The sequence below is a fragment of the Phoca vitulina genome, unplaced genomic scaffold, assembly GCF_004348235.1.
Source record: "Phoca vitulina isolate PV1807 unplaced genomic scaffold, GSC_HSeal_1.0 scaffold32, whole genome shotgun sequence".
NCBI lineage: Eukaryota > Metazoa > Chordata > Mammalia > Carnivora > Phocidae > Phoca > Phoca vitulina.
This window is the reverse complement of record NW_022589735.1, coordinates 20610932-20683020: the sequence shown is the minus strand read 5'-3', so window position 1 is coordinate 20683020 and position 72089 is coordinate 20610932.

Below are 72089 nucleotides of genomic sequence, written 5' to 3'. Positions count from 1 at the left end.
AATTTCTAAAATTGTAACCAGTTGCAGAGTTAATTTAATCATAATTCTCAGCTCATTATCCTTGTGACTATATTATGTTTTCATTCCCCATCCTTCTAGTTGCTCTGCACTCGATGTAGCCTTGACAGAGACCATGATGATTTATATATGCCTATGCTTTATTTTCTTAAATGATATTGCAGTGCTGATTTCATTTCTTTACCAAGTATTTTTTTTAATTTTTACCTAACAATGTTTCTGAAATATATTCGTACTAAAAAACATAGCTGTGTCTTTACTTTTTACTGCTCCAATGTATTCTAAATTGTACACATCCACGTGCTTTTACTTACCCAGTCTCAGCTGAATACCTAGGTTACCCGTGATTCCCTGCTGTTATTACAACCCTGAAGCAGGAATATTCCTGCACAGCCCCTTATGGAACTGTGAACTTTGCTCTCGGGTAACACTGATTGAACAGAGGCTCTTTATGAACACAGTTCACCAAACAGCTCCCCAATACATTTTTAACACTCTGTGTTCGCAACGGAAGTACTTAAAGGTCCCCATTGAAAATTCTTATTTTTCATCCTGAGTAATTGATGGGGAAAAAAGGAAGACTTTCCCACTTTAATTAACTCGAAAATTTGTTTAAAGAGAATGGACGCTGTCCTGACAGTATTAACGTAAGCTTTTTGTGGTTTCTGACCCTTTAGATAGTTGATCTTAGCGTGCGTTTAGAACAGAAAAGCACCAAAACAACATTGATTCTGAGGCAGGATATGCAAATAACTAGGTTTCCTTAATTCGACTTTGAAAATGCAAGCCCTTGGGGCTCCTGGGTGGCTCAGTCGTTAAGCATCTGCCTTTGGCTCAGGTCATGATCCCAGGGTCCTGGGATCGAGCCCCGCAGGGAAGCCTGCTTCTCCCTCTCCCACTGCCCCTGCTTGTGTTCCCTCTCTTGCTGTGTCTCTCTCTCTCAAATAAATAAATAAAATCTTAAAAAAAAAAAAAAAAAAAAAGAAAATGCAAGCCCTGCTATGGTATCATTATATTTAACAGGAGTGTGTTTTAAGGAAAAATTTTAAATAACTGACCCAGAAGTAGGACGATGTTTCTAATTTCTTAAGAAATTCCAGGAAGGGTGTTGTGTAGTTGAAACCACACTCTATTGTGAGTTGACTAGGTAATTGGTAGTGCAAATTCATACCAGCTTTTGCATTCACTGAAAACATAATTAATGATATTTTGCTTTTATATGCAGGTGTAATGATATGGCTGCCTGAGTGAAATTTTTATTTTTGATTCTTTTGTATTGGAGATTCGGAATCTCAAATGCCCTGAGAAAGCTACAAATGACATCAAGTTAGAGGACATGACTTATGTGAAAATATGGGACACATGGGGCTCCTGTTGGATTTTCCTACTCTCTTTGATTTCCACATTGCCTGTTTTCTCGACTTTGATCAGCTTGCTTGCTTAACTTCTTCCCAGCCCCTGAAATCTAACTGCATCCTTAGCATGATTCTGAAACTGCTGTCTTCAAGAGCAAACCATTTTATTGCCAAATACAAAGGATTTTCTTCAGCCTTCACATTTTTAAAAATCTTTTTTTTTTTTTTTAGCTTTGATGTGCTTATATCATCTTTCATTTTGAAACTCATCTCATTTAATTTTTTGGCTCTTGACCCTTCTGGCTCTCCCTCTTTTCTCTCCATCATCTCTCCATCTGCTTTGCTTGGTCTACTTTTCCTGTGTCCTACTTCTTCTGTTGCCTAACATCAGACATTTTCAGGGTATGTGTGCTGGTCCTCATTATGTGAAATTCTAGATTTAGGACCTAAAGCCTAATTGCATAAGTACAGGGTGGGCGTCGATGGGATTGGACTCAGTTCCTTCGTTGATAGATACCTGAGGGGCTTAAGTATTAAAAATCCTTGTATTTGGAAAAAAAAAATCTTTGTGTTTGAGAGTTGAAGCAATCCCTCTGTACCTCACACTAGTCATTGTGTCAACTTATGTTAATTTCTGAACAACTCATATTAATGGTAACCCTGCTAAACCCGATGGACCCAGAATGATGAGGATCTGGAGCCTATTTAATGAGAGGCATGAGAAAAGAAGCTAGGAATATTGACCTTGGGAACGGAAGACCAAGAATGTGCCTGATAAGTGACTTCACATATTTATATACATGACTAGTACGCGGGAAAGAAGGAAGACTTACTTTTCCATGCTCCTCCAAGTGAGAGCGGCAGTGCAAAGGGATAAAACTTGTGAAAGAATACTTGAATAAGGAAGTGCTGAGTGATAATAAAGCCTCTCTACTCCAATGAAACCTACTGCTTTGTGGAAAAAAATAAAAAGTTTCATTTCCCTGAAAGGAGAAAATCCTCTCTCGTGGATGCAATATTGAATCCAACCTTGAATTAGGTGACTTCTGGAATCTTGTGGCACTCAAAGCTCCTCTCAGTTTCCCCTGATTCTTGCAGTCCTGGGGCCATTTTTCTATTCAACTAACTCCAAACTTAAGAATCATTTTCAATGAATCTATTTTTATCTGCCTCTTAAAGTAATTCAGAAATACTTACTAATTCTCAGAATGCCTTTTAGAGCTGGCTCTGTTACTTTATTTTTCCCATTTTCTCTGTCTAGGTCACTGCTGTCGACTTCTGGGGGTCCTCTCTGGTCCCCAGTCTTTTTTTTTTTTTTCTCTGGTCCCCAGTCTTGCATGCATTAATACACATGGCCTGTAAGGCAAACGTCCCTTCACATTATGCTCAGCATATGGCCCTAACTAAAAGCTCTGCAAAAAGTTCTGTTCTGCTGATTTCACCGAACTCAAAACTCCCTGTTACCTGCCTGCACTGTCATGATTTTACTACATTGGATACTCCCTCTTTCCATCTGTTCAAACTCCCTAGGTTTCCCTCCTTTCCTCCAATAAACACTCCTCGGGTGCTGTTCCACATGGTTGAGGGGCTCACTGGACCCAAAACACTTTTGGTACTTCTGGTTTCAAGACTCCTATTTCTGCTTCCAGTAGCATCTATTTTGGAATAAGATCTTCACCTCTTTTTCTCCCTTTGGGAGAAAAGCAGCATCAGCAGGGATAACAACTACAACCCTACGGGACAAAATGGCAGCCACCCTCTTGCAAAAATAGGCTAAAATACCTCTTAAAATTTTCACTAACAGCCTTTAATTAAGGACAAGAAACACAAGTCACCATTCATTTATTTACCTCCAACTCAATGCTGATTCATAACCTGATGAGCCAAAAGTTCCAGGAAGACAGAAACAGCAACATGCCTGTGTCAGGTGTATGCTCCATCCACAAGTTACTGCCATCAAGTCTCATTATTTGTGGATTCTGTATTTGTAAATCTACTTCCTTGCTAAGATTTCTTTGTCAACCCCAAGTCATTACCTGCGCTGCTTCGGCGCTCGCTCCTGGGCATGCACAGAGGGGCAGAAAGTTGGAGTCACGTGACTCAAACATTCCCGCTTAAGGTTGAACACACTGATCCTCGCCCTTCTTGTATCAGCTCTGATACTATAAATGAATGTCCTATTCATCATGTGTTTAGTGCTACAAATTTTACATTTTGTGGCGTTCTTTTGTTGGTATTTTTGCTGTTTTAAAGCAGTGTAGACATCTGCTCACGTGTGTCTTGCGCTCCTGAGCTGTGTTCAAGAAGGCTGTGTGTTGTATCTTAGGGAGAAAATAGTGTGTTCAATCAGCTTCTTCCATTCATGAGTTAGGGTGCTTTTGGTCGGGAGTTGAATGTTAATGTATCATCAATATCTATTAAATCAGGTGTCTTTCAACACACATAAAACAAGGTTAGACAGTGATCAATTGATGAGACGAATATATTGTGACTGGAGTCTCATAGGAATCCCTGTGTTTCCCTTAGGAGCAATGTTTCAGTGTTCACCATGACTTTATAGAATGTAACTGCAGCAAATGGGAAGAATTGACTGTATACTCTAGGACACGCATAAAATACACACAAATACGGAAAATGACAGTCAGCATCCTCTAGTCATTTAATTAGTAAAAAATCCAATTCAGAATAGAGGAGTAGAAGAATGCAGATAGACTTGTGTGCCAGCCAAATGTAAAGTTAAGGCATCGTTCAGAAAACGACTGATACTCCAAGGTCCACGTCACCTGCCAAACATGAAGAACTGTGTTGGAATTGAGAAAAAGAGATAAGAGACATGAGGGGAAGAGGTGAAAGAAAAGGAGGAGTGTGGGGCGGGGGAGGAGGGAAGAGGAGGGAGAAGAAGGAGGAAGAGAGCCAAGAAGATGGGGAGTTATCAATGGAAAAATCTAAAGATGGCCAAGCTGATGAAAACAGAAACTTTAGTGCAATTAGCGAACAGAATTATAATGACTGTGCTGTTTAAAGCCGGTGTTTCATTCAGTTTTAGATTAACAGAAGATAAGGAAAACAGAGTATAATGATCGCAATTGTATCTAGTGAGAGGAATCTGTCTTGAGAAATATTTTTCAAGTTACCGTTCCAACTTCTTGCTCACCTCCAAGGGTTTTAGTTTGAAGACTTTTCCTTCATTCTCTAACACATGCTGATGGTATGGGCAACTGGCTTGAGAAATGGGAACCAGAGGCAGAAGGAGAGGGGGCTTGGAAGTGGGTATCCAGGGGCAGATGTGCGGGGAGCCCTGTTGTGTCTATGCTCTGGAGGGGAAAAAACACACACAGCCTGGGGGGCTGGGAGAGAATGAGGAAGAGGAAGGAGCAGTTTGAGAAGTGACAGCGCCTCTTGGCATGGAAATTCCATTTTTTCCCTGTGCATTCTTTTCTAGAAGTTTCCACCTACAAGGAACTAGAACTGTAGCTTTCTTGAGAAAAGCTAATTATTACAAGATCAGGAAGAAAAGGAGCTAATTTTGTTTGGGGTAGTATTTTGATTGTTGGGAACTGAAAAGTCCTGGTTGGAGCCCCTTGCCCTACTCCCTCCCACTGCTCCCTCACTGACCCTTGCCCTCCCACTTTTCTCCTATTATAAAATTTTGACAATGAAACCACTGGAGTGTAAAAGGGGCGTCTCCAAGGGTGGTCTCCTTTCATCATGGCGGTGATGTCCCCTTGGACTAAAATGATTTCTGTGAAGTCAGGTCTGCAATGGTTGCACCATTAGAGATAAAGGGTGATTATAGCTGTTCAGGTGTGTGAGGGCATAGTAACTTTTCATTGGCATAATACCTTTTTCATTAATAATTAGTTTTCATGCAGCAGAATGAATGTGGAAAAGAAGTACTTGATGTTCTGCGGACCTGGATTCTAACGTAATAGGAAGAATTCAGGGACACAAATGCCTTTTTGAGTTTGCTCTCAACAGAAGGTAGCAAAAGGACCAGGAAATGCCTCTCAGTGTGGGGCCTATTACTTAGTTTTGGATTTGAGGAAGAAACTTCCCTCTGGTCTGCAACAGAGCGTAAGAACAGAAAGCACAGGGCATAGTAAGAACCAGAAACACCTGCCATTAAAAGAGAACCCAGAGCATTGATTGTAGGGAGCGGTTTCAGACCTGGAGTGTCCGTGGTCGGCGTTTTAGCTGCTTTAACCTTTTCACTCTGGTTTCTCTCACTTAGTTTATTTTCCTTCCTGACTTGCTGTTTGCCTGAGGCTTGATAAAAATGGTTTACTCCAGTTCAGAGTCTTCAAATGATTGATTTGTTGATCTTAAAGACTTCACTCTCAGCCCAGAGACTCCCATGTTTGTCAGTGGCATGAAGTATTTATGAGCTGCTCATAGCTGGCTCATGATTGGCTGGGATTGCAAATGACAATAACAGATGGGATACCAGTTCTTCGGCTCACCGAGCTGATGATGTGTCACATGAGAAGAATGGACGTAGGGCATTGATCATGATTGATTTTAAAATGACATTTAATTAATACAGACTTTCATGGACATTAGTGTCCAGACTTAAAGATTGTCAACTCCATCCCGGTTCGAAACCTGAGACAGAGATACCTGCTTTCTACAGCTCATTTGCCTTGGAATTCCCATGGGCAAACTAATTTCTGGAAAGCCGCGTCCATATATAGAGTTGAAGGAATTATTTGAACATATGTATCTGTTTTTCATTTCTGTCCTTCAGGAGGCAAAGTTATTGTGTATGATTTCACTGAAGTAATCGACAATATATGAGCTAAGTCTAGCTAATGATATCACATTGTATATCAAGAACCTTATTGTCATTTTCTTTTCCAGAATCACTGGCTGAAATCATTCCTCCTAGAGGAATTTTTCCTCAGTGACTAATTCACTGGGGTTTCTCTCAATTTGGAATTTTGTCTTTATGACCAAAAGCTATTTTCCATATGAATCTAGCTGAGATGTCACTTTTTCCAAACTTGCTGCCTTGTCCTTAACAAAGAGCCATTTGATTTGTTCCTAAATATATCCTCCAACAACTGGGTTCTCTTAGAAGATGCTGTCACATACCTCACTTAGAAATCTCTAGAGTGTCCCTGAGGATGAGAAAAGGCTTGTATTAGTCAAGTAATTTCTCCGTGTGAATCCAAATGATAACACAACTGGGTATTCTCTAGACCGTGCCAGGAATATTCTGGATGCATATAATCAGAATTCATTTGATGATAAGGAACCTGTTACATATTTGATGACATTTACTCTGGCTATCACTGGATGACAGTCATCATTATGATGATGGTGGTGGCGGTGGTAATCATTTACTCTTGAGACCATTCTATATGTCAGATTCTGCGGTCAGTTCTCTATGTGAATAATTTTCTTTAATCACCACATTATCTGTACTAGGAGATTGTTGTTATCCCCATTTTCTGGAGGAGAATACAGAGTTCACTGAGGCTTTATAAAATGTTATGACACCGTGTATCAGTGTCAACACATTTCCCACAGGAGGTCTGAATAATTGCAAAGCCTCCTCTAGGGCATTAAAAAAATAAAGCGTCTACTTGGGCCATTCAAGTAAATGAATGTGACTGGGGTAGATGTAATAGAATGGAAAGGGGAAGACCTCTGGACAAATAGATGATCACTTTGCAAAGTGCAATGTGTGCAGAGTAACCTGGAGATCTTGTTAACCTTTTAGATTCGGATTCAGGAGTTCTGCCCTGGCGCCTAGGATTCTGCATTTTTAGAAAACTTCCAAGAGTGGCCCATCTGGTGGTAGAAGGACCACAGTTTGGAAGCAAAGGACTTTTTTTTTTTTTTTTTTTTAATTTTTTTTAAATTTTTTTATTGTGGAAGCAAAGGACTTTTAAGCACATTGCCTTAGCCAGATAGAACAAGTCAGCCAGCCATCCTCCATAGCCAGGGTAGCAGTGATGCTTGATGTGAAGTTTCTAGGCTAGAGAGACATGCTGCTTGAATTGCAAGGAGTGCTTGTGATCTCCCTCATATATATATATGTTTTTTACATGAACATCATTAGACAATAAAAACTGACCCGAATTTACATACTTCACTGATGGCAGAGCTTGGAGTAGAAACCAAGTCTCTCCCTCTGGCTTGAATGATTTCCAACTCTTGCACTTCACTGCCGGTCTTACTCATGAGGTGGTGATGGTTTTTGGTTGGCTTCGCAGATTGATTGAAACCAGATAAGTCTTTATGTCTCTCTCCTTCTGCTAAAAGTGGACTGCAAGGCGTGTATGTGTGTGAAATCCTGATTATTGAGGTTTCCTGTTACTTTGGTTCTGGTCTAACAGGGCTTTCTGTTGGAATATCAAGCTGTTTTTTGAAATCTACCTTAAGGATTTGGATGCTCAAGCCACTGTCCTTTCTGTACATGTTCTTTTTTGCTTCTAAAAGTAATGACAGAATTACTTGGCAGCATTCAGGACCATCTTTGCTTTGCTTGTTCATTCAGCAAGTTTTTATTTTTTAAATATTTTATGTATTTATTTGTCAGAGAGAGAGAGAGAGAGAGAGCACAAGCAGGGGGAGCAGCAGAGGGAGAGGGAGAAGCAGGCTCCCTGTTGAGCAAGGAGCCCGAGGTGATCCTAGGACCCTGGGATCGTGACCTGAGCCGAGGGCAGATGCTTAATTGACTGAGCCATCCAGGTGCCCCATTCAGCAAGTTTTTATTGAGCATCTAACTCTGTAAAATAGGCACTCTGCTAGGTGCTGAGGATGGAGTTGTGCGTGCATCAATTTTTCCCCTTAAGATGCTTCTAGAAGAAGAGAAAAATATCATGTGTGGCTCTTTGTTTGCTGGTGCTGTGTAATCATCACCAACTTAGCAGCTTAAAACAATAGCCTTTTATGACCTTGTAGTTCTGTAGTTCATAAGTCCAGGCAGGCTTGACTTCTCAGTAGTGGGCAAGCAAAAAGCCAGGGTTTCCTATTTAAATATTCTGGTTAATAATCATAAAAATTTGCCTTACCGCAAGCATCCTTTCCCATGTTCCATTAAATCATTTTAGATTCCTCCCTCATGCATGCTTCTGCTTCATTCTGTGAAAATGGCTTTCAAAAATTCTGTTCTTTGTAATGTGGCAAGATGGCAGTCAAATTCCTTGATGTGAAAAGTTGATACCTACCACCCGTGTGCTTCCTAATTTTTAAAAATCAAACAGTGGCTTAAACAGAACAAACACAGAAGTTTTCTTTTCAATATGGAGAGTATAAGATTTCACACCCACTCCCTGCTCTCCTTCCCCCCCTCTCCCCTCTGCGGGTGCGACTTATCAATGCTGTCTTTGTGAACCAGGAGAGCAGTACACAAAGGGCTTGTTGAAAAATGTTATTTTTCATTTGCTAAATTCTATAGGAATAGAGCCTGAGGGCAGTCCACTAAAGGAAAACATCGAATGCTGTTCCATTTCTCACTTCTGCCAGGGTTCTGGAATAACAGGGCCCATGGGGGACACCAACACAGATGTGCTTATGTTGATAACACATTTAGTCAGTCTCTTGGTTTGCTCTTTTTTGTCCTTCTAAAGGTAAATATAATGGGTGGATAGCACTTATTCTCAGTCCCATTTTTATTCTCAGCCCTAACAAGTTCTCAGCTTAGAGTCTTTCTGGGTATCCAGCTGCCCACAAGAAAGCCTGAAATATTATGACAGGTATCTACACATTTCCTGGTGGGGTCCACAGAGGGCAGAGTTCAGTGTCTCAGCAACCTTTTATTGTATAGTAACCAGCAAAGGAAGAGCAAAGTCAATAACTTCCATTGTTTGCAGAGCACCATTGGAAGAATTGTGTTTGCTTGTGAAAGAGAAACCCACACAGAAGAGATGAAACAAACAAACAAACAGAAAAACACAAGTATTGTATGTAGCTAACAGCTTGACTGTTTTATGGGAAATAATAGGTTGTATTCAACACTTAACAGAACAGAATTCAAGATTCAGAGCTGAGGAGATAATGAACTGCTTTGCAGCCTGTGTATTATGCAAGTGTGGTGCAGGTGATAGAAATGCTTAGATTTCTTTTTTTTTAAAAGATTTTATTTATTTGACAGAGAGAGACAGCGAGAGCAGGAACACAAGCAGGGGGAGTGGGAGAGGGAGAAGCAGGCTTCCCGCAGAGCAGGGAGCCCGATGCGGGGCTTGATACCAGGACCCTGGGACCATGACCTGAGCTGAAGGCAGACGCTTGACGACTGAGTCACCCAGGCGCCCCGAAATGCTTAGATTTCTACCTCTCCTCCCTACTGACTATAAAACACAGAGTCATTTAAAGTTAGCTATGCTTTTTCAGTATCTTAACTGAAGGATCCATGTGAATTAAGTATGTGCTCAAATATCAGGGTCTTACAAATAAAAAGTCTATGTGTAGAAACTATTCCAGATCAAAAGCCCATATTGTCACATTGCCCATGTTGTCCATAAGAAGTTTAGAGAGAAATCTGGGTAAGGATTTTTAGTGTACTCCTTCTAGGATGACACGGTCATAAGTTAAAAAGATAAAAATAAAGAATTGGCTAGTAGATTCTTGGAGCAAAGGCTTGACCTACTCAAAAGGATTTCAGAGGAGCTTTTTGGATTCATTCATGTCAGAACTGTTCTACTAGAAGTAGCTACGTAAACTCATACCATTAATTCTGTGGAAGCCGTAAGTGATTGTAGGTTAGTTCAGGCATTTGAATAGTAATGTGAACACCTTTTTATTGTGAAAAAAAAAAAAACAAAACCACACACACTACCAGCAAAATTACAAAAACATTAGATAGAAGAAAATAGTCACCTGTATCACCAATACCTATGTTCAAAATAACTTCTAACTCAATTATATTACCTACCGATATATTTTAAGTAGTTGCATTCATAATGCACCTATATTTATTTTTTTTCTTCTAACATCATATAAAGAATATTGTTCCTTGCTAACCCATAGGCCTCAAAATTATCATGTAACTTATTGTATAGTGTTCAATTTGCTTAATAATACTTTATTTACTTAGTAATTCCCTAATGGGCTATTCATTCGTTACTACTATAACTATTGAGAAGACTACAGTGCATATATTCCCTTTGTATTACTTAAGGCATACGTTTAACACATTTTATTTTAAAAATTACATTAAAAATCCTTGCCTTTTATACTGAATTCAAGCAACCCAAGAAAGTACACAGAAAGTAAATAGGCAGCAAATCAGAAAAGGGAATAAAACAACCACATGTCAACACTCATACCTAACCATTATTTATGTTAGGAGACCTTTGATACCAGCCATCAAGTTTTTTGTGTACATGCATAATATAAACCAAAAGATGCATAGGTATATAGAAATTTTTTTTGCTTTTATGATATCAGATTATAAATTGATGTTATTCTAATATTTAGGTCTAATTTATAATAAAATGACTGCATAGTTTATCTTTTTTTTTTTTTTTTTTTTGAAATTTTTTTTTTTTTAAGGAAAAAAAGAAAATAAAAAGGGGTGGGGGGGGGGGGGAAGGGCAGAGGAAGAGGGAGAAGTGGGTTCCCCGCTGAGCAGGGAGCCCAACATCAGGCTTGATCCCAGGACCCTGAGATCATGACCTGAGCTGAAGGCAGATGCTTAACCAACTGAGCCACCCAGTTACCCTGCATAAATTTTATTTTAAATAATGATAAAAAAGGGGTGGGGGACTCAAGGAACTACTGTATTTCAAAGAAGTATTTACCACAGGTTATAATTTTCTGAAAGATGATTCTAACTAAAAGAAAGAGATTAGGAAAGCAACAGTGAAATTAGAATCCTCAGGTTTTTAAAATTTGTACACTTAAACTTGAGACAATTCTGATTGATGTCTTGATTTGTAAATGTAAATATTAGAACCCAAAACTACCTCCCTACTGCCATTATCATCTTAGTATTTTGTTATTTTGATTACTTATGTATAATCAGTACTTAAATTGTGCCATGTTCATTATAATTCATATATTTAGTATTTATATGAGTTTCATATTTAAAAATATTTAGATCTCACCAGTCAAACTTACAATTTTTTTTTTTATTATTCCTAAGTTATTGATAGCATTTCATTTCCCGGGTGAGAAGACAGTTCCCATTGTATAGCAATACAAGGCCTGTCCTAATTTTTACCCTTTTTCAGTGCTTTATATTTCCTATTTAGTTGCCTGGGAATTTATCCCCATTTATACCTGCATATGTACAAAATGACAAACATTCTGGATTATTAATTATCTGGTTTGCAGTAGGAAAATGTTGAAAATGTCTCAAATGTTCCCTAATAAGCACTGGTTAAATAATTTATATACATGCATATGGAATAGAATACTAGGTGGTCAGAAAAAGACCGAAGGAACTATTTATGTATTATGTAAAAAGATGTCGGAAAAAAATTGTTAAAAAAATGCAGAATGGTAGAGTCTATGTTCCTTTCTGTAAGAAAGGGGAAAAATAGAAATATGTGGGGTGTTTGTGGGTTTTTTTTGGTATGTATTTGAATATAGAAATAACAGAATTCTTAAGGGAAGGGAATCTATGTCATGGAGATGGGTTGTGGGCTGATGGTCGCAGCAATGAGAACCAAACTCTTTATTGTGTCCCATTTTATAATTTGATATTTGAATCAGGAAAAACAAAACAAAGTAAAAAAAAAAAAAGTAGATGAAAAAGTAGTGACATAACCATTTTATTAGACAGAAATTAGACCTTGATTTGGTGCTTGATGTTTTAGAACTGGCTCTGGATGCTGGCTTGTAGGCAGATTTATTTACGACAACAGTTCTATGGAAATACCATCTACTTTTACGTTATTTAGCAAACAGGAAACTCAGCTCAGTATTCTCCATCCCCACCCACCCACTCTCCCCTTCACTGTGCTGCGTCTTCCTTTTTTTTTTTTTTTTTTAAACCTAATGGTCTTGGGGGGGAGTCAAATAGGAATTATTTATGTTCTGTGAGGAAATACTAAATAAGAATCCGCTCCCTTCTGACTTCTGCAGCCTCCCTCAACATTTCCAACAAATCCTCATTTTTGATATGGCTCTAGTTATGTTAACAACAAGCAGAATGGATTAGGTGTACCTATCATAAAACAAAGTCTAACCCCATGACTACCAACAGGTGCTTTTTCAATATTGTATGTAGTCTTTAATTTAGGAAAAAAAATGGCTTCACTCATATTAAGACTGTGAATACTAGAGATAGTATTCCAAATAAAACAGTAGCCATAGTAAAGTGTTTTGCCTGTTATCTTTGTTGGATTGCTACTTTTTTTCTATTAAAAAAATAAAAAATCTCATATAGCATGAACATCTAATATGGCCCAGGCACAATAAAAAAAAAACCAAACCAATGTGAGATAGGATCCTTCCCTTTAAGAATTGTACAATGTAGTTAGGGTCATAAAATAGAACTACCTTAAATGATTATCCAAACATAGTTCGATCACCTCAGAAATAATACTGTATCATTATTGCAAGTGATTTTTATGTTTTTCATAATAGAATATTTAATGATTTATCTTTTACTGTCTCTCCTTGTTATACTCAGTATTTCTAAAACAATCGAGAGTATTAAAATGGTGACAGAGTTGTCTCCTTTTGCTGTGGCAATAAGCTTCATTATCCTTTTCATCACTAAGAGATTCGTTGTTAGCTCTATCTCGATTAGTGATCAGAGACACTAATCTGATAGGTTGGGCTAGAACACAGGAAAATTTGGTGATAGAAACCAGGTAGAACATCTCAAAATAATTCCCATGAGATAAGATGAAGCTGTAGGGAATGAGTGTCATCGAAAGTAGAAATGAGAGTTGATCATCCTGTTTCGGGAACAGAGATCTGTAGGATGTGGGGGCTGGATTGGGGTGGAGGGCAGTGAAATGAGTGACAACAGAGAAGGGGGTACCTTCAGATTAGTAAGGAATAAAAGAGAGAACAAAATTGTGTCTCCAGCTTGTTCTTAAGCATTTCGAGGACAGTGACCATAGGTTAGTCATTCATTTGTTCTTGTACCAAATATTGAAACAAATTTGTAAGAATTTACTCTGTGCCATATACTGAACTTGGGGCTAGGAACATAAAAATCAGAAGGTAGAATTTCTATTTTTAAACACCTCCTAGTCTAATAGAGTGATAAGGATATAAGGAAAGAATTACTATAAAATTATAATAAAATAGCACAAATGTCATAATTGAGAAATGATAATCCCCCCACCCCCCATTTCTCTTAGAGCTCAGCATTTCAGTGTAAGTATAAATTATTGTTTGCTGTTCTTCTTTTCAGAGCAATGAATGAAGATGTTGCTAGATCTGACCCCCAAGAATAGGCTGATAAGATCTCAGCTATTGTACACTGGTGACAGGCCAGGACGGGATGTATCATTTATCAGTGTCCCGAATCGGGCTTCTGTTTTTTCTGCTTCTCTGACTTGACAACAGGAGCATTGTTAGCAATCCCAAATCATAGCAAAATGACTATTTTTTTCAAGTAAAAAGCAGTGATTTTCACTAACTCCTTTAGAGATGAGCATGTACCTGCTCGTGTCCCAACTGCAAGCTCCCTCCACCACTAACGAGGAATGAGCAGCCCATCCTTCTCAATATGAACCTGCTTTTAGATGGTGTTCTTTGCATAACTTTGCTTGAAAAAGGAGCAGTTCTCCAACTCCTGCCTCCATTGGTGCATAAGCATTGAAACAGTAAACAGTGCCCTTCACTCTTGCACTATATAGTCACATTTAATAATATTGCCCGTCAATTGACGTAGGTTGAATTCTAGCCCTTCCATCCTTGGCTTGCTGAAGCCAGGCTCCCCCACGTGACTGAAAGGCTGTGGGAGTGTGTTACTCTTATTTGCTCTGCATTCTGGTTATTGCTTTCGCAGAGTGACCTCTCAGTGACTGGATAGAGCAGAATGAAATGGAAAGGCACCAGAACTTTGCCCCAAAGAATGCTTTTTCCCCCCTCTCTTCTTCCAAGAGAAGAAAGAATAGCAAATTTTTCCTTCACAGTGGAATTGAGCATGGGGTATGGTTCTTGGCAATAGATGGGGCGTCGGGGTGGGACGGTAACTCTGCTGCCTCCAGCATCTTAGATGCTTGCTGTTGGCAGCAGCTAGGACCTGCTAATGACCAGTGAGCCTCCAGGCAGCTCAGGTCCCAGTGCCTTGGAGGACTGCATTGATTTCTGGGACATCAGTCAGAGAACGGCTGAGCTCTCCAACTCTCCAAGGAGAAACAGAGGATTTTACAGCTGGAAAGAGGATGTGGAGGCCCGTTATTGATTCACCATCCTTCACAACTCCATCAGGGACCCAAAAGGGACAGATTGATAGGATTTTAGAAGAACATTAAGGTCCAACAGAAATTGTCAGATCCTCCGGGGCCCTTGTAGCCCTAGCAGAGGGTTTTTGAATCACTTTACTATTTCCAAAAAAAAAAAAAAAAGAATAAAAATTGTGTCCCAATTAGGAATAAATTCCTGCTCTCCAAAATATCCAGTTGCTTTGGTTTTGGTTAGTCTTAGTGAGGTGACAGAGCTTCAGGCTTAGCAGAGCTCCAGTTAGTGGTTACATGTTTGTGATTACAAGTGGTAGACAAATAAGTTATTACTGAAATGTGGTTGGCAACATCCTTTAAAGCGTGGGGGTCTCTGGAAGGAAAATAATCACTAAAGGTTTGATGGTAAAAGGTTAGGAACTATTTATCTAGAGCTGCACTGACCCATATGGTAGACAAGAGACACATGTAGTTATTTAAATTTAAATTAAGAATCGTGAATTAAAAATGTACTTCCTCAGATGCACCTGGGTGGCACAGTTCGTTAAGCATCCAACTCTTGGTTTGGCTCACGTGATTTCAGAGTCATGAAGTCGAACCCCACATCAGACTCCGCACTGAGCATGAAGTCTGCTTCAGACTCCCTCTCCCTCTGCCCCTCCCGCTCATGCTCTCTCTCTCAACTAAATAAATAAATCTTAAAAAAAATTCACTTCTTCATTTAAATGAGCCACATTTCAAATGCTCAGTAGCCTCCTCTGGCTAGTGGGAACGGTGGGCAGTGCAGACATAGAATCGCTAAGGAATGTGTAGACCAAAGTTTCTCAAAACATAAAAGAATTATTTTTCTCTATATTTTTAATTATAAATGTAATAGGATAAGGGATGATGAAAACGGAGATAATACTAACCGGGATAATATAAAATCAACCCTTGGGATCTTTCTCCTTTTCTCTAACACTGTCCTTTGTAATACTCTGGTGAGGCTAGCTTCCTCCACAATTGTAAACGATCTCCTTGTACATATATTTCTTGATTTATCAAATTCAAATAGTAGTTTATAGACTTTCTGACATATAAAAATTACTCATTTTTTTTTTACCCTTAACACCCCTTTCAAATTATTTGTCGGATCCATTTAAAAATGTTGTCATTATGAAGTAATAAGATATTCTAATGTCATAATAATTTTATCTACTCAAGGTATCACCTTAATTACTCCTATATTTGATGAGAAAATGTATGCCCCTCCATTTCCCTCCACTCCTCTTCAGTATCTTGCAAACTTGATACACCATGTTACTATTTTAGGTAATCTACATTTGTAATACACACAAACACATAAAAATTGCTGTCCCAAGCTTTGCCTATAGTTTGAGTCTAATAGTGAAGAACCAACATAATATTATGATTACATAAATATTATTAGTTATAAAATCAAGTAGTATGAGTTATTTAAAGTGATACTCAATCCGTTGCCATAGACTTGTTCCTGTTAATGAAAAATGATATTTACATAAATTTAAAGGAGACTCTGTCTTCTTAACCTATTATATGTTATTGTAGATAATCTATGGCTTTATATTCTAAATTGAGATATTATTTACTGGTGTGGTACACAGCTCATGTCCTGAGATTACTTGTCTCTTTATTTTTGCGAGTTTCTATGTTACTTTTAAAACTCATTGCATGTCTTCCTCTTCCCTTTTTCATTTTGCTGCAAAAATATTTTTATGAAATTGTTTAGAAAAAGTTTTTGAGTAGTAAGTTGTTTGAGTTCTTTTATGTCTAGTAATGTTCTTCCTCCTCATACTGGATTAGATATTAGGATGAAAAGGGAATTCTAGATCCAAATCATTTTTACTAGAACTTAATATTTTGTTTGTCTTTTCTTCCAGTAGCCAATCTTGATCATGCCTGGTTCTTCACCTCTAGAACCACCATGCATCTCTTTGCCTACAGCACAGGTGATATTCAACCTCCAGTACTTCTCATCTGGCAGATCCTGTCATTTGCCAATTATCATAGTTGTTGATGTGATAAGGACAGATCAAACAGATGATGTCCTTTTTGTGCCCTCTGGTAAATGATCTTGTTAAGTTACTAATGGGTCCTGAAAGCAAAGGAGGATATGTCAATTGCTAAACTTACTGAGCAACTTAATTGGCTTCTTAGAAGGGATTTGATACCTCTGGTCTTTGTTGTGTATTTCCTTGGCCTCTGCACACACAGTTCCATGAAAACATGTGGTACATAAAGTATTTCAGCTTTTGTGGGAGGAAAGGGAATGATTTCTCTCCAAACTCCCTACAAGCAAATGTTTTCTTTATTCAGGGAAAGATGGGCATTGATAAATGAAACTTTTGGGAATAGATTTTAACAATAAAACTGTCACGGTAATCAGAGTTAGGAGGTTTATGACATAACAAAATTTATCTGGTTTATTCTATTACTTTAGTCAAGACTATCCCATAGCATTTTGGGAAGCTGTCTTTGGGATATACCTGAGGAATCTCAGTGAAAGAAACCAAGGTTTCTTTTGATAGGGTGTGTGTTTTGTCCTGAACATTCTTCTTTTAGATACTTTAGCGTTCTCTGTAAGAGAATGAATAATAAAAATCTAGGCAAATGGAACTTTTCCCAATTATATGCATTGAAAAATTCAGTTGGCCAGAGAAAATGAGTATTTAATATATTGTTGCTGGGAATAATTTTTTAAAAAAGCAAAAGTCAAATAGATTCATTTTTGGTTGGTATCTGTGTGAGCTGCTAAAGAGAGAAAATGGAAGAAATATTGATGGCATTCAGTGGGAAAAAAAAGTGGGAAGTCAGAAAGCTAAAACAGACTATGTATAAATAAACGTTAATGGTTAGAATGGTAAACAGGCTTTTACACATAACAGTGATATATACTATACATATATAGTATGTAATCTTTCTTCATGGGAGATGGAGACAATGGAGAAACTCGCTAATCTTTATATACACACACACACACACACACACAAGTTTGTGTATGGTGGTTATCACTTGCAATCTATCATGATATAAAAATGAGTAATAAAAGGTATTAATTAATAAATAGTTACATTAGTACATTGCTTTTGGCCTAGAATTTTTCAAGACATTTATTTTGTTCCTCTGACAAACTCTTTAGTCAGGACAAGGTGCGATGAAGACTTTTAAAGGTGTTAGTAGACTCACTCAAGTTTAAGTAGCTTGTCAGTGGTAGAACTCACTGGTGGTAGAACCCACACGTTATTTGCTCCCGTTTTACTGTTTTATTATAACTGTGGTAATTGGTGTATGAACCCCAGAGAGAAAAATAATGAGCTCACACTCATATGACATAATAACATGACAACTGGGTGCTCAGCTTTGTGATAGTGAAAAACTAATTTCATAATTACGGAATTCTCAGATTTACCTTTTTCTTACCAATTACCTTAGTAGATACAAATGTAGTAATAATGCAGAAGAGTCACAGAAGTACTCAGTGTCCAGGAAGAGATTTTCATCATGGGCACAAGAATTTCTTAGATGAGACATAGAACAAAGCACATATTGAAAAGGAAACAATTGATGAAATAGACTATGTTTTAATTTGAAATTTGCAGAGGCAACATTAAAAAGAGAAAAAGACAACTGATTCAGAGAATGTATTTGCTGTGGCTAAAATGACAATAAATTAATAGCAAGAATTTCTGCAAATGAGTAAAAAACCTTACAACTTAATTTACAAAAACGGGCAAAAGATTTAAAAGCTGGATGGCTGTAATTACGGTAAAATATTTTTAAACCTCACGGATAATTCTGAAAATTGAAAACTGTAAGATAATATCTTTTCATATATCACATTGGCACTTTTATTTCTTAAAGTTGCAATATGCATGTTGAAGAGGCCATTGGGAAACAACCTTTAATAACTCTTGGAAGTTGTATACCTTGCTCCACCTACTTAGGGAAACAGTATGGCAAAACACACTGAAATCGAACATGCACATACCTCTTGACCTGGCATTTTCATTCCTAAAGCTATTCCCCAAAGAAGCTTCGTTACATTTGCACAAGGAGACGTGTGCAGAGAGCTAGTTGTGGTTATCTGTAATAGAGAAACTTGTGAGCTCTACAAATAGCCATCAACAAACAAAATAATAAATTATGATAGATTCATTAAGTAGGATCTCATGTACAGCAGTTACAGTAGTTGTTTTAGAATACATCTGTAACATTCAACCTAGATTTCCAAAACATAAAGTAGGTCCACTTTATGTAGCGTGTGCTACATTTTATGTGTAAGTACATTTTAAGTAGAGAATTAGAGTGTTTGTAAATTTTATACAACACGTGAAACAAGTTTGTACAATGTTTCTGGATACATGCTCAGTGAAAATACAAAAACACGTCCTAGTTATTTACATGCTTCATGGTGATGTTTGTCTCAGAGGAAGAAGGGAGGAGATAATGCTCCCAGTATCTGGTTTGTCTGTAATATCTTCTTTGCATTCCCCGCCCCCCCAAAACCCCCTCCTTTAGAGAGATGAAGTTCTGCCTTAATACTACTTTTTTCTTGGCATAGGGCTTCCTCAGGTGTTTTTAATTAAAAAGAAAGAATTGTTTCACACGGGATGAGCAGGCAAGCCTCAGAGTACAGAACAGTTAGTCCTCTTCAGCTTAACTGTGTGTGCTCATGGGTCACAGTCCCTCAGACAGTGTCCCAGGAGCACTACTGGACGAGTATTCTAGCAAGTGTTCTATTAGAACCACTGCGGGAGGAAGGTGTATCTTTGAATCTGCACCCTTGATCACACCTGGGGTGTTGCTAAGCGTACTTCCACTTCGTCCTGTTATGGAGAGTCCCTTGCATTCATCTCTCTGTCTTACTTGAAGCCTAAGCTGCCCCCTCTTCCCTCCCAGGTTAGTGCCATTTTTTTTTCTTGGCTGTCCCCAAATTGCAACATCTAAGGGGCTAATCAGAGGTACCAGGTTTTACTTTGCATGTCTCTTCCGAGATGCTGGTCGATGGTAACACAGGCTCCAATCTGGGCTTCGCTTTGCTTTCTGGACCTGTATCCGCCCCCACACACACTACAAATAACCCTGAAACCCAACCAGCTTTTTTTTGCAAGGAGTCAGAACCGCACAGGGGATACACGTGGTGGGCTCTGCAGTTGGACGGACTGGCTCAGCCCCGAGAAAACTGTGACACTTTGAGCAAGTCACTTCATCACTTTAAACCTCAATTACCTCATCTCTAAAATGGGGATCACAATAGTAACTACCTCAGAGGTTTGTTGTGAGGATTAAATGAGTCATTAGCATTTCGTGGTGGTCTTGGCGCACGGTATGCATTCAATACATGTTAATGATCATTTGTTCGAATGCTTGGGGCTACTAGCGTGGTGTATGGTGTGGCACTGCCGAAGTATTCATGTTCGTGGTGCTTGGTTCATCATTCATTCATTGCAACTAACTCACCAGAACGCATTCACACTCTGCAGCTCTGATACTGACAAATGAACTAGGAATACTTTTACACATTAGAGAGCTGAATACCCGGGAATACATGACGTCGTGCAATTAAAACAACAAATCCCATGCAAGGACGTTCTTTCCAAACAAAAGACCCCCAAAAAACAAAACAAAACAAAAAACAAAAAACCAAAAAAACCAAAAAACAACAACTCAAAAGCCTAATCATTTTGATTATTTTTTAATAGCAATGTGGAGTTCTGCATTTATCGCCTGAAGGAACTCCTGCAATGCATTGTGCATCTCAAAAGGAGGCGAGGTTTCTGAATAGGACACTATAAACCTGATTTCAACAGATTGAAAACAAGATGTGACAAGCAGTTTGACACCGGCCCTCCACTAATTTCCGCTATTTGTAAAGAGGCACATCTGAATGGAAATAGCTCTGCAGAATGGATCGGTATGGCTGGGGCCATGTCCGTCCACACATAAAACCGCAGTCCTGGGGAAAATAAGCTGCCATTGATTTCCTGGGAAAGCCCCCCCCCCCGCCCCCCCAGTCTGGGGAAAGCAGCCAATACGGGGCACCAGCTGCTCTCTGCTGGAAATCCTTTGTGGAGGGGTCTGAGGAGCAGGAGAATGCTGGAGAAAGCTGGTGGATATAAAAGCGGGGGGGGGGGGGGGAGCCACACACCAGATCTCAGGACAGAAGAGGTGGTAGTGACTGCTGGAGCATGCTTCATTCCTCAAGCTAAGCAGGCTTCTTTCTCAGAAAATGAAGGGGGTGGGAGGAAAGCTTCAACAAACCCTACCTTTATTTAGGCAACATGTTGGGAACCGTTCCAATGGGAATTTCTCATGCTCTTTCACGTTCTCTGAATTCTGTTGGTGGTGAGTTCTTGTTTTCTTTAAAGGGCTCTGATCTAATAAGTAGTTGCCTCAAAACCGGAACAAATACGCAGTGTGATTGCAAGTCCTCATTTACATAATTGCATTATGACAACGATTTTACAAGGATAATAATGAGGAATATTTTGATGTTCACTGGCTGTAGAGCAAACAAACGAACAAACAAACAAACAACACACACCCTCCCCGACTACTTTCTGAGCAACGCCAGGACAATTTTGCTGGGTACATTAGACTAAAAATCTCTTTCAAGATCGAGCACAGGGGGGGCAATCATTCTTTGTTTCCAGTTCAGACACTGCAAGAGTGTGTCTTACAGTGAAATCAAGTATTCATAAAGGTGTTCCAAGAAAGCACTGAACAATAAGTTTCAGATGTCCTCTGAAGTTTGAAATATTTGGCAGTGTTTCTCCTTTATGAGTGTTCTCTGTGAGGGCTGTTGCAGGGTGAAGTTGGCTGGTAGTGAAAAGCATTTTTTCCATAGGAGTTTGGTCACCTGCCTAGACAGTCAATGGGAAAATATGGATTATTCCAGGGGATGAAATTGTCCTATGGTATAAATAGCAAGCCATTAGAGAAAAATGGATTTTTCAAATAAAAATAAGACACCTTGCGCAAGGGTATCTGAGCCCTGATGAATTCTGCTGTATTTCTATTTTTAAGGGTGTGCAAATAACTTACCTGACTACTAAATTTAAGGAAGTTACTTATCTTAGCTTAAACGTAGAGTTTGTGAGGCACAGGGATGCATTTAAAGCAATTTTAAAGTGCTAGTATAAGCGCATTTATTTGTATATTACTGGTCATGAGTGTTATTTCTGTTGAAATACATGGGCCAAAATTCCAAATTTTACTTAGAACATCACAAGTTTGGTAAGCAACTTACTATATCAGCAAATTTCCAGGCCACCATGTAATGGGCAATGGTTTTAGGACTCAGAATCAGTCAACCAGCCATTTCTAACATGTTAACGATACATGATTTATTCATTTTCTTCAAGAGACCTGCCACATCTCTATGCGGCAGCTGTTGCATATTTAGTAAAGCCATTTCACTAAAAATATTCTGTAATTTAAGTGTTCCTCTAAGATTTACTTAAATCTAAAGTAAATCATGCAAATGATTTTTTACTAAAAATCTTACTAAATCATGCAAATCAGGGAAATTTCTCTCTGCTGAAATACCACGGTCACTTTTCACCCACTTTTCTCCTGTTATTCCATGTGACTTGAACCCTTCTCTCTACAACTCCCTTCCCCACCCTTTTCATTCCTAGTGCAGAGGCAGGACGTGCTTGAAGGTGGAGCTGCGACTTGTCTCCCATCAATAGTCCTGCCCAGACTGAGCTAAGCCAGCCGCATTATTGATAACGCAGGCAAACATTGATTGTCCTATGTGGTACGAATAGATACAGCCTGGCCATAGGTCCTGTGTCCAAAATGTGGATATTAACAAAACAGGTGAGCGTCAGAGCTCCAGAGGTAGCTCTAAATCCTAGAGAACACAGGGTTTGGTCTATAACTAAAGACCACTTCTAAACAAATTGTCCTTCAGTCTTCAGATAAAATCAAATCACCATTTTATAGTCTTTGAATCAGCAGAATAGGAGTGGGTGCTTTTTTTTTTTTTTTATTCCCAAGTTTCAGATCCTCTTTTTATTTAACTCTGCAATTTATAGATGTTTTTAGCCTAGGCAGTATGCAGGCTGTTCAGAAATCCTGATTGTAAGCTGGTCGAGGACCTTCCATGGGTTTGCTTAGAGGTGAACTAGTGAGGTTTGGTTCTTGCTCTACAACATGAAATTCAACAGTTCCCACCCCAAAGTCAGATGGGCAATAAGAGGTGGTCAAAAATGTGACAGTCATTAGCCAAGAGCCAGCATCCTCCACAATCATCACCATCATCATCATCATCATAAACTGTATAGTTACCCTAGAAATAATTACTTATCCGAAAAGTAGTATTTTTTTATTCACCAAATAGATCAGTGATGACTTATTTCAAAATCCGTGTTTACCATTTCTTATTTATTTCTTAATGCATCTCCAACATTTCATCTGTGATTCTTTTCATTCTATTTGAAAAGTGTCTCTAAACTTACCTTAAATGCATGACTGACAGTCATGAAATCATTAGGACAATCTTGGTGTGAAAATAACATTATTGCACCTTGATTGTTGAAGGACATTTTCTTGGGTAAAAGATAGTTTACATTAACAGTTATTTTCTTGCAGCAATTTAATGATATGACTGTATTGTCTTCTTCTGAGAAATAGGCTATTTGTTGCCCCTTAAAGCTCTTTTAAAATATATTTCCATATTCTGAATGTTGTAAAGACTTGTACTCCATCATGTTTTCAGCAGTTATTCTAGAATGTGTGTGGATGTTGGGGGTTCATGGGGCCTTTTGAATGTGTGAAGTGATGTCTTGTCATCGGTTTTGGAGGGTTTTAGAAAGTTCTCAGCCATTATTTCCTGATGGAAATTTCCTGCTCCATTATTTCTCTCCTATTTTTCCAGGACTTAAGTTACAAGGATTTTAAACTTTGTCACTGTTAAACTGTAAACACTGTAAATACTTTATGATTTTCTTATGCAGTTTCCATCATCTTAGCTCTTCATTCTTTATTTTAGATAGTTTTCTTAGGACTAATTTTTCAGTGTACTAATTCTCTCTTCAGCTGTTTAATCAACTATTCAACTCATCTACTGAATTCTTAATTTAGGCTATTGCATTTTGTATTTCTAGTGTATCATTTTAAGGTTATTTTTTTCCCCAAAGAATTTTTGCAAGTGGCTTTTATTTTTTTGCATAGAGCAAATCAACTTTTAAAATCTAGCACATGATTCCTATAACTATATTCCCCTATGGGACTGTTTATATTGTCTCCTGTTTTGGTTGACTTTATTTTTCATGGTTTCTGATCCCACTCTGTACCTGCTACTTGATTTTCAAAATTGTTGATAGAAATAATTTGAAGCTCAGGACATTGTTATCTTCTGCCAGAAATGATGTGCATTTGTTTCTTCCATTTAACTGGGAGTCCAAATATGCTGGCATTACCTAATTAAAATTTAGGAAGTGAAATTATCTGAGCTGAGCCACAGTGCTGACAAATACCTGTCTACATTTGGTTATTCTTAATTCTCGGGTCAGCACTTTTGGTCTCCCACTTAAAAAGAAGAAGGTTTTATAGCCCCTCATCGTTCATAGGCCCTAGACTCTAATGTCTTTCCTCTTAGTTCTGATTATCTGTGACTCACAAGTGACATCCAGACTGTCAGTATCGAAGAAGAAGGGGTAAGAGTAACCTTGAAACTTGGCTGACATTCTTCAGCTGGAAGTTTTCCTAGATCTGGGCTTGTAATTCTTAGCAGACTTGGTAGCTTTCTGAAGCCATAAATAAATTAGTTTTAGGTGTGTCCAACTTTTATAGTTGTTCTTAGTGAGAAGGTCATCCTGGTTTTGTGGTCTAACATTAACAGAAGATGTACCAAGTTGAGCCAAATTTTAATTGATGATGAGACCCGTTTTCAGTATAAGACCATGCCCCATTTTCTGAACCAAAATACAGTATATATATTCAATCAATATTAGTGTACAGCCTTTTTAAAAATAGGGTCTTGGGGCTCCTGGGTGGCTCAGTCAGTTAAGTGTCTGCCTTTGGCTCAGGTCATGATCCCGGGGTCCAGGGATTGAGCCCTGCGTCAGGCTCCCTGCTCAGTGGGGAGTCTGCTCCCTCTCTCTGCACCCCACTAGTGGTCTGTCTCACTATCTCTCTCTCTCAAATAAATAAAATCTGTAAAAAAAAAAATAGGGTCTCCACTTACTCAATTTCCTTTGAAATTTTAAACACTAAATGATAACTTCTGCATGCATTTCTTTTTATTATTTCCTGTCATCTCTGGCTGCTTCTCATTAGAATCACTGTTTCTCCTGTCTCATTTTCTTTACACCCACCTTCAGGTTACTAGGTGAGCCAAACTGCTCATCATAAGTTGAATTCTTTCAGAGGTACCAAGCCATAAAGTTCGCATGGGCCTGGGCACTCATCAAGAGGTAAAAATAAAAGAGGAATTTAATGAAGTATATAAACCAGTAGTGAAATAAAGAGGCTCAATGTAGCAAAAGTTGGTTATTTAAAAAGCTAATAGAACAGGCAGAGCCCCAGGAAGATTATTCAAAGAAAAAATTATGTAAAATATAAATATATAAAAAATAAGAATGAAAAATAAGTAGTTAAAAATGATATAGAACTTACAAGGAACAAAAGGAGAAATTGTGAATGCTTTTATGGACACTTTTATGGCAATAATTTGAAAACATGGATGAAATGAATACATTTCTAGAAGAATGTAACATTTTATCGAAGCTGATTCCAAAAAAGATTAGAAATTCTGTATGTATTATTTAAAACTTTACATAAAGCAACCAAGAATGTAAAGGTCTTAAAGACAAGTTATTAATAATTCTCCCAGGAGTATAAACAGAGAGAATACCCCATGTCTATCCTATGAGGCCAGTATACTCTTGATGCCCAAATTTTAACTCTGACAAGTACTAGTGAGGATGTGGAGAAATGGAAGCTATTATACACTGTTGCTGGAAGTACACATCAATACATTCATTTTGCAAAAGTTGCACATGTATAATTACATTCCTAGCTATATACTTTAAGTAGTGCTTCTTCAAATGCCTTTATGAGCTTTATACCATGACCATGTTCACAAACATGCATAGAGATAAAAAATAATGAAACAATCTTTACTCATATTACCTCTAATGCTTTAATACTTTTTGTTCTATAGTGTTTGCATAAGACTTTGGTTATATATTACCAATTTGATTTCATATTCCATTAATGGTTCTCAAATCTCAGTTCAAATAGCTCTACACTAGAGAAACTTTCAGTAAAGGATGCTACAAATACAAAATACTATTGATACCATTCATCAAAGTAGCAAAAATAAGCCAAATATTCCACACGTCAATAATTAGATGCATAAATAAATGCTAGATATCTATACAATGGAATATTCTAAATAAAAATGATATCAATACCATTGCGTGCATCAATAAGAATAAATCTTAAAATATAATATTGAACTATAAAAACAAGTTATTAGAGAATACCTTATATGATTCCTTTAATATCAAGTGCTAAACTAGACTAAATTAGGTAACAAATTGTGTTTGAAGCTTCTCTGGGTTCACTGCAGAAAACCTTCTTTCTCGGGGCACCTGGGTGGCTCAGTCGTTAAGCGTCTGCCTTCGGCTCAGGTCATGATCCCAGGGTCCTGGGATCGAGTCCCACATCGGGCTCCCTGCTTGGCGGGAAGCCTGCTTCTCCCTCTGCCACTCCCCCTGCTTGTGTTCCCTCTCTCGCTGTGTCTCTCTCTTCAAATAAATAAATAAAATCTTTAAAAAAAAAAAAAAAAAAAGAAAACCTTCTTTCTCTTTACTTACAGGTTTGAGATTTCAAAAAATCCAAGCGCAAAGTCTAGTGCAGCAGGTGGCTGAATTACATTAAAAAGTTGACTTCATGTCCTTGCACTATGTCTTATTTTAAAGTTAGTGTAAAGCAAGAAAGAGTGGGACCCCAGAAACTGGGGTACATATGTCTCAGTAGATTCCAAGAAGGTGAGGTTGTTGCTTTACTTACAGTGATCTTCAGGACCTTAATATTCTGCTAACTGACTCTCTCACGTATTTCCTATGATAATATGATCAGTATGAGATAATGGAGAAAATACAAGAAAATAATGTTATGGTTACAAAAAAAAAACACAAAACCATAGTCTCATATGAGATAAAATTGACACAAGACCACATTGTCAACATTGTCTTCATTAGTTACAGACAAGTCAACTAGTATTTACCTTAAACAATAAACTCCATCAAAGCTAGCATTAAACCAATCTGTCCTTTCATTTGACAAATATTTAAACATCCACCATGTGTAGATAGTGTATTATGAACTCAATCACAAACCTTATATTATCTCAAAATAATTAAAAACAACTTTTTCATTATAGAAATGATGTCTCTTCATTAAATCTGAAATTATATCTTCATGGTTTCCCTCCGATGAACTTAGTCACCAATGTGTAGCTCATTTGCTTGCCAAAATGTGTGCGGGCATTGGCATTCTCCCTCTCTCCCGTGTCATTTACAAACCTCTGCCTTCAGCCTTGCTGTAATTGTTTGCAAACATCTTGTAGCCGTGTTTTTATTGTAAGTCACTTCCCAATAGATTTGGAGGAAGGGAGAGTATAATGAAGTTATAATTAAAATGTTATTATTTAATGATTGTTATTAGCATCAAATAACATGTAGATAGTAGGCTTCTTGACCTCTTGGAAGGTTTTAATGAAAACTTCATTGAATACCAAAATGAATCAGGATTAAAGAAGTAAATAATAAAACAAAAATGCAGCCTTATTAAGACCAATAAAGTTAAGTGCCCCTGTGTGTTGAAGGGTGCCTATAGCAATTTATGCAGTGTAGAAGAGAATGATCCCAGGTTGTAAAGCAAGCCTATCTTTGTGAGACATTAGAGGTTAGAAGAGAAACTACAAGAACAGTAGTTAGAATGTAGGTTGTCCCCTTAGACACATTAAAACCATTTATGTATATTTCAAACTTATATTTCTGAAAATAGACTGTCATGCATAGCTTAAGTGCATCAAAGTCAAGGTCGAAAGGAGTTAGGTTAGCCCAATTACAAGATGCCTGTCTCATTGTCATAGAAAAGGGTTAACTGGAAAGAGCCATGTAAAATGAAGTGTCATTGTTTCAAAGAAACCAAATAAAAATAAATTGTACATAAATATCGACAATGTGCTCATCTCTCTGCTTAACCTTCGCAGTTCAAAGAAAAATTGGATATTCTGATTTACTACTGTAGAAGAAATGTATAAAATAATTATCAAGTAGAACAAAAGCCTTAGAGAATCACTTAAAAAATTGATTTTTTTTTTCACTCCTTTGTCAGATACCACTTTGAAATATGATCCCCTGGTAGAATATTGATAGATAGCTTCTCTAGTCATTGGTCCTTGAGGACAATAATATCTGGAGTCCTAAGAAGTAAAGAGTAGGTTAAAGTTTCCATGCTTTTTTCCCCTCTGTTCAAGAATGCATAATAGATTTCTTCAATGTTTTCCTCATTAATGGAGAATGCCTTCCTTTTCTGATCTTAAATTGTCCCTCTGTTAATATATCTAATTTGTGTCCTCATCCTTCCTACTCATATTTTCTACCACCAAATATATCAGAGTCTAATTATAAATTTTAGGGAGCTTGTATCATGGTTATAATTTCATTGCCCACTCTAGCACTGAGTATAAGATGGATTTTCAGTAAATGCCCATTCAATATAAGGGTTGTCAAACATTTTCTGTGAAGGCCAACTTCTAAATATTTTAGGTGTGGCGTGGTCTCTGTTACAATGCTCAGCTCTGCCTTTGTGTTGAGAAAGCAGCCAAAGACAATACGTAAACAAACACGAGTGGCTATGTTCTAATAAAACTTTATTTATACATATATATGGCCAGATGAGCCCATGAGCTGTAGTTTGCCAACTGCTGTTTAATGGTTGTTTGAATTAATAAATTGCTAATAATCAAAAAATACCTCCCTAACTTTGAGAAAGAACAAGAGATCGTGTCAGTATTCTTTTGAAAGGATCATTGACAGATACATGAGGTTTAATTAAGGAAAATATAAAGAGGTGGTCATATGAAAATGTTAGCATTTTTCGGAATGATACCCTCACAGTCCAGTGAAGTAGATTTTGCTTACTCAGAGACAGTTTGCCCAAATCAATGATCAATAGAAAGTGAGCAGCCCAGCCAGCACTGGAAGTGAACATCAATCAGTTTCTTGAGAAGAGAGAAGTTATATCCTATTCAGGATCAAAGGGGAAAAAAAAGAACACATTATGGCCTTAAAACTGGTGGAGAATGAACAAATTTAACAATAAGAGAAGAAGAAATTACTTAAAATATAATTTTTATGGTGTTGATTTGTGTCCTACTCTTTTTAGAATTGCTCATGAAGAAGGTTGCCAAATTATGTCAAATATGCTGTGAAGACTTGCTTCAGTAACATTCCAGAATATAGTCTACAGCATCCATGGTGAATAAAATAGCCGATTATCCCCATAGATCACATTCTTGGCAGTAATGACATTTTAACAGGTTCCAAAGGCCAAGCATTCTCTTCTAAGTTTTTTACTTGGGCGTGAACATGCCCAATTTTCAAAGGACTTTGGCCAAATAGCCCACATTTCAGCACAGTATCTGCATGCTTACTTTGCAGAAGAACTATGGATGTCCTTATTTGTAAGTGATAAGCTATGTCAGCAGAGAAAGTAGATCTTCTTGTCCTGTATCCCATTACTAACAGCAGATTATACATTATATAAAACAGTGTAGACGGCAGCGTGACCATTCCCTGAGATGTGCGGAGACTTATCACATCAGAAAGCCGCTAACCTTGATGCATTTAGTTTTCTTATTTCCTGGGTTTGATAAAATAGACTAGAAATCTGGTCACTGCAGTATAAAGGGACAGCAGAAGAACACAAAATCTTTGATTAAATAGTCTCAAAGGGCAGAGCAAACATTATACTTCTTGTAGGAAAGAGAGATTGCTAGAGCTTTTTCACTTTGAGATAAACTGTTTTCTCCAGAATTAACTTTGGTGGATAGTCTCTCTACATCTGGTTAGATAGATAGATGTGTATGGACTTTTACTCAGGGGGGACTTGAGCTGGTTTTAGCTTCAAATTAGTATTAATGACCGCTGGAATAGTTTGAGGATGTTAAGAATGTATATGCTGAAGGACAGAAGAAAAATGGAGGGAACCAGGAAATGAGAGCTCAAAGTTCCACTAAAAGGAAGTTGGAGCAGATATAAAAACTGAATCATTTTATTGCATGTGTTAGAGGGAACCAAGGGTTGATGACTCTAAAGCATGTTTCTTTTGGTCATCTGTATGTCGTCTTTGGAGAAATGTCTATTCACATCATTGTGTGTGTGTGTGTGTGTGTGTGTGTGTGTGTGTGTACGTACATGGCCTAGAGGATAAAAATTCTCCAGATTTGTCCCACAAAGTCTAATATCCTGAAAAGTTGCCATCTCTAAACACAACAGCCTTGGAAAAACTGTACATCTTGAAAATGCCTAAGTGCCCAGATTCTGGGAGACAGAGAGTTTTGGCTTTCAGTCCATTATTTTACATTATGCAACTCCTCCAGTACTTTTAGGAATAGAATATTAGATTAATCATGAAAATCACAAATAATCAAAATAATTGTATGGAAGTATTTTTAATAATCATGTCATAATCAGTATTTCAAAAACTTGGGGGATTCATTTTAAAATTTTCTTTTTTTAAAAGGTTTTATTTATTTGTTAGAAAGAGAGAGAGGGAGGGAGAGGGAGAGCACAAAAGCTGGGGGAGGGTCAGAGGGAGAAGGAGAGAATCTCAAGCAGACTCTGCACTGAGCGTGGAACCCAGTGCAGGGCTGGATCTCACAAGTCTGAGATCATGACTTGAGCTGAAACCGAGAGTCCGACGTATAACCGACTGAGCCACCTGGGCCATTTTAAAATTTTCTAATTTACAATTAGAAAAGAATAATAAATTTCAACTTTATAGGTATTATTCAAATTAAGTAGAATATTTAATGTGTGAGATAAAGTTTGCCATTTCAAAGGAAAGTATTACATTTCACAGTTTGCATTCTATTTCACTATTTTATTTTTTTTATTGAAGTGTAGTTGACCTACAACATATTGATTCAACATTTATTCACATTATAAAATGCTAACCATAATACCATCTGGCAGCATACAAAGTTACTGCCTTATTATTAGATATATTCCCCATGCTGTACTTTTCATCCTTGTCTTATTTAAAACTAGAAGTTTCTACCTCTTAATCACTTTTACTGATTCTGTCCAATCCCCTACCCCCCTCACTTCTGACAACCACTTATTTGTTCTTTGTATTTGTGACTATGTTTTGGTTTTGTTTCATTTGTTCATTTGTTTGCTTTATTTTTAGATTCCACATATCAGTGAAATCCTATGGCATTTGTCTTTCTCTGTCTTATTTCACTTAGCATAATACCCTTTAGATTCATATATGTTGCTGCTAAGAGTAAAATTGTATTCTTTTTTATGGCTGAGTAGTATCCATAATAAATGAATAATAAAATAAAAAATAAAAAATCAACCAATAACAACTTCATCCATTTATCTGTTGATGGACACTAAGAGTGTTTCCAAAGCTTGTATTTTGTAAATAATGTTGCAGTGCTCACTCTGTTCTTAACCTTCCCAGTTTAAAGAAAAATTGGCAACATGAGATTGCCTATATCTTTTTGAATTTGTGGGGTTTTTTTTAGGGGGGCACCCAAAAGGGGAAATGTTGGATTGTATGGTATTTCTATTTTTAATTTTTTGAGAAAACTCCATACTATCTTATATAGGGGCTGCACCATTTTACATTCTTACCAATAGTGCATGAGGGTTCCCTTTTTTCCACACCCCCACCAACACTTGGTATTTCTTATTTTCTTGATATGAGCCATTCTGAATGCTGTGAGGTGTTATCTCATTGTGGTTTTGATTAGCATTTTCCGGATGATTAATTATGTTGAGCATCTTTTCATGTTTCTTTTGGTCATCTGCATGTCATCTTTGGAGAAATGTCTATTCACATCTCTCCTCATTTTTTTCAGTTGTATTATTTGTGTTCTTTTAGTGTTGAGTTGTAGGAGTTCTTTATGTCTTTTGGATATTAACCCTTTATTGGATATATCATTTGCAAATATCTCCTCCCATTCAGTAGATTGCCTTTTTATTTTGTTGATGGTTTCTTTTGCTGTGCAAAACCTTTTTAGTTTGATGTCTCAATTGTTCATTTTTGCTTTTGTGTCTCTTGCCTGAGGAGACAGATCCAAAAAATTAATACTGAGGGTGATGTCTAAGTATTTACTGCTTGTGTTTTCTTTTAGGAGTTTTATGATTTCAGGCCTTACATTTAAGCCTTTAATCCATTTTGAGTTTATTTTTGTATATGGTCTAAGAAAGTGGTCTAGTTTCATTCTTTTGTATTTGACTCTCCACTTTTCCCAACACCATTTAATGAAGAGGCTGTTTTTTTTTTCCTTTCCTCATTGTATATTCTTTCCTTCTTTGTCATAATTGACCGTATAAGTATGGGTTTATTTGTGGGTTCTCTATTCAGTTTGATCTAAATATCTCTTTTTATGCTAGTACCATATTGTTTTGCTTACTATAGATATCTAGTATACTTTGAAATCAGGGAGCGTGATGCGTCTAGCTTTGTTTTCTCTCAAGATTGTTTTGGCTCTTAGGAGTATTTTGTGAATCCATACAAATTAAGATTTATTTGTTCTAGTTCTGTGACTAATGCTTTTGGGTATTTTGCCAGGGTTGCATCGAATCTGTAGATTGTTTTTGGTAGTATAGGCATTTTAACAGTGTTAATTCTTCCAATCCATTAATGTGTTGTCTTGACTTTCTTTCATCAGATTTTTATAATTTTCAGAGTATAGGTCTTTGACCTCCTTGGTTAAATTAATTCCTAGCTATCATGCTCTTTTTGATGCTCTTGTAAATGAGATTGTTTTCTTAATTTCCTTTTGCTGGTACTTCATTATTAGTGTATAGAAATGCAACATATTTTTGTATATTAATTTTATATCCTGCAACTTTACTGAATTCATTTATCAGTTCCAATAGTTTTTTGGTGGAATCTTTAGGGTTTTCTATGTATAGTATCATGTGATCTGCAAATAGTGATAGTTTCATTTATTACCACTTTTGGTTGCCTTTTACTTGTTTTTGGTCTCTGCTATGGTTAGGATTTCTAGTACTATGTTGAATAGAAGTGGTAAGAGTGGGCATTCTTGTCTTATTCTTGAACTTAGAGGAAACACTTTTACCTTGTGACCATTAAGTATGGTGTTAGCTGTGGCTTTTTCCTATTTGACCTTTATTATGTTGAGGTATGTTCCCTCCATATTTACTTGAGAGTTTTATCGGTGGGTATTGAATTTTGTCAAATAATTCCTCTGCATCTGCTGTGATGATGATATGGTTTTTATCTTTCATTTCATTAATGTGGTGTATCGCATTGATTGCTTTGCAGATAGTGACCCATCCTTGCATTTCTAGAATAAATGCCATGCTATTGGGGTGAATGATCTTTCTAATGTATTGTTGAATTTGGTTTGCTAATATTTTTTTGAGGATTTTGGCATCTGAGTTCATCAGGGATATTGGCTTGTAATTTTCTGTTTTTGTAGTGTCTTTGGTTTTGGTATCAGGGTAATGCAAACCTTGTAGAATAAATTTGGAAGTAGTCCTTCCTCTTCTGTTTTGTGGAATACTTTGTGAAGGATAGGTAGTTACTTAAAAAAAATGTTTGATGCAATGCATCTGTGAAGCCATCTGGTTTAAATCTTAACTGTGTGGGTTCACATACACATGGATTTTTTTCAATAAATAAATTGGAATTTTTTTTGGAGATTTGTGACAATTTTAAAAAAATGGCACATGAACCATGTAGCCTATAAATACTGTAAAAATTAAGAAAAAGTTGGGTATGTCATGAATGCATAAAATATATGTGATTTACTCTTTTCTACCACAGAATATACCCCAAGTATATTATAAAAATTTTAAATTTATCAAAATTTATGCACTCACACTCTTACAGAATGTACATGGCTCCCTTCACTGTTGAGAGAAATGTAAACAAAGTAAAGATGTGGTATTAAGTTTAAATTGCATAAAAATAACCCCAGTACATACTATACCACTGTAATAATTTTGTAGCCAACTCCTGTTGATATTATGAGGAGCTCAAATGTTGCAAGTATGCACTTAAAGCTCCATGTGATCCTAATCATTTCCACATGAGCAGTTTGCCTCTTCAGTAAATTGTGTATTGCAGTAAAAAGTGATCTCTTGCAGTTCCTGTTATTAGTACTTAAGTCTTGGGGGTTTCAAAAGTTATATGCGGATTTTTCACTATACAAGGGGTTGGCATCCCTAATTCCCCATTGTTCAAGGGTCAATTGTAGTCTTTTATAATCCTTCATAGTTTTGTGGGGCACCTGGGTGGCTCAGATGGTTGAGCGTCTGCCTTCGGCTCGGGTCATGGTCCCGGGGTCCTGGGATCGGGTCCCACTTCGGGCTCCCTGCTCCTTGGGAGCCTGCTTCTCCCTCTGCCTCTCTCTCTCTGTCTCTCATGAATAGATAAATAAAATCTTAAAAAAAAAAAAAAAAAAAATCCTTCATAGTTTTGTGGTGTCAATTGTCAATTCTCTTCTGTTTCTGATTTTGACTCCTCTTTCTTTTTTCCTTGAATTTAGGTTGTTTATTTGAGACTTGTTTCTTGAGGTAGGCTTGTATCGCTATATATTTTCCTCTTATGAATGCTTTTGCTGCATCCCACAGATTTTGGTCTGTTGTGTTTCCATTTTCCTTTGTCTGAAGGTATTTTTTGATTTCTTCATTGACTCATTTCTTGTTTAGTAGTGTATGGTTTAGGCTTCACCTGTTTGTGTTTTTTCCACTTTTATTTTTTCTTGTAATTGATTTCTAGGTTGATTCACTTGTGCTCAGAAAAGATGCTTGATAGGAGTTCAGTCTTCTTGAATTTGTGGAGACTTGTTTTGTGGCCTAACATGTGATTTACTGTGGGGAATGTTCCATATGCCCTGGAAAAGAATGTGTATTCTGCTGTTTTCAGTGGAATGTTCTGTATGTGTCTGCTAAGTCCATCGGTGTAATGTTTCTTTCAAAGCCACTGTTTCCTTATTGTTTTTCTGTCTGGATAATCTTTACATTAATGTAACTGGGGTGTCAAAGTCCTATACTATTAATGTATTACTTTCATTTTCCCCCATTGCTAACATGTGCTTTATGTGTGTAGGTGGTCCTCTCTTATATTTTCCTGTTGAATTGATCCCTTCTTCATTATGTAATGCCCTTTTGTATCTCTGGTCACACTTTTTATTTTAAAGTGTATTTTTTTTCCTGATGTATTGCTATTCCAGCTTTTTGTTTGTTTGTTTCCATTTGTATGGAGTATCTTTTTCCATTCTTTCAATTTCTATGTGTTTTAAGTCTGCAGTGAGTTTATGTGTTTTAAGTCTGCAGTGAGTCTTTTGGCTTTGGGCAGCATATACATGGGTTTTGTTTTGTTTTGTTTTGTTTTAAATCTGTTAAGTCACCCTGTGTCTTTAGATAGGAGCATTTAGTCCATTCATGTTTGAAATAATCGTTGATAGGTCCATACTTACTGCCATTTTATTAATTGTTTTCTGGTTGTTTTGTTGTAGTTCTTGTCTGTTCTCTTACTCTCTTTCCTTGTAATTTGAGGACTTTCTCTTTAGTATTGTATTTGGATTCCTTTCTCTTTTTTTGTGTATATATTATTACTTTTTGGTTTGTGATTATCATATAACAGCCTATGTATGTAGCCATCTATTTTAAGTTGATGGTTGCTTAATTTCTAGTACATTCTAAAAGTATTGTCTTTGATTCCTTCTCCCCATTTTATGCATATGATGTCATATCTTACATCTTTTTATTTTGTGCATCCTTTAATTATTTTAGATATAGCTGATTTTACTACTTTGTCTTTTAATCTTTTTAATCTGTCTCTTAAAAAGATTAAATAGGCTTTATAAGTGATTTATCTCTTACCTCTGTGTTTGCTTTTTTTTTTCTTTTTTCTTTTTTTTTTAAGATTTTATTTATTTATTTGGCAGAGAGGCAACGAGAAAGGGAATACAAGCAGGGGGAGTGGGAGGGGGAGAAGCAGGTTTCCTGCTGAGCAGAGAGCCTGATGTGGGGCTCGATCCCATGACCTCGGGATCATGACCTGAGCCGAAGGCAGGCAGACGCTTAATGGCTGAGCCACCCAGGTGCCCCAGCATTTGCTTGTGTAAGAGAAGTTTTTTCTTTCATAATTCTCTTCTACTTACAGTCTTGTCTTTTTCACCTTAAGATGTCCTTTTAACTTTTCTAGTAAGACCAGTCTGGTGTGAAATCATTTAATTTTGTTTGTCTGGGAAACTCTCCATCAATTCTGAAAGATAACCTAGCTGGGTAGAGTATCCCTGGTTGTAGGTTTTTTTCCTTTCAGCATTTGGGACGCATTGCACCATTTTCTTCTGGCCTGCAGAGTTTCTGCAGAAAAGACAGCTGATAGCTTTAGAGGGTTTCTCTCCTATACATAATTCTTTGCTGGTCCCTTGCTGCTTTTAAGATTTTTCTCTTTGTGTTTAATTTTGTCCATTTTTATTATGTGTCTTGGTGTGGACCTTTCTGGGTTCATGATGTTTGAAGCTCTCTGTGCTTTCTGGACCTGAATGCTTGATTCCTTCCTGAGGTTAGAAAGTTTTCTGCCCCTTTCTGTCTCTTTTCTCTTTCAGGGACCCTATTATGTGAATGTTAGTAGGCGTTCTTGACCCAAGAAGTCCCTTAGCTGATCCTCCCTATTGTCTACTGTTTTTTGTTTTTTTGTTTTTTTTCTTTTTGCTACTTAGGTTCTATGATTTTCACTGCTGTCTTCTGGATCCCTAATCCCTTCTTCTGCAGCCCCTAATTTGTTGTTGATTCCCTTTAGTATTATTCAGTGTTTTGCATTCTTCAGCTCTGATTGGTTGTGTTTAAGATTTTCTATCTCTTTGTTGAAGTTCCCACTGTGTATGTCTCTTCTTCTCTCAAGTTTGACAACTGTCTTTATGACCATTCTTTTGAATTCTTTGTGAGGTAAATTTCTTGTATCCATTTCGTTGAGTTCTTTTTCTGAGGTTTTGTCTTGTTCTTTTATTTGGAACGTATTCCTCTGTCTCTTCATTTTACCTGACTCTCTCTGTTAATTTTTTTTTATGAGGTAGATCAGCTATCTGTCCTGGTCTTACAGGTAGTGGCCTTGTAGAGAAGGTGTCCTGAGGGGCTCAGAAGTGCATTCTCCCTGGTCACCAGAACCAGGTGCTCCAAGGATGTCCCCTATGGGCTGCTTGTGCCTTCCTATGGGAATTGGGCCATCACTATTATACACACACTGGTGAGTAGGGTTGGGCCCCTCTTACCAGGGCAGGAGGCATCAATACTGCTGGCTAGATAGGGTGGTAAACTAGTTGCTTTGCAGGGGCAACTGCCAGGGCAGGGGGATTGGTGGGCTGGTTCTGCAGGGGAATACCCAGCCCAAGTGAGAGGTCCTAGCAAGGTAGATGGAGAGTGTCAAAACTGGCCCCCAGGAGAGCTGGAGGTCAAGAAAAAAGGTGCCTGCCCATGCTTCTATTCCCAGAGAAACTTCCTACAGATCCTGCCCTTTGGTATACATCCTAAAATTATTCTATAAACATCTTTCACATACACCCCAGGTGGTTTCAAACTGTTGCCTCTGTGCTGGGTCTTGGAGCAAGTGCGTTAATGAGAAGGCCCTTTAAGAGTAGAGGCTGGGTCTCCTGTCATAGTCCAGTGTCCTTGAGTTAAGCGCTTGTGATTTTCAAAGCCAGCTGTTACACATGTTAGGGGGATTCATGTCCCTGGTACAGATCCTCAGAGTTGGGAATGTCTGATGTGAGGTTGGAATTCCTTGCTCCTCAGGTGTTAGCTCCATTCTATGATATCTCTCTCACTTGTGGGTCTCCACCCTGGTGGTTTGATTCCCAAGCAGAGTAGCTCTTTGACCTTCTGGACCTTCTTGATATGGCTTATTCTTCCTATCTCTAGCTGTGGAATAGCTGTTCTGCTGGTCTTCAGGCTGTTGTCAAGAGAGTCGCTCTACATGCAGTTGCAGCCTTAGTTTGTCTGTGGAAGGGGGTGAGTTCAGGATCTTCCTACTCTGCCATCTTCCATCCTCTCCTCTATTTCACTCTTTTACATTTTAAACATAAATAAAAACCCTAAGAGGTTATAAAGAAAGAATTTGGCATCTTCAGCTTCTTCATCTTCATCTTCAGTGTTCTAAGAATTTTTCTTTAGAACCAGCTATTTAAACACAGGAATATGTGGCGTCACAGAGGTGGAGATGCTCATTGTCGATTTGTGTACTAACTTGTCAACACAAGGTTGAACAATTTTGAATTATTACAAATTTAGTCTCCATGTGCACCTATAAGTGTACCCGAGTCCATATCTGTCATCTGTCACAGTTTACAGAATAAGAGGAGATGTCCAAATAGACTTCCATGTGTAACAAACTTTTCTGTACAGGGTCAGTAATAAAAACGTGCCAGTTTGTAAATATATATATACATTTAAAATAATAGTTATATAAATATTATTAAAACTCAGTACTAACCAAAGCAATTATTTAGAACTTAGACTGCTAAATTATTTTTTCAGAAAATGTATCTTATCATTGCTATTTAAAAAGTCCATTACATGGCAGTAATAAAAAGGAGACTGATTTTGGTTATGTTTTTATTGTTTATAAATTCTCCAGATCAAATTCACACTGTCTTAGTGTGCCCATTCAGGTTGATTACCTGTTGAGGGAGATTATTACATCTTATATTCTGCATGGGTGTCTACTTAACTAGAATGTATTACCTCTCCATAGAAAAGTGTTAGATTTAAGATAAAAAGACACATCTTCAGAAATTGTGGGCTTTGATAACAGTGAATTGGAATTTTATCTCACAGACTAACTAGGTGATCAATATACTGATTTCTTTTTAAGATTTTATTTATTTATTTATTTTAGAGAGAGGGAGTGAGCAGGGGTAGAGGCAGAGGGAGAGGGACAAGCAGACTCTGCTCTCAGCACGGGGCCTGATGCAGGGTTCAATCTCACAACCCTGAGATCATGAACTGAACCAAAATCAAGAGTGCATCATTTGACCGACTGAGCCACCCACATGCCCACTGACGGTTATTTTAAAATCACTTTTAAGCTTTTTTTAAGTGGAAAGAATATGAATATATATATATTAGTTGATAATTGGGTGAAAACAGTTTTTTCCCCAATGATTATCAAGTGGAAAAAGAGCTGAGACGAAGCCAAGACAAAACTTTCTTCAGAAGACAAATCAGATGTGTGTTCTTCCTAATCCACATTCATCCAAGAAATGGAAGATTATGCATCTGTGCCTGAGAAGAGGGTCCAATTTATTGGAATCTGGTTCTAACATGCATTTGGTCTACATGCTTTAAATGTTTTTTTCCACAAATGTGTGTAAGTCTGAACATTTGCACCACAAGAAAATCTAGTCTGTTTTTCATTTTTCTTCTTGAGTGGTATTTAAATAGCATGTTCATACTTTATGACCTCTAATCAGAAGGGAATTTATGATGCTTTGTCTATCCACATTATTTTGGGGCATTTTATACTCTGGGCTGTAAATTGTATCCTTAAAATCTTTTACTGGTAAAGATGTCCTCCTTTGTTTATGAGTGCATGGACAATCGTAGAAACAGGCAGCCTTATCCCAAAAGGAGTGTGCTGACCAGGATCTATAACTTGCCTCATATGCCCCAAAGAGAGTCAAAACATTCATAATTTTAACCTGAATAGACGGAGTTCTCCAATTGTTTTCCATAACAGACCCTCAGAGAAAACTTTTGAATGTACTCTCAAATTCCATAACATCTTGAATGATGATTCCAAGTTTTTATTGTAGAGAATAAAAATTTATTAATAACCCCCAAAATCTTTTAGAGCCAACCCACAAATATTTTCTTCATGATGCACCGTCATAACAAAAGGACAAAACTTTTATTTTTCAGTGTCTTTTCCAATTATATCAACATAAGTATAATTGGGAAAAAAATATCCACACAAGTTACCCTTGTATATCCTCTGCCTCTTTAGCATTTGATAATTGTTTCTCTTTGAACAATTTTTTTTGTGTTTTTTTTCTTTAAGCAATTTTTAACTGTGTAAGAGAGACATAAATCTGCTTACAAAGATGAAGGTATTATAAACATAAGTACTGTTCCACTGCCCTTTTTTGAAAGAGCGATTGAGATTCTCCTAAAAGAATTAAGAAAGGCTTTATAGCTCAGATGATCAGAATAGTTTCTAATAAAGAAAACTAAGAAGTAAAGCAACACGTAAAAAATGAAAGAGAAGAAGAGAATGTAAATGAACACTCAGTGTTGACTAAGGTATGCTTATTGAGTTGACCATGTTCTTTGGTAGGCTCTGTGAGTGGGGCAAGATTAAGACCTCCCCATCAACAAATAGCCTCACGGTTAACTTGACTTAGAATGGAGATTTCATTTACTCCCCAGATAATCAAACTGTTCCTTCTAAACAAAAAGAGTATACTTGAGAACTCACTCTATGTATGTTACTCTCTCTCAGTCTGTTCTGTGACTGAGTGATAAGCATGACCAGCCTTCATTTGTTTAAAAGCTCTAAAATTCGTAGGTTTGTGTGTTCCGTGGGACTGTATTTTTCAGTCAGTTTACGTATCAAGACCCCTTGGGATATCTGAGCAAGTGATGTACAGACCCACAAAATGTTGCATACTAGTTCAGAGGGGTTCATAGACCCCTGCTCTAGGGAATACATGATGCATATTTGGGTACTCCCTGAGCTCATAGCACCTCACTTTGCAGTTCTGTGCAGATAATGTGACAGCCCCGACCTAATATGTCCTTTTAAAGTCTGATAGAATGTATCTGAGAGGCACATAAAAATAAATATTTCTTGCTTTTTAAACTTGTTTTTTAAATCACCTGTCAGGGGGCACCTGGGTGGCTCAGTTGGTTAAGCGGCTGCCTTCAGCTCAGGTCCTGATCCCAGGGTCCTGGGATGGAGCCCGGCATTGGCGGAGAGTTTGCTTCTCCCTCTCCCTCTGCCCCTTCCCCTCTGTTAGTGCACACTCACTTTTTCTCAAATTAAAAAAATAGATAAATAAAGTCACCTGTTAGTATAAAATAAACTCATTTTATGAGGACTTTTTTTTTTTTTTCTTTTTTTTTTTGGTATTGCATGTTGCGAGTTCTGCAAAAACACAGTGACTTTTATAGACATAGTAAATTCTCAGGACATCACCTCCTTGAGGAGTGAAGTATGACCAGGGTCAGAGGCGTCTATGCAAACAAGCAAGGGAACTGGCTCTGTGAAAACCAAACAGACTTTGTCTCCTCCCTGAAATCCAGATGATTCCTAGAGCACCTGATAGGTAGCCATGACTTAGTTACAAGTGAAAATGACAACCCTGTGGAAATATGGGATCAGATTTACTTTTTATCTTGCTAACTCTGCGACTGGTTTTGGTCTAATGTAATCGGAATCAAAAGTTAAAATGTGCTTCATAGGGCGCCTGGGTGGCTCAGTTGGTTAAGCATCTGCCTTCGGCTCAGGTTGTGATCCCAGGGTCCTGGGATCAAGTCCCGCATCAGGCTCTCTGCTTGAGAGGGAGTCTGCTTCTCCCTCTCCCTCTGCACCTCAGCCCCCACCCATGCTCTCTCTTTGTCTCTCATGCACTCTCTCTCTCAAAAAAAAAAAAAAAAAATAGAATTAAAAAAAAAATGTGTTTTATAGAGTAGAAGTGGGTCCAATATGTAAAAAAAACCAAAAAAAAACAAAACAAAAAAAAACACAGCACATAATTTTCCTAACATCATGTTAGAACGGTGCATGTCTGTTCCTTTTAAGATAATTGTTTTGGTCCCAAACCTGCAGTCAGCTACAATGAAATGTGTATGCCTGATCCCTTGGACTTGCTCATGGTGTCTCTTTCCTTTATTACAGCTGACGCAGTAAAATCCTGAATTCTTTGTATATTTCCAATACAATATTTTTTAACGGCCAGTGGATGAAAAAGGCTAGCTCACTCTCAGACCCTGTGATAGGCACCCGCATGGGTTGAATTAAAACTCAGAACAACTCTATGAAGAGGCTAGTATCCTCTGTTGTTGTAGGCGACATACAGAGTCACAGCGGAGCAAGGATGTAAAGCCAGACCCCCACCCCCTGACCCGCAGCTTGAGCCCCTTCACTCCCATCTGTCCTGTGTAATCCAGAGTAAACGGTTTACCTTGAATGCTCTCAACATCCCTCCTCCCCCACATCTCTTCCCACCTTGCCTGGCGGAGGTCTTAGAGTGAATGATGATAAACACACATCTGAAAGGCCAAGATTCCAACTTCCCCACATTTGTTCCCTGTCGTCGGCCAGCAACTGCGACAGTACAAAATGGATCTTTTTAAATTCTGAGACAAGTGTCGTGACTGGTGACTACACCATTTCTTCATGTCATGCCGCGTTCTTGTCCCTTGATTTATGAAGTCACCTTTTAAAGCAGAGTTGAATGTGGAAGTGCTCTTTCTTCAACTTAACTGCTGTCACCTCAATGAGTGGTGATGTGGAAAGACCCACCAGAGAACAATTGATTAGTTGGTGGTGCCAAGGTTAAGAAGGCAGGTCTGTCTAAGGATGACTTAAAGTCAAAGACTTCTGTGTGGGAATACTTGCACATGCTGATGAGAGCAAAGAAGGGCAGCATAGCTTTGTTTTGTTTTTTAGATTTTATTTATTTATTTGACAGAGAAAGAGAGAGTGCAAGCAGGGGGAGCTGCAGAGGGAGAGGCAGAAGCAGACTCCCCGCTGCGCAGGGAACCCCATGTGGGACTCGATCCCAGGACCCTGGGATCACGACCTGAGCCGAAAGCAGAGGCTTAATCGACTGAGCCACCCAGGTGCCCCGCCCATGTTGTTGTTGTAGTTGTTGTTGTTGTTGTTGTTTTTTAAATAGCATGTAAAGCATTTAAATGGAAAGTTAGTTGTCTCCTGCCTTTTTGAAAGTTTAAAGTGTGAATGGTGTTAGCACAGAACACTACAATAAAAAACATGTAAAAAAAAAAATTATCTCTCCATCCAAGTAATATAAATTGGCATGATATTTATGCATATTTTTATGTGTATCTCTAAATATCTATGCTTAGAATAGGTCAACCATACAGACGGGCAGTAGATGAAGAGAAAGCCTCTTTTCTTACACCCCAAAGACCCTTTATCAAAGGTAGTCACTGTTAATCATTCTTTATAATTACTTCCAGAAAAATATTTTATTTGTTAATTTATAAAAGAATTAAAAGAAGCTTCACTTTTCTGCTCCTAAGTGTTAATGTTTATTAAAATACCAAAAATTTGGGATGCCTGAGTGGCTCAGTCGGTTAAGCGCCTGCCTTTGGCTCAGGTCATGATCCCATCATGATCCCATAGTCCTGGGATCGAGTCCCGTGTCTGGCTCCCCGCTGAGCAGGGAGCCTGCCTCTCCCTCTGCCCCTCCCCCTGCTCGTGCGCGCGCACGCTCTCTCTCTCTTTCTCTCTCGCTCTCTCTCACTCTCAAATAAATAAATAAAATCTTTTAAAAAAATAAAGTAAAATACCAAAAATTTTCCATATTGGGGCAGCTGGCTGGCTCCACTTGTGAAGTGTGTGACTTTTGATCTTGGGGTTCAAGTTCAAGCCCCATGTTAGGTGTAGAGATTACTTCAAGATAAAATCTTGAAAAAAATAAAATTTAAAAAAGTTTCTGTATTAATACATAGAAATGTACCTCAATCTTTAAATGTCTGTTTATTTTTTCCTTAATTCAGATATTTCATAATTTGTTAGTATCATATAGGTGGTTTATGTGACTTATATAAATCATATGTTTAGGTTGTTTGTAGGTTTTTGTATTTTTTCTCAGCCCAAGATCCTGTAAGGAGTATCCTTTCACATGTATCTTGGATAATTGTGTATGTAATTGAGCATGACATGCCATGTGCATAAAAAATCTAATAGATACCGTCAAATTGCTTTACCAAAAGCATGCAATTTATTTTCCACCCAGAATGTAAAAGATTGCCTGTTTCCCTACAGCTTGTGAGCATTGAACATAACTTAATGTGTCATTCTGATAATTGAAAACAATTGTATCTTATTTTAGTTTGCATTTATTTAATAATGCCATGTACCATGTTTTAACATATCTTTTGGTATTACATATATCATTGTCCTATAAAGTGTCTTCTCAAATTTTCACCTTTTTCCACCTTTTGTGTTATCCATCTTTCTCTAATTCATTTTTTAGGCTTTTTGTCAATTAAAGAAACAGCCTTTGTCATAAAGCATTGCTATATTTTTTTTCCAGTTTATCATTAATCTCTTTACTGTATTATTTTTTAACCACATGGAAGATACTTATTTTATAGATTAAAAAAGTCTGCTGTATTAAGGCATAATTGATATACCAAAATACCGGACACATTTAATGTACAGAATTTGATGGTTTGGAGATAGGCATATACTCAGGAAATCATCACCACAATCAAGGTGATAAACATACCCATATTCTGTTTAGGGGGAAAAAAACAACTTTATTTGAAAGTAATAAACTTGGTTTTTAACAGGACTCTATATTAGTTTCCTAGGGCTGCCATAACAAAGTACCGCATACTTGGAAGCTTAAGCCAACAAATTTATTCTCTCAGTTCTGGGGTCTAGACATCCGAAATCAAGTTTTTGGCAAGGCTTTGCCCTCTCTCAAGGATCCTTAGTTATTTGTTCTAGCTTCTGGTGCTTTCCAGACAGTCTTTGATGTTCTTTGCTTGTGGAGATGCCACTCCAATCTCTGCCTCCATCCTTGATTGCCACATTCTCTATCTGTGTGTCTGTGTCTTTATTTCTTCTCCAAAACCTCCAGTCATTGGATAGGACCCACCCTCATCAAGTATGACCTCATCTTAATTTAACTATATCCACAAAGACCTGATTTCCATATAAGGTTGCATTCTGAGGTTCTGGGTGGACATGGATCTGAGGGGGGGATGCTATTCAGTGCAATACAAACTCTTATTTTGCTTTTCTCATGTTAATTTTGGAACAGTTAGGCAGTTGTTTTTGTTTGAGACAGTGTTATTCAAACTTTACCATACTTTAGGATCACCTGGAGGATTTGTGAAAATACAGCTAATCAGGCCCCAACCCCAGAATTAGTGATTTTTTTTTTAAGATTATTTATTTATTTGACAGAGAGAGAGAGAGAGAGAGGGATCACAGGTAGACAGAGCAGCAGGCACAGGGAGAAGGAGAAGCAGGCTCCCCACCAAGCAGAGAGCCTGATGCGGTTTCGATCCCAGGACCCTGAGATCATGACCTGAGCCGAAGGTAGACACTTAGCTGACTGAGCCACCCAGGCGCCCCAAGAATTTGTGATTCTGCCTAGAAGTTTGACACTGCTGCTGGTTTGGGTAACCCCAATTTGATAACTTGTTATGGGCTGAATTGTGTCCTTCCAAAATGCATGTGTTGAACTTCTAACCCCCAGGCTTCAGAATATATGGAGATAAGGCCTTTAAAAGAAGTAATTAAGGTAAAATGAAGTCATTCGAGTGGGCTCTAATCCAATATGACTAATGTCCTTATAAGAACAGGAGATTAGTTATCTCTGTCTTTTTCATAGTCTACCTCCTCACAGGTGTGGGGTGATAATTCATGTATTTTGATTTGCATTTCCCTGATGATTAGTGATATTGAGCACCTTTTTACATACCTATTGGCTATTTGTATGTCTTCTTGGGAAAAATACCTGTTCAGGTCCTTTGCCCATTTTTAATTGGTTTATTTGAGCTTTTCTTTCTTTCTTTATTTTTTGCCATTAAAATGTATGAATTCTTTCTTTCTTTTAGACATTAACCCCTTATCAAATATATGGTCTGCAAACCCCATCCTACGGATTGCATTTTAAATTGATTGTTTCCTTTGTTGTGCAGAAGCTCTTTAGTTTGATACAGCCCCACTTGCTTATCTTTGTTTCCAAGACAAGAGTTAAGAGGGACGCCTGGGTGGCTCAGTCAGTTAAGCGGCTGCCTTCGGTCCGGGACATGATGCCAGGGTCCTGGGATCGAGTCCCACATCAGGCTGCTTGCTCAGCAGGGAGCCTGCTTCTCCCTCTCCCTCTGTTTGTGCTCTGTCAAATAAAATCTTAAAAAAAAAGAAAAGACAAGAGTGAAGAAATGTCACAGAGGAGGTGGAGGGAAGGGAAAACAGCGTGGCAGTTTGTCAAAAAATTAGGGCTAGAACTCCCATGTGATCCAGAAATTCTCCTGCGTATACATAATCCAAAGGAAACAAAATCAGTATCTTGAAAAGATTTCTACTTTCCTATGTTCATCAAAGCAATTATTCACAATAGCCAAGATACGAAAACAACTTCATGGTCAGAAATGGGAGAAAATCACTTGCTTAAACCACCCAGTCTATGATATTGGTTATGGCAGCCCTAGAAAACTAATACAGAGCCACTGGTTTAAGAAGTAAGGAAAAGATGCCTTTTACACAGCTCCCTATGGCAGCCTGTTATCCACGTACCATTGACAAATTATTCTCTCAATCCCATGTTTACCCAGTGGTTTGTAATGCCATCCTTAGAGTTGACCCAAGTCCTATATTTATTAGAATTTATCTTGGTCTCTGTTATGGTACATTCAGCTACTTTTTTATTTCTAGAGCTCCAGAGTGTTTTAATCTCTTGAAATCATATGGGTTTAATATGTTAATATGTCAAATGTTTTAGTATTTGTAGATATTTTAATATCTAGTAGGATTATTCCCTTTTCATCAGCCTTCTTTTCTTGGAGCTGTGTTAGAAATGTCCCGTTATTCACCTGGGAACTTGATAACATTTTGCCCTATGTTATTTAATTATCATCACATCTCATTTACATATTAGTGTGGAGTGAGTTACAGCTTTTACAATCTTCCTAGCCGAGAACACATTATGTCTCCATTTATTTAAATATAATTTTATGTCATTTAGTATATATATATTTAAAGATCTCATTCATTCATTCATTCATTCATTCATATGAAAGAGAGAGAGAGAAAGGTGAAAAGCAGAGGGAGAGGGAGAGAATCTCAAGCAGATTCCACTGAGCACAAAGCCCAACGCAGGGCTCCATCATCATGACCTGAGCCAAAACCAAGAGTCAGAGGCTTAACCAGCTAAGCCACCCAGGCGCCCCTCATTTAGTATATTTTATAGTTTTCTCTGTAAATGTTTACATGTTGCTATCTTTATTTCAGTTTGTTGTATTTTTTTTGTGCGTGAGTGCCCTTGTAAAATGAGGTATTATTTTCTATTAGCACTCGTGTGGTTGACTTTTATATACAAATATATATATATATGAATATGATTATATTTTAATGACTTATATATTTTTTTTAACATTTTTTCAGTTGATGCCTAAGATTACTAGGTACACAGTTACATCATCTCCTAAGTTTTCGTCCCCCGATTCTGTATGTATAACTAAAACGTTTTCTGTCATCAACCTGGGTTGGCTAGTCGTATCATTCAGGGTTCTTAAAAGAAGCAAAAGCTACTGATCATGGTTCTGTTCATCGAAAAGGGGTTTAGACAATCAGTTAAATGGAAGACTGGCAGAGGACTGCTAGCAAAAAGCAAAGCAAAATCATACCACACGATCTTTTTGGTGACAGCTGAACCTGGACGCCGTGGCTTGAACCGCCAGGACCACAGACCTTGGCACAGCACCTCTGAGCTCTCTGCCCCTACCTGCTGAATTCTCCACTCCTTGCTTGCTCTTCACTCTCCTTGCGTCTGTGCATTGCAAGGTCCTGCCAAAGTCATGTGCCTCTTTTCTCTCGACCACAGGGAGTAGGCTCTGACAGTGGTGTTTGCTGTGGGTGGTCAGATTCTGGGTCGCTGAAATAAGTGTCAGGTGGTCATTAGGTTTGTACTTCTTTTTTTTTTTAAGATTTTATTTATTTGAGGGAGAGGGAGCATGTGCAGGGGGAGGGGCAGGAGAAAAGGGAGAAGCAGACTCCCCACTGAGCAAGGAGCCAGACAAGGGGCTTGAACCCAGGACTCTGGGACGCTTAACCGACTGAGCCACCCAGGCGTCCCAGGTTCATACTGCTAGATCACTGCTAACTAATTGTGGTAATAAGGGGGAATTAGAGCTGCTCATGCAGTTTATACCGCCACCTGGCAGAGTGTTAACCTTTACCAGTTCTCTATGTGCATATTTTCATACTTGCTTTGTCTCCCCAACACTTAGAGACCCTGTATTCTTGTTTTGTGTCCCTTAGAGTACCTAGTATAATGTGATCCCTATTGTCATTACTTGGCAAAAACTTCCAGAAGAAGGAATAGCTAGTTTATCTCATCTGTTCTATGGATTTTGCCCTCTCGCTAGCTACATAGTAATAAAGCACTGAGTGAATTGTCAGTTTTATACAGATTGATATTGTTAAATATAAAAAAAATTCTGTATTGGAATATAGCACTTGTACTGTACAGAATCTCCCATTCCTTAAATTTTCCTCTATGTTATAACAGATGAAGAGTATCAGTAACTGAGCTGTTTTCATCTCTTTGAGGCCGTGTTGAATGCTCTTAATGGTGATTTTATTTTTTATCTAAAGTGTTTTGGAGATGCCTTAAAGCTCAGAAGGCAACTGTTAATCTGTTGACTTTTGACCTCATGGCCCCATGTAGGGTTTTGAGTAAGAGAGCACAGCCAGGGGATTGAGATATGACCATGTAGCCTTAAGTTACAGTATTTTTGTCACTTTTCATAGGTCCTAGTTTATGCTTTTGTTTACTTTATTTGTCTCCAAATTAACTTGGAACTTCTGAAATTAGAGTGCTCATTATATTTATCTGACATCCCAAATTTTATCTCTGTTAGTAAAAAAAAAAAAAAATCCAAGATTGGTTCAGAAAATTTGGCATTTAAACAGGATCATAGTGACTTTCATGGGATTAATAATTCATATATTTTATCACATTTGGGGCATTTCAGTAAGTCCATTATACCTACATTTTTCTGTGCAGTCAGTAAATTTTGGAGCTCTTAAAACCCATGAAATGAAATATAGGTTTGAAAAGCCATAACACTATCAATACATTAATATTTATGTCGCTCTTTTCATGACAAACATTCTAAAATGCTCTCCAGTAAAGTAAAAAGAAATAAAGCATGAAGAGAATGTGGATGATTACAAGTCAAAAGGTCACTTGAAAAGACAAATCAAATGAATCTGTTTGGCAAAGTGATTGACCAGTTTACACAAAAGACAGCAACTCCACTTAGGTGAGCTGAAGCCTGAGAAGCTAGAGAATTAGAAGTGGGCTCTCCGCCATCAGCATGGCATTGTGATGAAAAAGTCAAACTCAGCATGGCATTTCCACTTAGTCGCATTAAACAATACCATTCCTCTTAGACTATAAACGAGGAGGGCTGTAGCCCGTGGGCCATTTTCATAACTCTATCCATTGTGACTTTGCATTTCTAAATGTAAATAAGGGAAAATAAGCTGATAAAATGCAGTCATAAAGGCATCTTTAATTTATCATGGGGTATTATTTTCTTCACACATCACAGAAGCAAATTATTGATATAAATTATGCTAATTTCTTTCTATGATGAGGTCATTCATGAGTGAAACATAAATCTGGAGGACAAATGCTCTTTAATGCATACCTATTGCTTCGCTAATTGTGGGTTGTCTCCACCTAATTTCCTTTAAAAACGAATGATTCTACGGAAAGATATTTTTCAATTTAAGATGTTTTTAGTTGTTCTCATTTGACTAGAAATGTTGAAAAAAGCAGGAAAATTAGTGGAATGATAGCACAGGATGCTGCCAAAGTACACAGTCTCCAAGACACAGGAATGGAAGAGGCTGGAAAGTCCTGTAATCCTAATAGTGTTGCTAGACCACTGCAAACTACTCATGTTCTTCCAATGGCTATGAAGAGTGATGTCTTTTTTTCTAGGCTTGACCCCATCATCCTTAAAATGAAGTTACTCTAATCAGAGGTGACTGATTTTTACCCTTCTGATCTAGGAGGTCTTAGGACAAAGGTGACTGACCACCATTTGTTGTAGCTACATACTCATTTATTTTCAGAGAAGGGACTAGGAATGAAAAGTACCAAGAGCGACCATCACACTTTATGATTATGTCATATTCCACTAAGGATCAATGTTGTTCTGATCTAATCAGACACTTTAGCAATAAAACCTTTTGGCTTAATTATCTCCCTCTTTTAGGGGCCAACATTCCTTAAATGAAAAGAATACTCATAAGTCATTCTTTCCTGATTAAAATAGGCTTGGTTCCCAGTATATTGATTGTCCTTGCAATGATTCCCTCCATGTTCCATTGAGAATTCCATTGGCTGGCTCCAACACTTCAAAGGTTTATAAGGAAAAACACTCCATGATCCAACCCCTTCATGACTTTCCATCCTCAAGCCTTATCACTCATTTACTCTCATGTTCCATTCCAATCACATAATCCTGATCTGGTTCCACAACTCTGCCCTATTGTTCCTCCCTTATTCATCTGTTTCCTGTCTGAAATCCTTAGGTTTTCTCTCCCTCCCCAACTTGTCCAACTCCTATTCTCCCTTTAAGGTTGGGGGCGCCTGGGTGGCTGAGTGGGTTGATCCACTGACTCTTGGTTTTGGCTCAGGTCATGATCGCATGGTTGCGAGATTGAGCCCCCCATCAGGCTCCATGCTCTGTGTGGAATCTGCTTGAGATTCCCTCTCCCTTTGTCCCTCCGCCCCCATGCTTCTGCACTCTCTCTCTCTGAAAAAAAAAAAAAAAAGTCTTAATTAAGGCATCACCTCTTCCAGAGATGCTTTGACTTTTTTTCCTTTCTCATGATGCCTTATTTGTGCTTCTATTGCTGTTATTCCAACTGAGTCACAGAATGTGAGCTTTTGATGGTAGAGACTTGAGTTAATTTACCTTTGCTTTCTAAGCACCCATCAGAGTTTGTGACATTTAATAGAAGCTCAATAATTATTTGAATGAATAAATGATGTCACCAGGCAAGAAGTTTACCTTCATATAATTGCTCCACTGGAAAACTCAAAGCATCAGAGTTGCCTTTCCAGAGACACCCATTCCCGTCTTATAAATAACCACTCATAGCTAATAGCATTGCCAGATCTTTGTATCTGGCCCCTAAAGTTTAAAGGCATTCCAGTTTCTGCCCTAACAGTGTTTATATTAGAACCATTAGTTAACCCCAGAGGCTATTTGAGAATTAAATTAAGAAGCAAAACAAAACACAATAAAATCTTGGGAATAATAAATCTATGCGAGACATTTGAATTTGGCTGAAAGGTCTGCTAATGCCCTGAAATTTGTGGATCCCAGGCAGCCTTTTTGCTGGGTTTTCATAATACTTGCCTATAAATCCTGGATGTAGCTAAGCTTCCTTTTTAAATGGGTGTACCTTTTATTTGTCCGAAAGTATAGACTTACTAGCTTAGCATCTATTCCTTCTAAAACACTTGGCTTGATAAAATACAGACTTGAGTTTTTCAGGCAAGTGTTTACAAAAGAATCGTAGATTTTTGACATACGTATTCCATCACTGACTTCTGTTTTATACTTGACCAACCTGAGTCATTGTTAGTATTTATGTGATTGTTTACAGCTCTTACTGACCTCCTTAGTCCTTTGATCATGAATAAAAACTGGATAGGCGCTAAGACTTTGGGCTGATTATTTTCACTACTGCCATGTGTTTCAAACCTGAATTCCTGAATCACTTGTGTTCAAATGACCTGGGATGATTGTTAAAGGTCAGACATTGGAGCCCCACCACAAACTGAACCAATTCCAGTTTCTAAGTGTGAATCAAAGAATACACATTTTTATCAAGGGATTTTTTAAAAATTGTATCATTAACTGAGCGAGGCAGCATCTGTTCTATAATAATTATTTTCAGTGGGGTAAATTATGAATGTCTTATTTGGACCCAGATTTATCATTCAGTCAGTATTTGTTGAGAATTGACTAAAAGCCAAACTATTGTAGTAGTGGGAGAACATAAAAGTGAAAGGGAATGAAGAAGCTTAGGGTTTTTCTGGATGCCAGAATACACAAGTGGATACTTCTAAAAAAAAGATGATGCCTCCCACACCCCACCCCCTACACATTCTCTAAAATACTGGAAGTCAAGCATTTTCGTAGGTGCAGATGGCAAGTTTGTAATACCAGACTGGAAATGGGCTTCATAGTAAAAGGGATCACATATCAATTCTTCCAACACTAAGGTGTCAGGTTTGTTTCAACAGACCTCCAGTTTCTAACTGGTGTATAAATAATAACACTGCTCTGTGACAGGTCATCTCATCCACTTGATGCCTATGAACGAGCCTGCAACAATTTTATATTTCTAGGACATATGAGGAAATGATAGCCCAGGAAGCTCTAGACTTAAAATGGATGCTTTCTTGATATTTGATTTATTATTTAATGGGCAAGGTAGATTGGTTTTAGTTGCTTTAGAATTTTCACAGACTTGAATAATAGTTATGTTGGGTGACGTAGCGTTTGGGGCTCTCACCTGCCCTGTTGCCTATGTGTTATGGTAACTGCTCTTTGTAAGGAGACTCTTTGCCTTGCAGGTGGGGTTGCCCCTCAGTCACCTCAGGGAGTGTGTGGCTTGACCTTCTGGGTAGGTGATTACTCTTGTTAACTCAGTTTTCATAAAAGAATGACAGTTCTATTCCTGGATTGGCAAGTTGATCAAGCATTTGGCTGGTCCCTTAACTGTCACCCTGCAATTTGGGTACACATTGGCACAGATTACCTTAACTGCATTGCCACACAACAGCTACTAAAAATTTGGTTGAGAGACAGAATATTCTCAATAATGTAAAATCTCTCATTGGATTCAATCCAATTATGTCTTTATCTACATCCTGTACTATTGATTTTCCTGCATTGCCCCTTTGGCTTGTCATCAGCTTATATTGAAGGATGTCATCAGCTTATATTGAAGGATGTCATCAGAAACAAAGCTATGGAGCTCTGTGATTTACTTACCAGAAGGATTAAGTTGCTGGTTCAGCACATGACAGAGAATCCTTCTTATAGGATTCTGGAAGAGGTATTTCTCTGTGCTTCTTCAGAGCAATTGGTATATCTTTATCTTATGAACACAGTAAATTACATAACTAGTCATATTTTCCTCTTCCTGCTAACAGATAGAAGGGGAGTAACAAATTAGAGATCTCCCTTTACTATGAGCATAGGATTTTATGGCATAAATGTTGTTAACTTATCTCCTGGCACCTTCACATTTATTACCCTTAGTTGTTCATTGCCTCAACCCTCTTCCAAACTGAGAATATATTTCATTTTTCTTTAAAAAATTTTTTTTTACTATTATGTTAATCACCATACATTACATCATTAGTTTTTGATGTAGTGTTCCATGATTCATTGTTTGCGTATAACACCCAGTGTTCCATTCAATACGTGCCCTCTTTAATACCCATCACCAGGCTAACCCATCCCTCATCCCCCTCCCCTCTAGAACCTTCAGTTTGTTTCTCAGAGTCCATAGTCTCTCATGGTTCATCTCCCCCTCTGATTTCCCCCCCTTCATTCTTCCCCTCCTGCTATCTTCTTCTTCTTCTTCTTTTTTTTTTTAACATATAATATATTATTTGTTTCAGAGGTACAGATTGGTGATTCAACTGTGTTGCACAATTCACAGTGCTTACCAGAGCACATACCCTCCCCAACGTCTATCACCCAGCCATCCCATCCCTCCCACCCCCACCACTCCAGCAACCCTCAGTTTGTTTCCTGAGATTAAGAATTCCTCATATCAGTGAGATCATATGATACATGTCTTTCTCTGATTGACTTATTTTGCTCAGTGTAACACCCTCCAGTTCCATCCACATCATTGCAAATGGCAAGATTTCATTCCTTTTGATGGCTGCATAATAGCAGCAATGTCCACAATAGCCAAACTGTGGAAAGAGCCAAGATGTCCATCGACAGATGAATGGATAAAGAAGATGTGGTATATATATACAGTGGAATATTATTATTATATTTCATTTTTCTAACCTATGTGTTTCTTCATGAGATGCCCTATATTTCTGAAGCAAGGCAAAATACATTGTTGGGGGTTTTGCTTGTTGGTTTAAAGATGAGCATTCACTAAAGATTAAATCAGGAGGCTCCCACCGAGAACACCAAAGAATCCAGAGAAGGTTAATGAGATAAGAAGGGGGGTGGGATAGAAATAGGGTACGGAGAACTTTGGTGGAAGAATAGACTTTGGTAAGCCCTTGACATGGAGGCTCCGCTGAATAAGAGAATCCTCTGATTGGCTTTGACTGCCCAGCACCAGAAGGTTAAGAAAGACTTGTGGAAACTGGAAATTGGTCGAGGAAACAGGCCAAGCCTGTGTATTCCTGCGTGTATCTGGGATTATTTTGCACAGGAAAAGGATGGGGCATGTACTTATCACATTTGACTTTTATAATATCAGTTGCTCTGTTTTCATCACAAATGTTGTCTCTACAATTGAGAGTACCAGACTCAGGCATATACGATTAAGCAGTGAGCTTAAGTGAGTTTTGTCCAGTTCAGCACGGATGGCTTTCGTCGTGCTGGTTGCTGTTCCTATGATGTGATAAAACCTAGTTTGACCAGTTAAACCTCAACTGCAACCGGTCATAGTCATGGGAAAACCACTTCATATTGCTGCTTCAATAACGCCTGAATATCAGAGCTAGAAAATACCGTCGAGCACATTCAGTCTCCTGTATTTACTAACACTTGCTGAAACTGGGGCTGATGCAAGCTTTGTTACTTGCCGAAGGTCACAAACCAGTTAGTGGAACCAGAAGAAGAACAGAAGTCACTTGATTCAAGGACCGGGAGTAACTCAAAGTGTGCCAATTGTGATAGTCCCCCACCCACGAGCACTTTTGCCCCCCCCCCCTTTTTTTAAACACTGAATCCTCTATGCACAGATGCTAAAACCAGAGAAAAAGTTACTGGTGTTACTGGTTACTTGAAATTCCATTCACAGTCTGTGCCATTTCCAGTGCCCAGAGGTAGGGTGGGCTGCAGGTGGAACAGTTGGAGCATGGAGTAGGGGCGTTTTAATGCTGGAGCTATGACAGAATGATCCTAGTGATTTGAGGTAGCTAATGGAGATAAATAAAAGGAGATCTATGTTTGCTTGTGAAGTACACATTGAAGTAATTATCTTGATAATCTAGGTAAAGGGCCATTTTTTTTTTTTTTTTTTTTGCCTAAAATTAAGATGAATGAGTCTAACGGGCTTTTAAGGATATTATTATCCAAATCATTACCTCATTTAAAAAAAAATTTAGTTTTGCTCGTGTAGACAAAGCAATAGTTACTAAATTTCTCCAGTTATAGATCAAGATGTTTTGTGCTTACAAAGTAAATTATGACTGAGAGCTTAGAATTTAGATAATTTATTTATTGTAAGCAATCCGGTGAGAACAGTATTGTTCCTTCTACATATAAATTTGGTTGTTCTATTGTGGGTTGTTTTAATTGTTGGAATTTCTAATCATGTGGGTAATTGCCTCAACTGTATTGATTTTATTTCAGAAAGCAGACTGTATTTACATAAAGCTGAGAGTATGGACCCCAGTGGTCTTCCTGGTCTTTGACCTTCGATGTCTGTAAATGTAGATGAAGCAACAGTAAAAGACAGTGTAACTCTCCTTGTTCATATTCTGATGATTACAATGACCTCTCACATTTTACAAAAGGATTTCCAATATGTTCCTTAACTTGATGAGGTAATAGAGGCAGGAAAGTGGAGACCCAGAGAAGTGATTTCACATGTCGGAGCTCAGAAAGTGAATTGTGAATGGCATATGTACCAGAACCCAGATCCCCTGACTCCTGGCCCAGTGCTTTACCAATCCCATTGTTCCAGCCATGGTCTTTGTCCATGTGACCTCCCTGCTGAATCCATTACAAAAGCATGACAACATACATTGCTGTTTCTAGTCCCCTTTGCACAACCCCATCTCCCATTCACTTGCTCATTTCATTAGAGCAAGCTTCCTAAAGCTTAATTTGATATTGAAGATAATTGCCCTGGGGCTCTACTGTTGATGCTTTCCTGGGAGGCTGTTGTGTGTCCGCCCTCAGAAAGTCCAACCGGCAGGTATGGCGGAGTTAATGTCACCCATAGAGGGCTCTTGACCAGTGGAAGTTGGACACTGCTGTGAAAAGATTCACACTTTCCCCACCTTGCTTCATCTATTGACATTGACATGACAATTGACATCCGTTCGTTCTACAATGAAGTTGGGCTTCGGGGGAAGTATTCCCAAGGATGGAGCAATTGGTTTTATTTGGTAGCACCAGTTACAAAATGCATCCTTATATTGGCTCTTCCCCCTCCCCAGCTTCACTCCTCTTAATCCTTTACCCCTGTTTCCTAGGGTTGAATCTCCTCTTAAAATAATATCACGTGGGCTCTTAGTCTGAGGCTCCAATGTCTGGGGAAGCCAGGCTAAGGCACCAGGTTAATCTCTGTCTCATTCTTGGACTTCCAGAATTCTGTAGAGTCTCATCTGGATTACTCCTCCACTCCTCCCTCTGGATCTGAATCTTACTCTTTCTTCAAGATAGACTTGACATGCTCCTTGTTCCAGAGTCATTTTCCATGATGCTCCATAAGATCTTCTTTTCTCTCAGATACCTCCATCTTTATATTTAAAAAGAACACCACAGTCTGCTAGTCTGTCATGAGAAAGATTTGGAGATAGCTGTACAAGTGGACCTTCTTTGCTAATGCATCAATACCTTTAAGTCCCGGGTTATTTATTTTGTGGCCCTGGCGGCTGGCATGAAGTGTCTGATGATTACTTTCCAACTGCACACGTTGCAAGGGAAGGGTGAATTGCTCATTCTGCTCAACTTAATCACTCATGTGACTGACGTAAGATAACTTCAGATGTAGTACATCTGAGGGAGTATGACAGGGCAGATCTGCTATAGTCTGGTTCTTCTGTGTTGATACGAGAAAAGTTGAAACTCATAAACGACATCCTTCTTGATGTCATGTTTTCTTTATATCTGCAGTTTTTAGCTAATCTCAAGCATTTGGAAGTCAAAGATGAAAGGGATATTTGAGGGTTCTAAGTATTTTGATTCTGCAAAGCACATGAAATATAATTCATCTAAACTTTTACTTTTATCAAACAAAATGTTGGGCTCAAAAATACTGGTACAGCCTAATAAAGACCCCATGGCCTTTGTACCTGAGGAGGTAATGCATGGTGGATATGTTAGGGACAAGATATACCCAGTGTAAACAAAACACAGTTTGCTATACTGTGTTGGGGTGAGATATTTGGGAAGGTTTTTTGTTTGTTTGTTTTTTAAAACAGTAATAAATACACAGTGGACTGAGCAACCCAACAGTGTGTGTGTGTGTGTGTGTGTGTGTGTGTGTGTGTGTGTATTGCTTTTAAGCTGAGAGAAAAATAATTATTGAGAGAGTGAAAAATTTAAAATCCTACACCCATTTTCCTATTACCATAAAGGTAAGGTTAATATCAAAGGATCCATGCTAGTGGAAATATGGCTTAATATTAGAAATTAATGAGCTAAATTTCTCTAATATATAAATCACTTCTTTGTAGTAAATTAAGAACTTACAAAGGCAAATTAATTATTTCAGACTGGTGAGTTTCCATTTAGAACACTTTTTCCTGTAGCATGCTAGGAGAGGAAAGGCATGCATTGGGGTGGAGGGGGTCCCTTTTTCCTTGGCTCCATGCTTCCTTCTGGATGGGGCCCAGGGAGAATATTGTAGCTGGCCTTCTGAGCCACTGACTCCCCTCTCTGCAGAAACGATTTGTCTGGCTGGAACTTGGATGGAGAGGGGGAGGTTGATTTTAATCTGTTTGGTCTCACTTCTTTTTTGGGAGCCTACCGGCATCAGGATGCAGACCTTCTTCTCTGAGTCTTGTGTTGCAGGTTGTAAATGTGAAGGCCCTACTCCTCTGTGCGGCCTGAGGTGGCTCCGAGCAGCCAGGGACTGGGTTGGGTGAGTCTGTGTAATTCAAAGGTGATTCCCACTTGTTGAGCTAAAGCCACAGAAACCAGTATCAGTGTAATGAAGTAGAAATGCGATTGGAAAATTGACGTCTCTTGGACTCTCAGGATTCTGCCTTGGTTCTGAATACAGGCAAGTGAGAGAACACGTAGTTATTTACAGACTACGTGAAATTCCAGACACAGTTATCTTTCCTTTGCCAGGGGTAGCGGTAAAGGTAGATGAGTGCCCAAGGAACTGAACATGTTCTTTGACCTCAGTGGGAACCCCACTGACTGTTTCATCCCACAGACGATGACTGATGGAGTGGAAGACTTTCAACCAGAAATTGTAAATAGTAAATAATCATACATGTACATAAGCCAATTCAGGAATTCCAAAATTAGTTCCTTTCCCGGGTGGGCAGCGGTGATAGAGGTTATGCTAATACTTCTCTGAAGACAAACAAAACATGCGTTTCTTTTGTGATTAGACAGATCAAGCATAGTTAAAAAGACAAGATGGATTGTATTGGAAAGCATGGTATCTAATGCGATTAGTTCACTCTGCAACCTTTATTTTGTAGGGTAATTTAAATTCATCTTTTAGGCTCAACATTCAGCATTGCCCTCCAGCTAAAGGATCTGGAGATGAAAGGTATCGTTTATAAACTGGTCCCATTTGTCTTGGCAGTCTCCAATTTCCCCATCTATCCCCACTCTCTTTGACATCGATTTGAAACAAAAAGATGATTCAGTTTAAAACAGCATCTTAAAAACATGAGAAATATTTTGTGGAATGGTATGTTTTGTGTTCTAGGATAATGGGTTTTCTTGTGGGGTTTTAGGAGGAACTGTTTGTAATATAGACATTGGTATTTTCGGGAAACATCGATCAGTCCAAGGTTTTTGATAAACTCTTTGCTTCAGTCTTGGGAAAAGCTTTTAAAATACATTCCAGAACTGTATATACAATTTCACCCAAAAAATTAGGCAACGTTATAATACATACTAGGTGTTTCAGTAGAGCATGTCCTGGATAATTGATAAACACAGTCTTGAGTCTTACCGTTTGGCTATTTGGTCAGGAACATGCGGCATAGGAATTGCTTTTATACTCATTTTTTGCCCACTCCCAGACACATGTAAATACTCTCATGATTAAAAGCTCTTGCAAAGACACCATTTATGTCAATAATGTTACGGCAGGATAAACGAGTACTAACAGTTGTGAGTGTTTGACCCCACATATGTAATTTGTGCTTGATTGTTTCATAATTTGCATAGATGGTAATTACCCACCCCACTGACATAAATCATTTTACGGATTTAAAAAATTTTTTGGTGCGGCTTTTATCTTTGGGATGTTTGTTTTCCTTCTTGTTCCTTTTCTTCCTCAAACCCTATGTTTCCACTTGATGCTTTAGGTGAAAACCACTTTTCTGAACTACACCAAATGGAGTAATAAGACTGTCAGATGAGCCACAGTCCCTCCACTGTCAACCGTAAAACATTTTTCTTAACAAGGCAAGAGTGAACACTTCACTTTTGCCCCTGACTTACTAGAGAAGGAAGGGCGGCCAGCATCTAGTCTTGCCATTTGGGTTATTTTGTGAAAGATCTTGTTTCCTGAGCTGTCTTGATTGGTGGCATGTTTTGATCACTGGCCTAGAAACTGCTTTTGCACCCTCATTTGGAGAATAAATTGCTCATAGACTATGCCCCCAACTTTGGCAGGGGAGGGAGAAAATTAACTGAGCTTCTGAGTCCGACCTATGAAAATGCACACCTATGAGCAAGGCTTTGGTTGAACTAAGCACTCCCTCTGATAGAAGGCTTTGAGTCACGCACAAAGCTCTTTGTCCATCCCTCCCTCTGGAAGATTTTATGTGGCTGTAGTAGCAGTGACCGTGTCCTTTCAGCCATGCGTCTGGGCAATGCGAATGATTTTGGTTGTCAGTCTGAAATGCCTCCAGTGATTCTGCTGGACTCACCCAATGGAGGTCAGAAACAAGGTGCGAGGGCTTGTCACCCTTGGGAAAAACAAGACTTGAGGAGAGCATAGTTTCTGAGTGGGATAATTCCACGGAATTGGGAATGAGGAGGGTCTCAGGGTTGGAATATAGATGCTGCCTGTCAAAATGGGAGAGAGGAGTTGAGGGGGAAGGGATCCTGGGCTGCTTTGGCGGCAGTTCTCATTACTCATGCTTTCATCACCGTTAAAATGCTTTCCCTGGTCTTAGACTGCGTAAAAGTGATTTTAGTCAAAATGCATTGAAAAGAGGATGGAATGAAGAGAAGAAATACCAGTTTTCTGCTGGTAGCTTTACTCAGATAGAGGATTTCTTATTTTTAAAGTTAGTCCCTAAAATTCTCCCAGAAAATCTTCTGCATTGCAAGTAGCCTCTTTCTAAAGGAATGTCTTTTGAAGTTGAGTTTAACTACGATGGAAATACAACATGAAAACACAGTATAAATTAGAGTGGTTATTTCTCTCATGTGTTCCTATAGCAACCCCTCCAATTTTACTTGCCCCTTATTGACCAGATATATATTTTAGTGACTGCTTAGAGCAGAATAAAAAATGAAGACGAGAAAAAAAAATGGGGGAGTGGATGGCCATTAAAACCAGCTTTTGTTCCTTTTCCTATAACGAGTTAACTGACTGTGAATGCACCCATGCCTTAAAGTAAGTCTCATGGTTTTTTTTGTTTTTTGTTTTTTTTTCCCCCTTGCATTACGGCACCTGAGGTCCAAGGTCCAGGAAGTCCATAGACATAGTGAGGCCCATATTCTAGCCCGAAGTATTTGGATTTTTAGACAAATGGAAGCCTAGACCTGTTTATTTGCCAAATGCAGCCTATATTTACCCCAGCCTATGCTTGCGGCAATTGCGCTGTCAAGAGAAATGTAAATATTAATGAAGGATGTCTCTCAGGAATGGTTATTCAGTGAGTCCTCTTTATCTGTCAGAAATGACTCCATCAGTGCACACTTTGTGGACAGATCGAATGTTTTAGAGTCATAAATTGATGTTTATCTGACAATTTTTGTCTTCCTACCCAGTGGCTTTCGTTGTTAGGCAGGAGGGTTGCAATACACCAGGGTGCTTCTGTGGAGAGATTAAACCTTTATTTTTCACATAAGGATAAGAATGAAGTAGAATGTATAGCTAGTGGTCCTTTCAAGGGTTATTTGGATATGAAATGTAAGTACTGGCTTAAATTAAATCCTAGTATAGAATTTAATTCTTGCCTGCTAAGGCATAAAACAATCCTATTATTAAAATGACTCATTATTAAATTGTGATATAACATGATATATACGCATGAAGAGACGTCTTTTTTCTCCAAAATGTTAACAGGTAATGAGATTGCTTTCTTCTCTGTGCTTTTTTTTCCCCCCTCAAAACAAATTTACCAAAAGAAATAAGAAAATGTTTGGTTTTCCAAAAAATAAGCCCAATTATTTTAAAATTAAAGTTGTGTAGTAAAGGCGTACCCAAGCATGCTTGCACATTCATACACACGCTCTGAGTTCAATCACTCTCAAGAACAGGAGGAAACGAGGTTTTATTGACATCTACCATGTGCCTGTGAAATGCCCATAAAACAATCTATTACAAAATTAGCCATAGTATGTTAAGGTTATATATGCAACAAGAGTTGTTATTATTCCCACCAACATCAGCCTTGTTAAGCAATTTCAGTACACATTTGTGATAGATAGGAGAGTTAAAATTCTAAAATACGTCACAGAATTTTTAAAAGACTTTAAATATCAGTTGGCAAGGTTGAATTCGGCAGCTCAAGACCCGAAGAGCCAAAAGAAGCAGAGAAGGAAGAGGACTTGAGACTACACAGAAAAGAACCTATTTCTCTTTCTGTGTTCCAGAAATATCCAGGGGGCCTGGGAGAGCACCACCAATGAAAACATCTACTGCCCTGAGAGACTACAGTCAAGGTAATGGAAATATACCATGAACTCTCTCACATGTACTCAATCTCTGCTTTGGGTTGTTACAGGGCTTGCTGGTTAAAGGACCGATCTTCGGTGTAGCTGGCCTGCTAGCAAGAATCTAGGAGGACCCCCCAAACTTGCCCTTACTTTTCTTTTCTTCCAAATATTTCTCTTTTGTCAACATCCACCATCTTCCCAGGTAATTAATGCCTATCACGTATCTGATCACAGGATCATCCATGTTAGTTTTGATTCTTCTCAAAATGCAATCTAGAAACACCTATAAAGTAAGTCAGTATTGATGATATATATTTGAAAGCAAGTTTAACTAAAAGAATTAGAGAAAACCTAAATGTCCTAGCTAATGTACCTTTAGGTAAGAACCTTCTATGTGTCTTCCTATCATACTTACCACCTTGTATTTCAATTTTCTGTTTATTAACATATTCCTCAAATCCAGCGGGATTTGGAAATGACTAGTTGCTCAGAAATGTTCTGTATTTCACTTTTTTGTTTATTTGTTTGTTTCTAAGGACTAAGTAGGTCAGGGGCTGCAAAAAGGGTAGATCCCCCAGTCTGGGATTATTTGATTCCCAAAAACAGAATAGAGGAATGTAGTGGGTATCTGTAACGTTCTTGGTCTGCTCTGCATCTTTTCCATTTAGAGCTTTCCTGTTCCCTGTGTGATGGAGCTAGCAATCACATAGCTTCACCTTGGGTACTAAAATGCTTAGCAATTATGCTAGGCTGTCTAGAGCACTCTAGCCCTCCAGAATCATTAATTGAATTAAGAGTGGCAAGATGGTTCAAAACAAGTCAATCAGAATTCTTTTTGAGGGATTGACACGGACATTGAAATTTAAGATTGTTCCTCTAGTGATCAGTATTTTTGAAGATCATTAAAAATTTCCTCTGCTTCCACATTGCAGAGAAATACAGCAGAGAATGAGGTCTAGAAGGGGAGATGAGAGCCAAGGGGAAAAAAAAATTAGATCGATTTCCTGATGATATTGTTAAATTCCTGGATCAAGCCCTACCTGAACACAAATTTTCTATAGACATTCTAGGCTTATGAGTTAATAGGTCACTTTATTTTTAAGTTTGTTTTGAGTAGAGTCTCTTATTTAAAAAAATCTAAAAAAACCTTGACTATTGCATGGGATACCATGAAGTTTTACAAAAATCCAAGCATAGAAAACAACACATATGGGTGACACACAACAGCTGAGCCAGGACCACCTTCTCCATTTCCTTGCAGAGCTGGTGGCCTCTTGCATCTGCTTCTCACTAAAAATTTGCTTCACTTTTCATGGTTTGCAAAGCTGCTTTGTACAGAAACTTGTGACCTCTCTGCTTCTTTATTACAGTAGATTATACCTTGCACGTAATCTAGAGCAAGCATGAGCATCCCTACCATTCCTCAAAGCACTGTCTTAACTGTCCTAGCTTTCTGTCTGAGTTTCAGTTCAAGCAGTCCCTGTTATTTTCTTTCATCATTTTCCAGGTATCTCCCATCATCTTTTCACATCACTCTCCTTCTGCTCCAGTTCAAAATCCCCGGAAGAGAGAGTTCTGCTTAGATACCCCAGCTCAGGCTTCCTCCCACCTTCTCTCTCCACTTAGCCATTACTCATGTGGGATCACATGCTAGGCTCTCTTTTCTGGGTTCGCCCCTCGAGTTAGGACTGTGACACGAGGCAATCTAAGGAAGGTAGTATGACGGGAAAGCAAGGATGAGCGTCTAAGGTATGGAGAGTGATGATGATGATGATGGTGGCCTTATCCAAGAACCAGACAGAGCTTAGGCACCTTCTCATATTTTCGATGCCTCATCTTTCTTCTACTTCTATATGTATATTTTGATCTTAACTATTGTCTAAAATGATGTTCTAACTCCTTATTTGCTCTTTCTGGATGTGGATGAAACCCACAACAGAGGGCCTGGAATTTGGCTTCCCAAGCAGCCACAGGCATGGCTGATGGCATGAATTGAAGTCCCAGGGAGTTAATGCTCTTTGAGACGAAATTTGACCAAGAGAAAATGAGAGAGGGTCATCAGGAAAATGCATCCTTTCCTTATTCTCTCTGTCAGATTGCTTAGGATAGAGCTTTTCTGTACAACCTATGAGGAGATTTTTTGGTGCCTGAGGTGACCTGCCAAATATTGGCTGTGTGTCTTTGCAGCTTGTCATGAAGTGGCCAGTGAGGTTGACACATTGTCTCTCAGTCACTTCCCATCCTTCCTGGACCATCCCCACCCCCCTTATTTTTGCTGATTGAGATTGCCTCTCCCTAAAGAAAGCATTAACACGTCCGTCTCCTCTCACCTCGCAGTTGATTCCCTAGAGAACATAGAACATGACCTGAAGACTGGACCACCAGTACTTTGCTATGCAATCCCCATCACAGCCTTATGAGATGGTTACTGATATGATCCATGTTTTAAATGAGGTGCAGCAGCAGGAAATCCTGGCCCTCACATACTGGGAAAGTTCCAGAGAGCTTATTTACAAAGGCGGCATTTGCATAGTTACAGGGCTGAGGAAACCACATCGAGTGCAGGAACTGGGATCTGGAGAGAGCAAAGGAATTGTTTACCACCCCTAGACCTCAGGGTATGAGGGAAGCAAGCAACTACCGGAACATGGAGAGAACTGTGTCAATAAGAATTTTGGGTAGCGTGGTCACCCTTGATGAGGGGACACAGGGATTCAGAGGTCCTGATAGCACTGTCTTCGTGCCTCTCTCCTCTTGTACCCCAGCTTCCCTTTGGTGGTACCCAGGGAGAGTCTGAAGGCAGTAGCTCCTGCGAATGTAACCCCTAGGGGCCAGCATCCCGGGAGGACAGGCAGCAAGGGTAGAAAGGGAATCTGGAGTACAAATCTGGAGTACAGCATTTATCTGACTATCTGCTATTGAAGCAGTGGAAATTCAGGAAGAATTATAGAATTGGAGTAAGGTCACATGGCTAATAGAAATTTTGTTTTGTCTTTTTTGGGAGAGACTTCCTTGCACAAGCCCTTTTGGGAAGAGTCTCATTGATGGCGGGGAAGAAATCTCTGTTACTGGGCTGGATGCACTCTTTCAATTCTAAAGGATGTCTGTTAGCAGCCAGTTCTCTGGCTGGCTCAGCAGGTCTTAAACCATTATCTCACGGCACAGCCGAGAATCAGGCATCTTCAGCGTTATGCTCTTGGTTCACAAGGGTGAAAATTCCTAAGGACTGGATGACTTCTCCACCCACAAAATTGTGTTGCTTCTTCCGAAACTTAAATTAAGCAACTCTTGGAGATTGTTAGAATAAAATGAAAACATTTAAAAGCAAAGTGAGCTATTAAATTAGTAAGTGTTGTCCCAATAAAATATACCTCAAAATTACTAAAACAGAGCATGGTGGTTTTATGAACCAATGTAGTTTTCTATAATATATATTTAATGATTACGCTTGTTGGGATTTGATTTCACCTCTTTTCTCTTGGAAAGAATACATGCAAATGTATTTGGTGAACTCTTTCACCTTTCAAGAGAATTAATTCTTTGTCATGGGCCCTACTGCGACCTCTCCTCTTACCCCTCATGCAGATTTTGCCCACAGTTAAGTTAATTCCACCTAAGGTATTCCCCCCCCCCTCCGACATCTCAGTCCTTTTCCACTTTAAGAGATATTATTTCTACATGTCATTTAAATCTCCTATTTCTCTAAAATAATCCCTTAAAGGGGTCTGATGCCTGGAGCACACATTGGCACAACATTGGCCCACAGCCCTTCAGAACCAAGCTTTGAAATACGGGTCCTCTGTGCACCATTGCAATTAAATGTCAAACCAGTAGTTCCCCCTGAGGGACGAGGCTGAGGTGATTTTATATTATGGAAGTTGACACTTTTCTGTAATTGTACTGAGCTATATTTGCATTATTAACAGGCTCCTTCAATTCATAGAAACAGAAGATTGCTTATGTAGATCCTCTATAATCCCTTCACTTTCCAGATGAAGAAACCAATGCCCAATCAAGTTAGGTGACTCTTTAAAGGTTATATAACTACTGATTACTACGTAACCTTTTCTTTATGTAGTTTTTTAAAAATAAAAGAGATTGTGTAATAAATGGCAATAGCTCAATATCCTAATGACCCAGAAGCGTAAGTCACACTGTACTCAGTGACTAAGTTCCGGGTGTGACATAGAACATCCTAGAGTGTCCAAAGCCAACATCATCAGGAAGCACTTTGCCCAAACTAGATTTTGTTTCCCCACGTATTCTTACCTAAAGGCTCATCTAAAGGAATTATTTTGGAGGCTTAAGTATGTGTCTTCTTGTACATACACAATAAAGAATAGATTACTAACCATAGAGCAGGAATTATTTTTTAATGATTTTATTTATTTGAGAGAGAAGGCATGAGTGAGAGAGCAGAAGCAGGTGGATCAGCTGAGGGAAAGGGAGAAGCAGACTGCCCGCAGAGCAGGGAGTCCGATGCGGACTCGATCCCAGGACCCTGGAATCAATATCTGAGCCAAAGGCGGCCGGTTAACTGACTGAGCCACTCAGGCGTCCCAGTGTAGCAGGAATTTTAACGCCTGCTAGTTTGGTGTTTTTCCTGAATCCATGTGTCAAAGACAGTAATCTCAGGGATAATTGACCTTGCTTCCATGTTCTTCAACAGCGTCAGTGAAGAGAGGCTTTGCATGAGAAAGGTCTTCATTGCAGGACACAAATACCCTAAGGCATTTTCTCCTGCAGTGCAATCTGGGGTTCTCCCAAATCCCCATCCCTCTTATGATACAACAGTAAGAGTTTGGGTGCTCTCAAGCATCTGACTTATTTGGAGACTTTGATTACTTGTCTTCTATCTTCTTAGCATGTGGATGAGGATTAGTCTCTGGAGATACTCAGGACAAATGAAAATATAACACAAATCGGAAAGTGTAGAAAAATCTACTTCAGCCTGAGCAGTATTATCACTTCAATCTCCTCTGTCTTGAGGATTTCATAGTTTCCTTCCCTTTGCCATTGCTAGCTATCCCCAATTTAGGATACCTACCCCAGTGCTTTCAGGTCTCAAAGCCCAGAGTTAAATTAAGCTCATGGCTAGACTGCATCATTCTTGTCTTTTCCTTTATACCTTTCTCTTCTCTGGCTCTTTGGATAGTCTCTGAGTGGTTGGGATGTTTTCTCAAGGCCCCCTTGCTTTTGCTCAGTCTATCTTTCCACTTTCTCTGAAGTAGGATAAGGCACTTTTTGTTGGGCATAGCACTTTTCAAAGTACTAGTTGAACAGATCTGATGACGTATGATTAATTTGTTGTCCAGGAAATGGTGTATATACTCAATACATACACGATTGCAATCCTTAAGCCATTTATAATCTGTCAGGAGGGGATTTTGTTTTAATCTCCTGTGCCTCATTGTAAAAAGTTCAATATATGTCGGTGATTTTCATGGGTTTCATCAGTGACTTCTGTGAAACATCTTCAGCAGAGTTGGTGAGTTCTGTAGTGTCATGAAATTGGCTTTTTAAGTGAACATAGGGTTTTGGTGTAAGAAATGACAAAAGGATACATTATGTGTGGATATGTTTGTGAAATTTCTTTTCTGAGGGAAATTTTTACCCCTAATTATTTGGGACAAAATTTAGGGTTCCTTATAACTTCGATTTGCGTATGTATTGCATCTTCTTACCCTCTTCCTATCATTGACCCAGTGTCCTTTACTTAGACACAGTAAAAAAGAGTAGTCTGAAAAGGAAGAGCTCTGGAATCAATTTCCGGCCTTTTCTGAAGGGTTTAAATCAGCATGTGACTTGGAATCAGGGAAACCTACTTTTCTGTCTCTTATTACTCAGAAAGATTGAGCTATTTCCTCAAACTCTCTAAATCTCAATTTCTGCATCTGTAATATGGGGGTAATGTTAATATTGTCTGAAATATTGATAATCAAGATGATATATTTAAACTGCCTAATTTATAGTAGGTATACAGGAAACTAAAATGTGTTATTATATACCAAGCAAAGTATATGTCTACCATTTTTGAGCATTGGCAAACTTTCCCTGTAAAGGGCCATGTTAGGCTTTGGTGGTCATATGATCTCTCTTACAAATATTCAGCTCTGCTGTTGTAGCATCAAAGAGCCACAGACAATGTATTAACAGATAAGTATGATTGTGTTCCAATAAAACTTTATTTAAAAAAACAAAACAGGTGGTGGGCTGGATTTGGCCTGAGAGTTTGAAGACCTCTGATTTAGATTACTGCCTCTATGTTTTAATGTTGTCTACTTAGGTACCCCATACCTACTTAATTTTCTTAAAATCAGTAACTGGTTCATGATATCTTTTTAGGTCTACCGAAATGTATCACATGTAAAACTGTATTCATAGTAATGAATCAGATACCTATTAACAACCATTCAGATGAAATAATATAAAAAATGTTACAAATATGGGCTGAAGTGTCCTAAGTATTTTCTCCCAATTCCATTCTACTCCCTCCACCTACACATAAGTGCTGTTCTCATTCAGTGTTCGTCATTCCCTTAACCTTATACTTTCACCAAATTAATGTATATTCTTAATAAATAGAGTACTGTTAGACTAGTATAAAAATTGTGTGTGTGGGGGGCACCTGGTTGGCTCAGTCGGTTAAGCATCCGACTCAATTTCGGCTCAGGTCATGATCTCAGGGATGTGAGATTCAGCCCGTTGTCGGGCTCTGCACTCAGCACAGAGTCTGCTTGGGATTCTCTCTCCCTCTCCCTTTGCCCCTCTTGCTCCTGCCCTCTTTCTCTCTAAAACAAATAAATAAATCTTAAAAAAAAAAATCGTGTGTGTTTGTATGTCATATCATACACCTTGTCTTTGCTTTTTCACTAAATATCAAATATTCAAGATCTATCTATGTGGAAATATATAGATTGAGTTTATTAATTTATACTGTGGTACAATATATGAATATACCATAATATGTACACATTCTTCTATCCATAAAAGTTTGTTATTTCTCCTTTTCTTTCTTTGCTTTTACAAACACTTCTGCTTTGCACAAGCTCATACAAAACTTTTGCATGTGTCCTGTGGGGATTTCTCTAGAATATGTACATAGGATTAAATTGCTAAATCATCTTCTACTTTTCATTATTATGCCAATAATCGTCCAAATTGACCCTAGCAATTTGCACTCTACTGGTATTTTTAAGAGTTTCCTCATTTACGTGCAATTCTTACTGTTATTTTTTTAAACAGATTTCATGATTTCTTGGGCACAAAATGGCATTTTTAAATGCTTCAAATATGCATTTCTTTGAAAACTGGTGCTAATTTTTTTTATATATCTATTCTTATTCTCTGAATTGACCATATATATCTGTTGTCAGTTTTTCTGTTGAATGATTTGTCTTTTTCTTACAGATTTTAGAGAGGTCTTTATATATTATAGGTCATAATCCCTTGACATTTACTCATCTTGCAAATAATCTTCCAGGGACTGACTGAGGTTTAACATTGTTGCAATGTTTTTCAGTGCACAGAAGAATTGAAATTTAATGTAGTATACAATTTATCAACATTTTTCTCTGTGTCTATGATCTTTAAGTCACTTTTAGAAATACTTCCTGATATTAATGCCATAAAGACATTCCCTTCCAAAGCGATTTTTTTTTTTTTAGCCATAAACTCAGACCTGTTATTTATTTGGAATTAATTTTTGTTTTTTATTCTATAAGGATGGAATTTAATTTTTTTCTATATGAGTAACCAATTTTCCTAGTATAATTTATTGATAGTCTCTTTTGCCCATGATTTTCATCGTATATTCATTTATATATTTACCTGTATGTATTTTCTGTTTCATTGGTCGACTTCCCTATCTCTCTGCCAATAACCATGTTTCTTAATCACTAGCTTCATGATCGCCTGATGTCTCTAGGACACATAGTTTGTGGCTCAGCTATTCTTGCCTGTGAGCTTGTCCATGTGAATTTTCTTGACAGGTTCCTTGAAAAAAAATTCCAGGCTCTTTGCTTTCCTACATACAGTTTTTTCATGTTCCTTGAAAAAGAAAAAAATCCCTGTTGGGGATTTTGATTGGAACTCCATCTAGGTGTAGTTTAATTCAGGACGTACTGACAGCTTTATGCTATTGAATCTTTTTATCCATGAACGTGTATATCCTCCTAATGTTTAAACTTATTAAGGTAAAATTATGTAATTTTTCTTTCAATACTAGTCAAATCACTTATGTTTAGTCTAGTCCCTTATACTTCTTTTGCTAGAGAAAATAATAAATTTAATCTAATAAGATTTTATATTTTATTTAAGAAGATTTCATCACTCCATGTGGTTCTGTATAGGAATGTGACTGATGATTCTCTATTGCTTTTATATTCAGCATTCTTGCCAATTATATTACTAAGAATGATTTCTCTGTAGAGTCTGTTGGGTTTTCTATTCAGATAATTTTGTCAAATACAAATAGTGACAGTTCTGTGTCTGTCTCTCTAGTCCTTAGAGAGTTGGCATACTGAGGCTAGACTACATGTCTTTGGTCTTTGATGTGAGGGAGAAATAAGCCTCAGACTTTTTTAGATCATTATCATTATAGCAGCTGAATGTAATTCCTAATGGATATACACAGATTGGTTCTGGGATGGGGCTATCACATAGTGCTTTCACTTACCAATTTTTAACTGCCAGATGATTTAGAGGAAGAAGTTTCTCTTTTTGCTTAGATTATTAAACTAATAGATTATAAATTCAGAGATGTGGTAGCTCATTGTTGCCACTAACCTAAGCTTGCCTCTAAAAGAAGCCAACACAAAGGAGTGTAGAGCCTGGAGGAAAGTGAGAAATAGGTCCATGAGAACCTCATGAGCTCGTCATAAGGACGGTCTTGCCTGCAATTTTCACTTACACAAGCCAGTAAATCCCACATCTTCAGTAAATTACAACTGAACTGGTTAAGACAATTCAGATTATATTATTGTCAGTCATGCCAGAGGAAGAAGCCTCAAAAATCTTTCCCAGGAGACTTTAAATACTTTGTCCCCCATGCCTACCCGCTGGGCTGCCTCCCTATCTAGGTTCTTCTATCAGCCTAATCTAACCACCAAAGTCAACTTTCCTGCTTTGCTCTGTGAGGCTGATTCTTAGCCACCACTGCCCCGGGACACACGGAATATTCAACATTACAAAATTATCACCATCAGGGTTGTTGACAGATCTGTCTTCCAAATGAACAAAAAGTCTTACTTAAAATTGCTCAATATAAAAGACACATTTACATTTGTATGTTTTTCATGAATATGGTAGTTTGGTAATCCCTTTATCTCTCCTACTAAACCAAGAACTCCTTGAGGGTGTCCATATTATCTTTTGTTCTAAAGATCAGGTCAGTGCTGGGCCTCTTGGAGATAGGTAATTAATGGTTGAGTTGAAATTACTGATAATTGTTCAATATTGTTCTGTAAAGGTAACTAATTTGCATATAAAAGATTTTTTTTTTAGTAATGTTGAGCAAATTCAGTTTTATAGACAGAAAAAAACAATGCATTTCAGAGATCATCTTTATATTGGCAAAAATTGGACCCTTCCCATTCAAAATTTTGTGTAATTCTGGTTGAGAATGCACCAGTAATTCAACTCAGTTTCCAAAGGAACGTTTTGTCCCATTCTCCTGTACCTTTCTGTGTGTTTCTTTTCTCAGTGAGTGGAAAACTTGAGATTTGAATTCTGGCTGAAAATTGGCATCATTTATTTGCGAACATGTTGTAAACACAAAAGCAAGAACAGAACATGACTAAAAGGAAACCAGGTTTACCCTCAGGTTTTACTTAGAAGCTTTTTCTTTTTTCTCCTGCTCCTGTAGCTTTTAGAGAAACAATAAATTGTCTACCATCCTGTTTCTCTTCTTTACTTTCACGTGCCAGAAAGCTTATGGGATCAAGGAGGAGTGCAAAACAATGCTGAAGCATATATGCATTACTGCAGTTACCTTTTATTTTTATTTATTTTTATTTTTTTAATGTTATCTTATTATGTTATGTTAATCACCATACATTACATCATTAGTTTTTGATGTAGTGTTCCATGATTCATTGTTTGCGTATAACACCCAGTGCTCCATTCAGTACGTGCCCTCTTTAATACCCATCACC